Here is a 72,089-nt window from a genome sequence, read left to right as displayed (position 1 = left end):
GCAAGAAAAACAGATAAGTTTTACCTCATGTTCATTAGTGTTCTGTAAAGCTATAACTTTGCATGAGGAAAACTCGCTTCTCTTTTGAGACTTAGGTGCTCCCATCCATGACTCAAACGTTGCTTCGGTCAGGATGGTCTAGTGGCCTTTGGTAAAAAGGAGTTGGCGGGGGATGGCCCCTCTGTCTATTCCCCGGCAGAAGCAGCTCTCCGGCAGAGAAAGAGGGTGCCGGTAGGATATCCTCCTGGGGAAAACTCGTTTATTTGCATTAAAGAGGCATTCCACCTCTGCATGGACATACACATGCACGGGTTCCCGGCAAGGTTCATCTTTTTCATTTATATGCTAATACAAGTACAAGCATTACAGAACACGAAGATGGACTTGAGGGATTACATTATTTGAATTAAAATTTGGCAAGTGCTGGTAGATTTAAGATTGAAAAAAGATAAGTGCCCCGTGATCCCCTCTTTTCGTTTTCCCTCCTTCAGGCACTGCGGCGGAAGGAGGAAAAGACGAGAAAAGGAGCACCCAAGCAGGAGCCCACCCCGGTCTCGCCAGGGCCTGTCAGGCATGGCCTTACATGACCGGGAGTGGCGAGGCTGCGAAGCAGGAGTGCGGGGGACAGGGTGGCGCCTTCTGGTCGCCACCTCCAGAGCCAGCAACAAGCCCCAGCTTGAGCACCGGTGGAGTAATCCACCAAAGCTCAGCCAAAAGACTGCTAGAGGCGAGGAGAAGGCGCCAAGCGAACATCCCTCCCCGGCTATCACCCAAAGAGCGGAAAGACCAGGCGGTAGGTCGCCGGTCGGAGGCGAAGGCATCCATGCCCTCGTACTCCGACCTGACCCCTGCCACCCGCCTTCTCCATCTTCCCTCACTTTCTCCTCACCACCGCTGCTCCCGGGAAGGGCCAAGACTCCAGCCCGGCACCTCCAGCGGAGAAAGAACAAGTAGCTGGAACAGCCAGGGGGCTCGGGGCGCGTTGCTCCCTACCTTGGTGGGCAGGAAGGCGTGCCTCTCATCGACATCAACCCCAAGACTTCCAGGAGGGACAGTGCTGGGATTACCAACGATCTCCAGCCCTGCCTCCCGGCTGAGCTTCGAAGGAGCCAAGAAGTCCGCAGCGCCGAGGACCAGGATCAATCCCCGAGCGTCTGCACCAACATGGGGCAACAATAGCCCCAAGCAGGAGCCCGAGGGTTGGCCCCAGGCCCCTCTCTTTGACATAACCAGCACAGGCGAAAGACAAGAAGAGGAGGAATGCAAAGATGGATGAGTCCGCCCTCCTCTGTCCCTCGCTTTTATAGGTGTGGGGACCCCGACTCATAAGTCGTGATCACCGAATGCACGTCTAAAGTGATCCCAGAGATCAATGCTCATTGAACACACAGAAGCTGTATAACAAGAGTCTTACATCCATTCATACCGTTTTACATAAATTATGACCATTATGGTCAAGTCTTGACTATAACTTCGCAGCGGAAATCTTTGTCGATAACTTGGACCCATGCCATCTGCCTTAACCCTATAGGCATTCTCACTGGGAAGCGTCCTAGCTCGCATGTTCGTCACCGAAGTATTCTTCATCATATCCTGTTCTTTCATGCCTGGCCAATAAAATAACTAGTGGCAAGCCAATGAGTACTTTGAATGTACTCGCAAGCAACCCAAGAGTGATAACAGAATAATTATGCAAGGCTCTACTGCTAATTTGTCATTTTTGTGGAAAGCTAGATTTTCTCATGCAAGTGTGATCATCATTTATAAAGGACATGAAAGTGTCTGCAACAAGTATCAGGAGGTTACAGACATCAACATCGAGAAAGAGTTAGGAACAACTCATGCTCAAGCTCATCGTGACTTCCTCACGAATCACGTCAACATATTTACCAAACCGTGTAGTTTGTCAGAAACATATGGACATAGTCTAAGCAGCACCACCCAACTGTCCTTGACCGTGGACACGGCTATTCGAATAGTTTTACACTCTGCAGAGGTTGCACACTCTACCCACAAGATCCGGGGAACTTCCGTGTCATCCACGACCTGCGGTACCTCAAGTACCCGGGGTAAGCACCTGATCACTATCTTTTCCTAGACGACACTAACATAGAGTCCACTCGATTGGTAGCAACCCCCGTGACCAACATTTCACATCTCAAAATTTGTGGAGCCACGCTCCCATATTAATCACATACCACAAGCACGGGGTACCAACGGTGTGTCCGGTAGCCTGTAAAAATAGTCATGGCCGCCCTACCTGGCACGACCCCGTCCCGAGAGTGACCTCATGTCACCCCCGTCACTAATAATGCGGGCACCATGCTAGTATCGGCCTAGGTAATCAATAATGCCCTTTCCCATATAAGGGTAGAGTGGTTGCGCATGTTTGGTTGGGACGGTCGACAAATCTTAAATCTAATCCGTCTCTGTAAACAACACTTTTATCAAGCCTTGGTACATTACTTCTCCACCAAGTAGTGACCTAGTTCATCATCATCTCCCAGGGGCATCAGTATGTCAAACCACAGTTGTTTCTTTCCATGCATAACCCTGACCCACTTTGCGTAGCCATTTACTATAGCATATTTCTACAACCCACCAACACAACTCTAAGCAAGGGTAGAGTCATGAACAATGCAAGTATCAATGGAGTATGCAATGGAGGCAAGCCTAGCAAGGTTGCCATTCATGGTATATCATGCACTCAGTGAAGCAATGAAATGCTAGTATGATGTAAAATGGTTCATCATGGTCAAAGGGCTGCTTGTCTGGTTCATTAGAGTATTCAAGTCTTCTAGTCCTTTTCCAAATACTCCGTTTACTTCGTCAACTAATGTCAGAAACAATCACAATAAGCAACACAACAAGGCAAAAATAAAAACTGCTCTAAAAATATGGATTTGACTTTTATAGGGACTTTTCTGGTTATATGAAAAATAACTAGAGTGGTTTCATTGGGATTGGATCAGTGGATAATTCTGGGCATTTCAAAATGATGGAATCAAGGGATTTAATGGATCTACAAGGAGTCTACCGAAATATATTTTTGTAAAATGAGAAAAGGCATTCATTAAACAAGGCATGATTTTAGAAGCATCTAGGAGTTGCTTTTACTGGATTTGGAGTTCAAATGATTTTCCTATGAATTTGCAAAGTTGACAAATATGAAGAAATGGCTCGTTATTTTGTGTGGCACAGAAAGTATTAAGAAAAATGTTCATAACCCAAGTTATGAACTTAGATGCATCTAGGAATCTGAATCACTGTATTTGGACCTAGGATAGGCTCTGTGGGAATTTCTAAAGCTCACCTCAGAATAGGAAAATGGGGTTTTAATAAATATGTGTGAACAAAGGTTTTCTGGAAAAATGTGCGTGTTGCACCAATAGGTAGAGCATGATTTATGGAGTCAATAGAAATTCTAATCATCAAATTTGAAGTTTATTTTAGTTATTTGTGGACTTTACAAATCTACAGAAAAATAAAAAGAAAAGGAATTTACCAAAAGGGGCTGGATCTAGGGCGGCAGTAGTGCGCATTAGGCGAGGCTTAATGGCAGGGCGCCACTGGGCCGGCCCAACAGCTCAGCCGCGCGCGCTGAGGGGGGTGACGTCCAACGCGGCTTCGCGCTGGTGCGCCTTCACGCAGGGGAGGCGGATCTGGCCGAAGCCGTTTCCAATTAAACGGTCGGGCCCGCCCACTGGGTTGCTGACGCGCGGGGCCCAGCGGCAGGCACTACAAAAAAAATACACTTCCGTGATGATACGTGTTTGTCATAGTAGGTCGCGTTTTTTTGTCATGCGTGTATATCCATGACAAATTTATGACAGAATCAAGATAGTCGTACCTGTGCTGTCGTAGAAGTGTTCCATGACATTACCAAAATTATCATCACGGAAGTGTCCACTTCCATGACGATAAATCGTGCGTCACAGAAGTGCTTTCGTCAAGGGTGACCGACATGTGGCATCCATCGTAACGGAACACCGTTAAGCTATCAGGTCGGGTTTTGGATCCGATAACCCGTTAACAGCCCCGACCAATGGGGATTTCCATGTGTAAAATCATCATTGGCTGGAGGAAACACGTGTCGGCTCACCGTTGGGACATATGTCATCCTCTCATTGGACCGAAGGTGCCTATGATATGGCGACACGTGGCACGGCCCAACAGAGGCCCATTCCTGTGAAACGGCCGGCCCGTTTGACTTGGTTAAAAGGTGGCGGCCCGACCCACGGAAAGCCTGTTAACGGCCTGTTCGCATATAGCCCATTTACAGCCCGCTAACCCAGGGCCCGTTACTCCCTATCCGAATTAGGCCCAGTAGCGTCATCTGGGCCGTCCATTATGATTCAGCCCGTTTTAACTTTCGGCCCATGTGTGGCCCATGACTTCTTTCGGCCCATATGAGGACCTTTGTAACTCTTGGCCCATTAACGGCTCGCGGTGAAACTGGTCCGTAATGAATAGTGTATCACTTTATACCCATTAACGGCCCGTTATTCCATTGGGCCGTTTCCAGCCCAAGTTATCTTTCGGCCTTCTCAGGGCCCATTGATTCTTGGGCTCATTTCCAGCATTCGGTTACATACGGCCCGTTACTGTCATTTTCTGCTTGTGGGCCAAATTCAGCCCGTCGTTACAGTCGGCCCGTTTGGGGACCGTTAATACGTTTGGGCCGTTTTCATGTCAAAAAAAACCCGTTGGGCTGTTTTCATAGAGTTTTCAAATACGGCCTATTAACCGCCCGTTATGGTCCACGAATAGTATGGCCCATGATTGGCGAAATGATGATACGCCCCGTAGAAGGCCCATGGATCCTATGGCCCGTATGAGGCCCATGGATAGTACGGCCCGTAGAAGGCCCATGGATCGTACGGCCCGTAGAAGGACCATGGACCCTATGGCTCGTAGAAGGCCCATGGACCCTAAGGCCCGTATAGAAGGCCAATGGATCCTACGGCCGGACGAAGGCCCATGGATCATACGGCCTGCAGGAGGCCCATGGTTACAACAGTCCATGTGTTTCCATGATTATTTTGGCCTAGTTACCAAAAATAGGCTATTGTGGCCACTAGAAAAAAAGAAAAAGAACTGCAGTGACTACAAGCAAACAACTAAACAAGACAATAAGGAAATAAATAAGCAAGCAATTAACGCTAGCCTATTACCGCTATTACACATATTACATCCACTGGGCATCAAAGTTCGCCACCAGTGCAAATATAGGGAACGAAGCAGCACATTACATACACTGGCCGTCAAAATTGGCCACCAGTGCAAATAAACGCGGCAGCAAAACAAGAGCATAACTGAAACAACTTCAGAAGAGCTCAAGAAACGTTATCCTGGGTATCCACCATGCTGGCAATAAGCTTAGCAAGCTGATTAGCTTTGTCCTGTTTGGCGCTAAAATCCTCCAACGCTTGCTGTTGCACCAGAAAGTATGCATCTGAATGCTCCAGGGACTTCCGCAGTCCTTCCGCTTCTTGTCGCAGCACAGCTGATCGATGTCTTTCAGCTTGTAGTTGAGACTCAAGAAACCGAACTGATTCGGACAGTGAGTTTAATAGCTTGTGCAAGCGGTAGTGGCCAGTAACTCGAACACTAAACCAAGACAGGACTTTGGGGTTGTCTCGCTGTCTTCAAGATAGTCTTCCTTAGTTGTTTTATCAGCTTTGTTGGAGACCAACAAGGATGTGTCACTATCCCGAACCTTATCTGCATTACTTCCTTTACCATTGCTTAATAAGGCACTCTTCCCCAATATTCTGTCAGCATTCTAAAAGAAGAAACAAGCAGACACATAACAAGTTTAGCATGTACTAGTATATGAAACTCATTTAGGTGAACCAGTTCATTAGTAAGGTGGACAGGATTAAACTACCAAGTCTTCTATTGCCAAGTACTAGTACATAATAAAAGCATCAAACAAACATATATCTATGTCCTATGGTCACTGCATTGTCTTGCCAAATCAAAATAGAGACACGGTTCAAATCATATCAGTTCAAGACAAAGCAGCAGTGAAAGAATACAAAGCATGGGAAACTACACGGCACAACAAGATTTCAGATGGGTACAACGGGTCTACATGTACAACAACACTATTGGCTATGTTGTGATGCTAGTAATGTGCATGATATGAAAGTCAACTGTATACACAATTGAAATTGAAATCAACAGAGCTATTTATAAGAGCAAACCTGTTAAAGAAACATGCGTGAACATACCTGCTGTGCCATTGGAGTTTCGATTGGATCCTTCACTTTAAAAATAAGTTTGTATGAGTAAATACAGTGATACAAGAGCAAAGCAATCATAGTTAAAAAAGGCGCGCCTAAGCGAGCGCTTAAGCGCGCCTAGGCTCTAGACGTTGGCAAAACGCATTGCGCATAACTACGCATAATCTGTGCATAACTGCGCATAAGCACGCGCTTTGGTCAGTAAAGCGCAAGGCGGTGGCAAAACGCACAATTAACGCCTAACGCTTTTTTGAACTATGATAGCAATGGAATCTTAAATTAGAACAGTTGTTCTTCAGGGTTAGGCACTTGTTCTACGTGAACAGAGTACAATAAGACGCAAGAATATAATACTAAAAAATAGAAAATGAGCTCATAGACCTTACCACATTCTTGGTTTGGGACCAGTACAGAACAAGGCGTTCCCACTCATCGTCCAGTAAATGTGTCTCAGGAGAACGTAAGGGAATTTGATGAGTTTCTTTGCCGGTGAAGTACGTTTTCTTTAGGTAATTCCGATACTGCCACCAAGCATTCTTGAAGATAGCAGAGGTATTAGCACAGGTTACCTCATCCTGAGTTCCCAAATCGGTCCTTCTCTATAGAGAAAAATGGGAAAATTTGTTGTATTATAACCATCATGGAGGTAGGATGTATGGGACGAAGCAAAGTAATTGCCATGAATAACATTATTTACACATAACTCCTGGACAAACACCTGCAACTGGCATTTTCCTTCATCTTTAGTATAATATTTCCAAGATGGGAAGATACGCACATACAATTTAACAACATCAAATGCGATAGATGCTAAAATACGACTAGCTGGTTGTGCTTCCTCCACAGGAATAGGCGTACTAACTGGTGGAGTTGGGGTTCGCCGTGATAGTACTGGCCCTTTGGGCACTGGAGCTGCCTTACTAACTGCTCTTGTTTGGGAGCTCTGTGGTGGAGATGGTGTTGTGTCAACAGGAACTGGGTTACTATCGGCTGGGGTTGGGGTTAGATTGGGTGAAGCTGGTTCTTTGTCCATCGCAGTAGGGGTACAATCTGCAAGCGTTTGGGTTATGTGTGGTAGGGCTGGTTCTTGTGCATGTACAACCGGGGTGCTATCTCCACCAAGAGGTATCACTGTTTTATTTGAAGACCGTGTTTTTAGTCCGCTAGATACTGGCATCACCCGCTCCAATTCAAATGGCTGATAAACAGGAAACATAGTTGAATGTACAGACATTGTATGAGAGACAGATGCAATAGATAGTGTGGAAAAAAGAGGGCATGAAATAGTTGACATGTATATTGTTTAACTAAAACGGATATCATGACATAATTTCACATAGATGTCTATCTAAACTGGATAGCATAGCATAACATAATTCAAAGATATGATGAATAACTAAACAAGATCGCATGACATAATTCACCTACATGTTATCTAAGTAATCAGCATCGCATCATTTAATTCACATATGTGATTTATATGCTAAACAGAGGGCTAAACTATGCAATGCAAGACACCGTATGCATGATATGAGCAGTATAACCGTGCCAACTTAGAGCATACACCTCAGTGGGGGAATAGGACTGGTCATCTGTCTCTGAATCCATCTCTGAGGAGCTATCGGGACCCAACAAGAGATTTGCTTCGACAGGTAGCACTGTCTGCTCTGAAGGCCTTGTTTTCACTCCATATTTTTCCATCTCCCACCCAAATGGCTGATTCACAGGAAGAGTAGTTTAATGTACAAACATTGTCGACAAATGGAAATGTAATGAAGAAAAGGATGGGCAAGATATCATTCAAATATATGATGCTTGGTTAAACAGGATGGCATTGCACATTTCACATATATTATGGCTGGCTAAAAGACATGAGACTGCATAATTCCCATATATGATATAGAAACTAAACAGGTGGCATTACAGAACATGTCTAAACTAAGCAGATGACATATATGATGTCAAAAGTAGGCACTGCAAGGCAACATATGCATGATATGACTAACATCATCATGCCAAGGTAGAGCAAACACCTTGGGGGTAAATAGGAGTGGTCAGCGGCGTCTGAATCCGCCTTAGAACAGATATCTTCCTCTGGATTACAATCTGGAGACGGGTGGGGAGGGTTTGCCATTGAACCCACCATGGAGCGATGTCTGCATGACATTGTATTGCCGCGCAAAACTCTTCTCTTTTTCTCTACATGTTCAGCATGACTGTGTACAATATCTGCCATGCATACGAAAAAAATATGGTGAGATTATGTAAGGAGAGCATGCAGAAATTTAGAGTGATGGTAACAACCAGTGGATCGACGTTTTTCCGTTGAACCAAAATAGCCCTAATGGATCGACGTGAATGTATAGTAATAAGTGATGCAACAAGTGTACAACCTCTTTGCCGTAGCCGTGTCCACCTCAGCATCATTGGGTTGGTCGCTGAAGCAGTTGAGGCAGAGGTGGCTGTCGGAGGTGTGGAGGGAGATCTGAGGAATCTGTAGACGGCGTCCAGGGCACTGCTCTGTTGTGATGGATCGTTCCGTCGTTGGAGCAGCTCCGGCGAGCCGTAAGACGTCAAGGCTGAAGCAGCACAAGACAGACATCGTGAATCTCAAGTGGGATTCTAACAGCATATCCAATAGATGATGTAAAATGGATGTAAAATTAACATCACCAAAAACTACGTGACTACAACAGATGAGGTAAAAACTGTTGACTCTGAACTTAACTGTCGAAACTGAAATTTACTGTGGAATCTGAATGCTACTGTCGAAACTGAATGCAATGGTAGCACAGAGGCACTTGACATGTAGTTTAGGGAGGGCCTGCAGTTCATGTTCAACCTGCACCCCCCTGAGCCGCCAGCCACCACCGGCCGAACCGCCGGCCCCAGCGCCGCCTCGCCGTCCCGAAACAACTCGCCACCGCCGCCCCGGCCAGCCCTCTAGGCCCCCGCCCCCACCCTAAACCCTAAGATAGATAGTGGGGTACCTCTCGGGCGAGCCCAGTCACCGCTGCGGGTGGTTCTTCCTTAACTCCGGCGAGCCCTCCCAACCCCTGAAAATCGACTGACCCAAAATTCGATTTAGTCGACTGAAGTGTGGCTTAATCAGAGCAGAGCAGCAGCACAAGCGAGAGGGAGAGCAGCAGCAGCAGCTGGGCGAGCGAGCGAGCGAGTGAGAGCCGGAGCAGTAGCAGCAGATCCGGCTGGTATGGACGCCGCCGCCGAAGGGCCCTCGCACTGGGGGAGAGCCGCTGTGGAGATGTCGCCCGCGACGCCGGCTTCAAGGTAGCCGCTCCATGGGGGTGCGGGATGGAGCACCGTCGGCGCCGGGAGGTCGAGTTAAGGAGAAGGTGCAATGCGATGAGTGTACAACCTCTTTGGTGGCGCCGAGTAGGCCTTGGCTTCGTCCGAGGAGTCGGTGAGGATGCTGCGGTTCCGGCGGAGCAGGTTAAGGCGGCGCTGTGGGGATGGAGCAGCTGCGATAGATGAGGCGATCGTCGGAGCAGCTCCTTGGAGGTGGAGGACGGGGCGGCTGAACCGGCGGGACGGCGAGATGGACGACGGATCCTCATCCGGGGAGGTGTACGAGGGACGTCGAGCTGTTGCGGTGGACGACGTCGTCGGGGAAGAGGCTCTGGCTGGGCAGCGGTGACGTGGCGGACGAAGGAGGGTGGGGTTTCACGGCTGGAGCGGAGAGGTTATGGCGACCTGGGATTTCGAATGGCGAAAAGGGGGCGATGGGAGGGGGTGAAGCATGACTTAGGGACGCGCTTGTCCAAAATGTAGGGTGTGTTACAAAAGTACCCCCCACCGATTTGAACTAGCGGCACTTATGGCTCAGGGTTAGAAGGGGGATTTCGCATGTCGGGATTTGGCAGCTGGAGGGAGTTTTTGCGCGCGTTGTAATTTTGGGATAGCAAGGCGCGGGTTGTGAAGGCGCCAGTTTTGGGAGCACGATATCTGAATTTTCGGGATATAACAAGACGCGGGTTGAATTTTAGGGACACGCCTAACGTGTAGTAATATTGTACTTGTACGTACCAAATCAATTCGCACTTCCCTCAACCAAAAAGAAAAAAAAACAAAACTATTCACACCACACAAAGAGAGAGTCTTGCCCCGTTTTACTATACAAATGCTATTCAAAGCTACTCCCTCCTTCCATCTATATAGGGCCTAATGCGTTTTTCGATGCTAACTATGACCAAATATTAGAGCAATGATATATGACATGCAACTTACACAAAAGCACACCGTTATATTCGTCTGTGAAAGGTTCTTTCAATGATATAATTTTCACATTGTGCATGTCATGTACTATTAATCTTGTCAATAGTCAAAGGCGGTCTTAAAAATCTCATTACGCCCTATATAGATGGAAGGAGGGAGTATGAATCCATGTTATGTCCGATTAAATTTTTTTGCTTGCTGTATAATGCATGTAACCTACTCATACCAACATTTTAGTGCATTCCAAATGTCTATACTACCGCTGCAATTCGAACTAAATTCTAATTCGTTACTCTATTTCAATAAGAGTCTACAATCATGATTGTTGCCAACTTCAACCATCATAGTTTCCTTGCTATCCGCCAGATATAAATCGGACGGCCTATAATGCAGGATGGCAGGCATACCATCATCAACAACTCCGTTTTTCATAAGAGTAGAGATAAAATATATTAAATGTAGTATAACATGTTCATAACCACACCATGTGTATCGCCGTTATATGTATTCACACATGCGTCGGTTTGAAACACTATGATAAATTCTTCAAATATCCGAATTCGCTTTTTATAATGAAGTATATTTGATCTCTATTCGTCTTTTACACCCACACAACCCTCTTGTAGGTAGCGCTAACTTTCTCTTGTGCATGCACATGCTCGCATCCCTCTCACCCTCCCTCAGCATTCTCTAGCTCCATCGCGCAAATTCGTCTTTTCACTTTAGGTCGTTCACCCACGGTGTGTGTAGGCCCCCAGCTCCTTCTTTACGGCACACATCGATCGATATGCCTCTCTAGCCAGGTGTGGCTAGCACAAACACAAGCTTCCCCTCTTCTCTTGTCACCGTCCATGCCTCACTCCCACCACTATTTTCATCGTTCTCGTACTCGCACACTCCTCCCCCCTCGATATAGTATGCCTCTGGTACCACCTCCTACATGCATCCCTCTCTCTCTATCCTTCTCCTCATGCCTCATTTGCTTCTAACACACACATGCATGTATCCGATCGATCTCCCAACATATACCTAGATCGACTTTAACTACCCCCCCCATCGATCGACGTACCTCACAAGTTATGTCTCTCCTTTCTCTAACAAAGGGCGATTGATCTTCCTATGTAGTTACGTCTGCTTACCATAGCCAAATCGTCCCCCCTCATCATTCGTGCATGCCTCCTGACCCGTCTCTCACACGCACGTGCACAGACAACAAGCAGCCATCTCCTCTCTTATTGATATTGCGGGCGTGCCCTCCGTTTGTCTAGCAAGCCTATCCCACCATTTGTTAGAAGCAACTCCACTACCACCCCCTCCAACACTCTAGCTCTGTCTCTCTCCCAACCTTCTTCCTCTCCTGCACATATGCATGGATGCCGATCGATCTCCCTTAATACATGAGGGAGATCGATCTCCTTAATACATGAGGTAGGCCTCTCTCCTCGTCCACACATATACCAGCCATTGTACCTCTATAGTTAATTGGGCCTCCCTCTTCCCCCACCACACACTGATAGTCAAGCGCTGCAGGTAGGTATCCATGCCACAGAGACAAACTACACATGTCCCATCTCACGTTCAAGTAGGCCAGCCACTCTATATCTTTGACGTGGGCACACACAAATTCGATGGCACTCTTTATCGATCGCACGCGCTCGCACACACACATCATCCCTCTCTTCGATTCTATGGACACCTCAAGCTGGTGATACCTCCACTCTCTTCTCGTGGATCGCCGCCTCTATATATATGTTATATCCAGGACTCTATTTCAGACACATTGCATATGTTACATTTTTTGATTGACCCCCCCGCCCCAAAAACTCTCAAGAACCCACACACTATATCTCTCTAGGTTTGTATCTCTCTCACACAACCCCACGTAGGTGGTGTACGTATACAAGAAGAGAATAGGTGCACCGTGCACGTACTCACGCTTCGTGCCCAGCCACACCCGCGCGGGTACACGGTGGAGCTCATTTCTTTATGAAATGGCAGCCCACGTGCTAATTTGAACGCCTGTAGCGGTTGTTTACCTAGGGAGGTCGTGTACCACGCGTGCACGAAACAAAGTTCGACTTGACGCATTGTCGCGTTATTTTTAAATAAAGTTATAGCGCTCAATGGCACGTACACAGAATATAAAACGATTTTTATGGAGAAAAAGGTAGTCCGCTCAATATATACAATGGAGCCTTCCTGCCTGGTTTGTCGCTCTTCAGAGTATCTCACACAAGGCTGCGGTGGCCTCTCTCTCTCTCACCGTTGGTCACTGATCCGTCCGCATCCCGTCCGCCGGGGGAAAGGCAGTGCGGTGGCCTCTCTCTCTCACCATTGGTCACTGATCCGGCCGCATCCCGTCCGCCGGGGGAAAGGGAGTGCGGTGGCCTCTCTCTCTCACCGTTACTCACTGATCCGGCCGCATCCCGTCCGCGGGGGGAAAGTTAGGAAGTGCATCATTTCTTCGTTTGACGGCGCCGAGGCAGCACGTCCCGATCTGCGGTACACGCCGTTCTCTCTGACCAAGCTCCGGCGCGGCAGGGCCTATGCCACCTGCTCGCAGATTCCGCCCGCCGCTGCTCACCTAGTTACATCCCGACGACCTCCAGGTATCCCCTCCGGCCTTGCTCCACTGCCCGTCTTCCCACGTCGCTGCATGTGGATCTTCCATAGTTCTTTGCCCAAAACGTAGCTCGTCCGGCGTACTTTCCATATTGCATTCTCGTCCTCACACCGTTTTAGACAAACACAACCGTGTTGTTATCTTCCCTTAGGACAAGGAATATGCTTCTTTTTTGTCGTCGCATGTGTCATCAACTGTTATTGGCCAGTAATTGTTTCCTTTCTACTCGTTGCTATTGCCACCTTTTGGTGAACTGCACAAATCACTTTTTTCTTAAGAGTGTTTTGTGCAGTTGTACTAAAATATCACACGGGCAACGTCTCTACATTTCAGTGCGACTGCACAATGGGAGATTGGTTTTTCTCTATCCTCCTCATCCAACTCCGAGCCTAATCTTCTCCAACTAGTTAGTCTTAAGAGAGACTGCAAAGGTGACCGGCTTCTATTTGTGTGTTTATTGTTTCATCAGCAGTCCTCTATTATCGTAATCACACTTAATATCTTTGGAACAGGGACGCTCAGCTCTATTTTAGTGGAACTGCACAAAATGATCGGAATGTTGCATGCTCCAGACAGCTACTTTTTTTCCCAACATGCCTTGTTGATTTAGACAGAGCTGGGGGGACGTTGCTGCCAATGAAAGCATGGATCAATTTTAATTTAACACCTTCTCACAACTCTGTCTTCAGTTGTGATGTAATTATTAGCTCTGATCCGCTAATAATTGACATGCATTAGCAAGGAAGTTAGTTTTTTATTGTTTCCGAAAGAGCATCGATGGCAAGACAAGCGAAACAAAAGCTGAAAGCTCACACCATTGTACAATTTCATGTCGCTGGAAAATTATTTGTATAGTACGTCAATTATGTAAACAAATGATGGAAGCTTGATAGCATTGCCAGAAACCTCTTCATCATCCGGGTCCATGTGCCATGCACAAAATTATACTCCTTCGTTCCTAAATATTTGTCTTTTTTACAAATTTCAAACGGGCATATTTTAGAGTGTAGATTCACTCATTTTGCTTCGTATGTGTACTCCCTCCGTTCCTAAATATTCTATTCATCTTTCTAGAGATTTCAACAAGTGACTACATACGGAGCAAAATGAGTGAATCTACACTCTAAAATATGTCTATATACATCTGTATGTGCCAGTCCATTTGAAATCTCTAAAAAGACAAATATTTGAGTAGTCACTCGTTGAAATCTCTAGAAAGACAAATACTCTGGAGTATATTTAAGAACTGAGGGGGTAGTGCACAACCGCATGGGAGACTCAGCCCAGTCGTTGCGCCGCATTAATAGTGAGTAATGAGCAGTCAAATTATAAGCCCCACCTTTCCCACTGTAAGTTGCTCTGAAGAAGCAACCATCAATACGCTCTTCTTTGAATCTGCTCATACTACTCCATCCGTCACTGTTTATACAGCGCGCTTCAGAAAAAAGAAAAAAAATCTGTGGGACCAAGGCGACTAGCGATCGGCCTGAAAAATAGCATTGGTAGTTATAGCACGGCGTCTATTACTAGATGGAATAATGCGTACACACATGCATGTAGTGCCTCCACCCCGGGTACACACATGCATGCACTTACTCCACTCCGTAGTAGTACAATACATGGAGAGAAAATTGTGGACTTGATTGCGATTACCACACCCTAATTAATTGAGCATTAAAGTCTCTCTGGTGGTGGAAATGCATTGAGAGAAATGCATCATAATGAAGCGCGCCCTGTAAACTGTGACGGAGGGAGGAGTAGTATGAAGGTGCAAAACCAAGTACGCGTATGGCCAGTCGGTCAACGCACCTCCTCTTGGCATATCACTGACATGTGGGACAGGAGTGTGAGCAAACCGATCTCAATTGACGGCAAAGAGCCAACCCGCCGTTCCTTGAGAGAGACGGGGAGCGAGAACACACAGACAGGCTCGCACGGAGGCCAAGATATATTCGAGCATGGTTGGTTGATCGATATCATTCATTACATGTTGGGCTGCCGTTTTCCGCCCTTCTCCGGAATAAACGTGTACTTTATCAGAGATAAAAGAATAAGAGTACAGACGCTCCACCATGCGGTTCTAGTAGTAGTACTACTCGTACTGCTGCGCTTGGCTCTTCACCTCTTCGTGAAGTCGAACAATGATGGTACTCCGCATGTTGGGTACTACAGTGTATGCCTCTGACAATCTGACACCGAATGGACTGATGCATGTCCACCGAGGGTAGGTTGCATTAGTCAAAAGGCGTAAGCGAGCTTCACCTTGTCCTGCAAGCTTCTCCTCGTTCTGCGAGTTGACGGGACACACAAAAGAAGTACTAGTCCATACTCCCTCCTTTCCGGTTAATATGGCTTAATCTTTTTTGCGGGTAAATGAGAGAGCTTTATTCATATATAAGCATTCTTAGGACGATCAGCCAAGACACTGGTCACTAGGAAGCGAGGTACCCCGCAAAAAAAGAAGTAGGAAGCGAGGTGTTTCATCAAGCCAGCTCTCGGCCACATTCAAAGTGCAGCAAGCACGGTTCGCACGAAGATGCGCCGCACGGTTCGCACGAAGATGCGCCGCAAGGTTTGCTGACCTGTTTACTTTGCGCTTGGCTATTCGCCTATTTGGGAAGTCGAACAATAATAGCACTAGTAGTATAGTGTATGCTTCTGGCAATCTGACACCGAATTAACTGTTGCACGTCCACCGCCTGAGCGAGGGAGAGCTTGCATTAGTCAAAAGTTTCTCCTTGTCCTGCGAGCCACCGCGCGCAAGCTTCTCCCGTCCTGCAACCTTCTCCTCGTTCGGCAAGTTGACGGGACACAGCAAAGTAATGCTAGTCCATACTGCCTCCTCTCCAGTTAATATTGTCTTAATTTCAAACGAGATAAATACACTGTCTGTCACTGTATATTTGTAAAAATATGGTCAGTGGACTTCATAATACGCTCATTGCGCTCAATATATATATTTTCCGGTGTTTATACGGTCACTAGCTCACCCTGACTGAGTATGTGTGTGCATGCACGTGTAGGTTGAGCACTTGAGCGTGACCGTGTGTGTTCCGTCGTGTGCTCGGACGTGCATGCATTAGGGCGTCGCGCGCGTTTTTGCGTCCATGTGTACGTGTAAACGTTGCATACACGTGGGGGAGTACGTGTAGGGGCCACTAAGGAGCAGTCAAATCACACAGTAAGTTAGTCGGAAGAAGCAACCATCATTTCACTCTTGAATGACACGTACACAATATAAAATGGTTGATATGGAGAGAAAAAGAAAACCACGATATATACACTAGCAGGAGCCTAAGCTACAAGCCTACTTTCTTAGGTTGCTCTCTTCACAAGCATAGAACGACGGGCCTGATCCTGCAGCTGGGGGAAGGGAACAATGTTCTGCGTAGACGCGGTCGACATCGGCGAGGGAGAAAACCCACAGTCGGTGCGTCCGAATCGGGGGTCACCGCGGTACGAGCCGATGCCGCGTCCCAACCGCCCTTCTAGCTACAGCCCGACGTCCCAGGTAGTCCATCTTCCTTTTGGAGCCGGCTTGCTCCACTGCCGTAGCTCCATCTCCATGTCGATCTTTCTCTACTTCTACCAGTTTCTACTTGTGATGAGTTTATGTCTCATGAACTAGTGCTAGTATTATTATTCTAATCACACTTCTTCAATATCTTTGCCATCGGGGATGCTCAGGTCGATTTTAGTGGAACTGCACAAAAGCATCGTATGATCCGAGGGTGCCAGCCGTCTTTCCTTCGACAGGTTCTACCTGGCCAGCAAATTAAATCATGTTTAGGGTTTAGGGTTTAAGTCGTAGTGACCCCATCAGTAGTTTTTCTTTCGTACACGCTCTCACAACTTTTTTCTTTAGTTGTGAAGTAAATATTGGCTATGATCTGTGAATCATTGAGATGCATCAGCATGCGTGTTAGTTTTCCTTTGTATTTGATGGAATGTTGTAACGGGGCAACCTTGGAATAGGAATGAAAATGGAGTGGAAAGTTTCCGTTTTTCCGGAGAAAAAATGGAAACGGAGAGAAACCAACGTTTCGTTTCATTGGATCGCGCCATCGAGCAAAACCAACGTTTAAATCACGTCTGTCATGTTCGTGTCTCACCCTCCTCCACGGCTCGACCCCACACGGTCGCTCGGCATGCCACTCACTGCAAACCGAGTATACGATAACTTTCTCGCCTGCTTGTCGATGGATCGCGCCATGGAGTACTAGCACTACTGGAAGAGATTGACGAGTTGGGGGAGGACAGCTAGCTGTAGCACGGACTCCCTAGAACTTTTTACATGCATGTTGTAGCCGGCTATTGCGACCTTTGAACGCGGAGCAGCCGCGTGCACCCGGAAGTGACGCGGGCGATGCTCTCTCGGTCGGCGCGCCGCTTTAATGCCGGCGCCAGTGAGAGGTCACGTCCGCTCTGGCCGGGCATGAATGCGGCACTGACCGTTTCGGGCGGGAAGCACGCGCGGGTGATGAAGAGGGTTCGGGTTGGTCAGGACCGGCCGTGGCAGCGGTCCAGACGTGCGCAAACAAGAGATGCTGTACATTAATATTGCTGCGTATATAATTAACAACATAAATAATGTGCCAGTTGGACAAATATGATTGGAGATGGAGATGGAAATGGAATTTTACGTAAACACGGCTATGCATATCTATGTCTATGTGTGTGTGCACGACGACTCTCGCGACCTAGAAGCGGGTGCGTGTTTTTGATCGACTTTTCTTTCTTGGTACGTTAGAAAAATTGTCCTACAGTTTTTGTTTCTTTTTTTCGGGAACACGCGTATTCTATTTAAAACCACTGCTATGGAGTGATTTTTTACTCCATTATAGCCTCTTGTTTGATAGAGTTTCTCGCGTCTCGCTCTCTCACCCTCTCCATATCAAAACTAGATGACAGTGTCGACTCTATCTCTCTCCTCATTGGTGGTCACAGATCTGGCCGAATCCCGTCCGCTGCGCGAGGTGAGGAGGTGTAGCGTTGACGTTGTCGCCGTCGGCGACGGAGGAAGCCGATGCGCACCGTCCTCTCGGAGCTGGCGCTGGCGCGAACGAAGATCCTCCGCGCCGTTGTTCGCTGCCGTCGTATGGGCAGATCCCGCCCGCCCGCCTAAATGCCATCTCGCCCACCTGAGGTATAACTTCTTGTACTGGTGCAGCTCCCCAGGTCGCTGCGTGCGGGTTTTCTTCTATGCGACTATTCCCCAGCTCCCCATGCATAGTAGCTAGGGTTCGTCGGCTGGTCCAACATCACCTACTAGTACTATTATAGAGGAAATGCCACTCGAAAATTTGTCCTGATTTATGCCTCGGTGGAGGTATACATGTTGTTTTGACAAAAAGTACATGGTGGTTGTGCGGTCATTGTCCATATGGTGGTACTACTATCACTACTGGAATCAGGGATTTTGCCGTCTGCCAGTTCTTTACCGTCTGCTTGCGGACGGCAAAGAAGGTCTTTCCCATCAGCTACCAAACAACAGACGGCAAAGAACAGGCAGACGACAAAGAAGGTCTTTGCCATCTGTCATTTCTTTGCCGTCTGCCAGCGGACGGCAAAGAGGTGCCAGCAGACGGCAAAGATTATTTGCCATCTGCTGGCGGACGGCAAAGAGGGTGGCTATCTTTTTTCGGGTAAAAAGAAAACCGTTGCCCCCACCTCCTCTATCTCTATCCCCTCTCTCTCCGCCCCTGCCCCACAGCCGAGCGCCGCCTGACCCCGCCTCCCTCGACCCCGTGCCGCTGCGCCACCTTGCCTCCGCCCGCCCGTGCGCGCCGCCACCTCACCAGAACCTAGGAGCCCCGCCGCCTCGCGCCGCGTTGTGCGCCGCCACCTCCCCACAAGCTCGCGGCCCCGCCGCGGAAGCCTCGTCGCCCGTCGCCCCAACCTCGAGATCCGCTGCCGCCATGGGAGCCGAGCACCGAGCTCCTCTGCGCCCCGCCCTCGTCCCCGCGTCGCCGCCGCCGCCCCACGCTGCCTCGCGCCCGGATCCGGCCTCGGGAGGTCCGGCCACTCCGGATCCGGCCTCCCCCTCGCCGCACGGGCCTCCTCCTCGCCGGAGTGACGCCCCTCGCCGGAGCAGCGCCGGCCAAGCCCATCGGCCACCAGGGTCATGCTGCAGCCCATACACGATATCTCCGGCGCCGTGCAGCTACCAGGGCCGAGCATAGAGAGAGAGACGCCCCCACCCCACCCCCGAGCCATTCAACTTGCCTCCCGCCTTGACGGCTGCAAGCCCGCACGTACGCCCATGGTACCAACCCTCTACTCCACTCCCTATGCACTCCTCTCATATGCATCTACCTCTGATCCATGTATGTCGCGGCGACGGCAGTGAGGAATCCATGTCGCGGCGGCCATGGCTGGGCTAGTTCTGCCTACATGCGCGTGTGCTGTGTGTGCTTGTGTATCCTTGCTTTGTATATTTTTTACTGTTCTTTCAATGTTCAGTTATTTCATCTTTAGAATTTGGAGAAACACCAAATATTTATGTAGCTAAATTTCATCCTTTTGCCATTGCCAAGTAGATACCAGTGCTAATGGAAGAACAACCACAAATATTTGCAGTTGGTAAACAAAATGTTCTACTTTCTTTGCATGAGGCAAAGCATGCAGCTGCACGCAACTAGCAGCAACATCTCCTTAATATTTTTGTTATTTCTATATAGTTCTCTCCAGACTATTGATTTAATTTCTACTACGCAAAGAGCAATTCTTTTTTTAGACATGGCATATGCAGTTCGCATAATGATTCTTATGTGCTTGGCTCATATGCAGCATGATCATTCAGTACAGAAATGTGAATGTTCTTTATTAGGCTTTAGTTGCATTTTTGTGCTCATTAGCAGTTGTGACTGACAATGGTGAATGTGATAATTAATCTTCCCTTGAGTGGTGGGTAAGAGTGGTATTATTTTCTTAACCATTCACCAATAAAAAAAATATAACGTTGCCCCTGAAACCAAGTTGCTACTATCCAAGTTTAATACGGATGTATCACCTTGTTTATGTCTGTTCCTATTGATAAACTGCATGTAAGTTATTTCAGTAACCTACTTTCTCACATTAGAAATAGATTCAGACAAGCTGTTAATTTGTAAACTTCTTTACTTTGTTGCATATAAAAGGTCCATCATTTGTTTTGGAGGGTGGTAATTTTCTACACCTAAGTCCACATCATCTATTTTTATCTCATGTGGAAACACTGCACCTTTTGTGCCCTCTCTCGAACATAATTGACTGAAGCTTTGGTATAGCGTTTTACTTACAGTATTTCTACTTTCCTTGTTTGCTTACAAGCTGTTTTTTCTTTTTGACTCTGATGAATCCCCCAGGCCATTTTTAAGAACCCGTTCAGGAGGGGTGACAACCTCCTTGTAAGTCCTCGCTACTTTTTATCTTCCATGCTTCTTTCAAAAATTTTATGCACCAAAGATGCTGGATGCCATAAAGTAGGAAAAGTAAGGTGCAGATGGGTCTTTGAAAAAAAATCATAGGAAAACATTGTTTCTGGGCACCGCTAAATTTTAAAAATAAAAAACTGAATTTTGTGGCTTAACTTTAAAAATGAAAACTGAATTTTGTGGCTGTTTGATGTGCTTGGACATATGTGTGATCTGGTGGACAAAATAACCAGGTGTTTGCGCCCTGTTGTGTAAACACCCTAAAATTCCACTAGTTGACCTACTTGGCTAACACAAATCTTAAATACTTGAACTGAGAAAAAAAAGCTTCAGCTAAATCAGAGGCCAAGTTTCTACTGTATTTGGCGCAAAGTCGTTGGTTTGTTGATCTTTTCCTATTTATTACTCCTTGTAGGTTATGTGCGACTGCTACACACCACAAGGTGTTCCAATCCCCACCAACAAGAGGCACAATGCTGCCAAGATCTTCAACACCTCGAAGGTTGGAGCTGAGGAGAGATGGTACGAATACCTCCGTCGATATTTCAAGTTTTTTGTTGTTGCAGTGTTTCATATAAAAGTTGTAGTAGCGCTCTTGTGTCTTAACACACATACACACGTGAGAACATAATAAGTTGTACAATATAGATTAGCACTGATTAGGCCTATCTCTGAACCCAAACAGGTATGGAATTGAGCAGGAGTACACTCTCCTCCAGAAGGATGTGAATTGGCCCCTTGGCTGGCCCGTTGGTGGCTACCCTGGTCCTCAGGCAAGAAAACTCTCAGCATGCTCTCCAGCTTTCCGTGTGTTAAACTTACATAAAAACTGAACATTGCATTTCACCAAGTGAAATGCTACATTTCTACTCCTAACCCATTCTCTCTTTCTTAGTGTTTTTGTTATGCAGGTTGGAAGAAAAGAAGAAGATCCAGAGAAGATCTTAGTAATAAGATAGTTTTTAGGAAAATAGATATTTAGTTTTATGTCATTTCTTGTAATTTCAGATATGGAGTGCTTGTCTATAGTTTTTGTTTTGACTTTGTGAAACTTGCTACCTATGGATGAAACCGTGTAATATTGATGAAACTATGTATATGTATGGATGAAACTTGCTACTATGTGTTCATGACTATTGGTCATATATATATATCTCTGTGTGTGTGTTTGATTTTCTGTGAAAATGAATTGATATAAGAAAAAACAGAATTAAATGGGGCAATATAGGCTCTTTGCCATCAGCTGGCAGACGGCAAAGAGCCAGTCTTTGCCGTCTGCCAGCAGATGGCAAAGAGCCAGTCATTGCCGTCTGCCAGCAGATGGCAAAGAGCCATGACCTTTGTCGTCCGTTGCTGATGGCAAAGGCCCCTTTGCCGTCCGCTTCAAAAAGCAGACGGCAAAGAAGCTCTTTACCGTAGCCTACTTTGCCGGAGCCTTTTGCTGTCCACGGCAGACGGCAAAGGCCTTTGCCGTCCGCCATCCTTGCCTTTGCCGTGTGCCGTGGCAGACGGCAAAGTAGCTGATTCCTGTAGTGTATCACTGGTTAAATGAAGAAATGCTTTTTTCTCGGGTATCCTGGTTTAGTTCCCATCAAGATAATTATGATGCTTCTGTTTGTTGGTGTACTTTTCATTAATTCTTATTGACAATTGAGATGTCGTTGCTAACCCTTTTTTATATTTTTGGAAACAGCGATGCGTGTCTCCATACCCGGGCATGTCTTCCTCAATTTTAGTGGAACTGCACAAAATTGGATGGCCATTGTTGTTCCGCATCACTGTCCTCTGCCACGTGGTTCTTCCTTCCTCGAGCTTGATTACTGAGAAGAAACAGACCACAGTGAGGATTTGTCGAACTTCATAGGTGCCTCACCCAAACTTGATGCCAAATGGATGATGCATCACCATGATGACCTATCGATGCTCATGGTTGCGCCTCATGGTTGCGTCGGCTGGTGAAGCTGATCGATTTTCAATGAAAAACAACATGTCTTCCATCAGTGCTCTTTGCTTGTTACGCACAAAGATGATATCCTTCATCAGTTCACCTTGGTTGCGTTGGAGACGCAGTCGTCTTTCACGTTGGTGCAATTTTATCACACAATTGGCTATGAACCAAATGTTTCCTCGAAGAAGGATCGACGTTGGTACTAAGAGCATAAGTTTTGTATTGATTTCTAAGCCTTCTCGCAACTTTGTCTCTAGCTCCCCTGCAATATTATTTGTCCAGCTATTAACTTTGATTTAAAAAATGGTGTGGACTAAAAACCCGGATGGACGTAGTAGCCCACCATTTTTATTTACTCCGCATATTAGATTTGACTAAAGTCAAACTTTGTAATACTCTCAAACCTTTCTGATAATTGAAATTAAAATTCTTTATTTGTACACACTCTCACACGTTTCCGATAATTTGGCGCATGTGTGGTTGTTCACTTAAGGGAGGGTAGTGTACCACACGTGAAGGACAGGAAGTGCGACCAGGACACGTGGGCATGGATCGTTAGTTCATCGGAAGTAGTACTAGTTTTCTTCACTGTACATTAAATAAAGAGTTTCGTTTCCTACTTACACAATTTAAAACGATTGCTATGGAGAGAATAAGAAAACCACTCAACTATATATTAGTCGTATACACGAGAGTACTATATGGACGCAGCTTCATTGACTTAGTGCACCTGCCTTTGGATTTATGACAGGTGGGCCCAAAATGTGGCTGGCTCACCTGTCATACAGCCAAAAGCAGGTGTAGTGAAGGCACCGGAGCTCAGTCCGTACTACAGTAGTATATATGTAAGCGGGAGCCTCAGCGCTTGTTCACTAGGGTTTGCACTCTCCACACGCTCGCCGCACTACATATATGTTACACGCTGGAGGCTTAGCATTCATTTGCTAGGGTTTGCTATATTCACAGTCTCTCACCCTCTCTTCACCAGATCTAAACAAGACTGCATTGGCCTCTTGTCTCTCTCCCCCCCTCACAGCTGGTGAAGGTGGCGTCCGTATCCCGTCACACCGGGAAGGGGAGGAGGTGCAGCGTTCACTCTATCGCCTTCGGCAAGGGAGGCAATCCACTGCCGGCTGCGCTGTTCTCTTTCACCCAGCGCCTGTGCGGGAGGGCCACCGACCCCTTCTTCCTCGCTGCCGTACGTAGTGTCGACAGATCCGGCCTCCCGCCACACGCCTTGCCACATCCCGACGACCCTAAGGTATAAGTTTCTATGAAACCGTCGTTGCTCTAGCTGCATGTCGATATTTTTCGATCTGTAGTCGAGTCTAGGTCTTGGTTCAAAGAGGAAAGAAGGGTGCGGTGGGCTGGAGCAAGAATCTAGGACGTGGTTCAATGAGGAAAGGAGGGGCGGAAAGTAGTATAGACTAGCTATCCAGCCGCTTTGTAGGTCGAAAAGTGAAAAAGGGGGTAACCCAGTACACACATCTGTAAGGAACCGATCTATTTGTTGAAAAGGGAAAGAAACTGGGGGGTCGGGTAGTTTGTGCAGGACTAGATTTGCTGCCCTCACATAGGAAGAAGGTTCAAAGAGAACAAATATGGGACCAGCGCATATATGCTCCTTGGCTACATACTCTGCATCACCCATTTATACGTGTGGACGCACATGGTGCTGGCATGTCCCATCCAACTATTTTCCTGTTGTTAATCTAAGAATGCCGCCGGAAAATTGAAGCAATGCCACTGTTAAAAGTAAATAACATTTTTTTATCGAATATTGTTTCAAGAGAATGTCTCTGTTAATATGAATCAATGCAACCGTTTTAGAAATGCTACTGTCCTACTTTCTTTTCCATCCAAGATAAGTTAGATGCTTCTTTCTGTCACCGTTTGTTTCGTCCTCCTTTATCAGCAAGTAATTGTTTCCTTTTTTGCCTGTGTTAAAACAGGGCTGTCGATTCAACTTGTTCCTATTGCGACATTTTGCTTCGCTACTCGAAACAGTTATGTTTTAAGAGTGTTTTGTGCAGTTCAACTTGAATGTCACACCGGTGACTTTGCTTAATTTTGGTGGAACTACACAAAAGGAGATCCAGATTCGTATTTTACCTTTGTCGGTCTCATGAAAGGTCAGTTCAGGCCTTCATCCACATGATTGTGCAGTGTGCTTTGAGATGTTGTGCTACTTGTATTGGTACTGTTTTAAATAAATGTTGAATTGAAGCTATTGTATTGCTGTCTTTTCCCATTAAGTAGTGAACAAAAATGGGACCAACCCAGACATGATGCTTGTTGCTTGGTTACAACAAACTCTCCATCACCCCCTTTATAAGTAGATGGAAGCACATACTGTTGTTGCGCCCACTCTCCCCTGGAACTGTTTATGCTTTTCGTTAATCTAATTCCGCTGGTAAAATTAAGCAATGCCTCTCTCAGAATTAATTAACTACTGAATCTTAGTTCAAAACTACAACACTTGTTAGGAATGGTACTATCCTGCTTTGTAGTTCTTTCTACATGTTTAACCAAGGTATTGTTAAGATAATGTCTCTATTAAAATGAATCAGTTGCATTGTTTTAGGAATGGTACTTTTCTGCTTTGTCGTTCTTTATACATGTTGAAACAAGGCATTGTTAAGATAATGTCTCAGTCAATATGAATGAATCACACTGATGGAGAATTGCTACTCTCCTGCTTTGTTTCCCATTAAGATAAAGTAGATCAGTAGATGCTTTTCTTCTTGGAGTAAAAGTCATCAACCGTTATTTCTCAGTAATTGTTTCCCTTATACCTATTGTTGCTTACAGGGATATCAAAATTAAAGCTCAGTTTTATTCCGACTTCGATTTTAGTTGAACTGCACAAAAGGAGCCAATGTGTCCAAGGCAAACTGCTGCATTACTGGGTCCAGTTGGTCGTTCCACTTTGCAGAAAGAAGCAGTCACTGTTTGCGCTACATTACAAAAGGAATGACCGAGAAGCTTTATAGAGTATTATTAGACACCGGTGACATGACTAGTCTGCAGAGACCATTGGCAATTTAACAACACGTGGAGTGCCCTAGGCAAAAAGTGCCCAAACAAGTACAAGAAGCTACGACAGGACTCCACGATCATAGGCATTACATATTTTGAATGGGAAAAGCTTGTCATAGTTTAATCATTGATGTTAGCAAGAAGACGTTAGTTTAATATATTGGAATTGGAAAACCTTGTCAAAATTTGCTCATTGATGTTAGCCAAAAGACATGCATTTGATATTTTTGAGTGGGACACCCTTGCTGTGAGCAGCGTCGAGTGTTTTTTCCTATTCCTGTGTTCAGTTTAGAAGTAAATAGTTACTCTGCTGAGATATTCTTGTGTTGAGAGTATATTCTGAATATTGTCTATGTAATGCTAGGCCTTGTGTTTGATTGCAAAGTTGAGCTTGGAATGTTGTGGCATGCGGCATCACGAGCTGTTCACCGTGCCTCCTGAGAATAATGCTTCCTATTGTTTTGCATGTTGATCTAATGCCAGTGATTTGCTTGTTAAGAAGATGATCCTCTTCAGTTGTTTCCGTGCTTAAGAAGTTCATCGTCTGATGTTTCATTCATAGCCTATACGACAAGTCGGGTAGGTTAGACGTGAAACCATATGATCTTCCAACCAACTCATGATATTAGGCTGTGATTGGATCGTTGTTTTCCAACCAAAACCGCTTGTAAAACTGACGCTTGTAAATTAAAGCAGATGGTCTCAGGCGAAGGCGCTTGGTTGGTCAATTTCGACTAGTAAAATATCGAAAGTACTTCACACATGATAAAAATGCTGAACGACACTCGGACGATTGCTAATCCAGCCGTTAGCTGTTGTTTCAGCCTTGCCCATGGATGGCATGATACGCACGTCATGCATGTATCGTCTGGTAATGTCGTCCATATAGCAGTGCTCGTAAAATATACACTGGTCTCTCAAATTACACGCGTAACCCGCCGGTTTTACTTACAGACCTCGGGCCCTCGGTTTCATTACGCCTGTATTTTACGCTTTGTTTCCGATGACGAGTAAATTACACTTGTATGTTAATACAGGTTTGAAATAAACCAGAGCTCCCAAGCACGGCCTTACCGTTTCATGCCGTCTCGGTTTCTCGAAGGTGCTCATAAGTGTCCGATGATCCTGGCTTCCTGAATGAGCAGTGGGCGCTGTATCAGACCATCCGTAGTGACTGCGAGGCCCTCTCCGTTGTCCTTTGAGTTGTTGCACTCGCCGTGGCGCTGAGCATTGTTAACATCGTCAACGAACATGAGGATTCAGGAGATGACTTTATTTTGACTGGATGACACTAGGGGCCCACTAGGGCCATAGCCGTACGTACGCAGGTGCCTCCTTATTATGTACAACTATATATTTGTTTCTTTCTCCTGGTTTCCTGACATCACAGTCCCACACCATTGTCAACCTATGTAGTCAATATAAACGAGAGAATTGCACAAGGCGCGGCCGACAGCTGAGACCAAGCAGCTTGAGCAGTATTTGTGTTTTTGACGCGTGAGCACTGCAGAGATTTTCTTGGCGATGATTTCGTTGTTGTTCAGAGGAGAGCAGGGTATTAACTGGGCGGGCTGTGGCCCGTCTAGCCCAGGCCAGATATCCAGCCCAGATACTAATTTTTTCAAGATGAAAATGGCTAGCCCGGCTATACGTCTTTTTGAGGAATACCCAGGCAAGGTCAACTTGTTATTCTCCGCCCCGCTGGGCTGCAAATCTTTCCTAGGAGGGATGCATTAGGCTTAACAGGAAAATGGGCTTTAAAAAATAATAAATGGGATGTAATTATAAAAACTGGGCAGTAACTATAAAAAAATGCACCAAACACGAAATTAGTTTATAAAATATTATTTATGGATTTTGAAAATCTTAAATTTTCATTGTTGCGCACGCAATGTTTCGTTGGATTTTTACGTAATACATATTTATATTTAATATGACTAGAAATTTCGGGATAAAAATATTTCGGATCCCATCAAAATGTGGGAAATTTTATTGAATTCTGTCTTCAACGGTTGGTTCAATTATTAATCATTGTCCTAGCTAGAAATTGGGCTGTTGTAAATTCCATTAGAATTCAAAAATGGGTTGTACATTCTTACAAAACGCAAATGGGCTATAAGTTCTCTGCCACACACTTGTGGGCCTACTAAGTGACGCGTCCCCTAAAAAAATAAGTTGACGCGTATGCAAGGCTTTGTCAACTTATTATATTCAACACACGGTTCTAGCAGCAGTGGCCGATGGATGTCTATCCAACGGATGTCGTGCTTCTTCTTCAATCTCGGATATTCTTAGCTTCGGCCGCCCAAAAAATGATTCCTCCCCCTGACATTTGGGACGCACCGTTTCGGAGGCTGACCTGTGGGCCTACTAAGTTGGAGCGTACCAAGGGCTTTGTCAACTTAGTCAATATAAATGATTCTAGCTTCAGTGACTGTACGATGTCCATCCAACGGCCGTAGTGCTTCTTCAACCTCTGGTCTTCTTGGTCCAGCCGCCCAAAGCAGCGCCGGTCGTGCCGCCTGCTCCTGCCTCCCGTGGCCGGCTGTGCTGCCGCGGAGGCCTCACCGCCCCCATACTACTCCCACCGCTGGCCAGGCCATCCCTCCACTCACCCACACCCCCTGTTATTCTGCGGCGACGGCAGCCTCACACCGCACCGAACCAGTCAACCCTCGTACTCCTCTAGGCGTGGGCTTCCACTACTGCGTCTTCCCCGGCTCCACGTCGTCCCCTTCCTAGGCCTCGGCGTCGTCCACCGCCCTGGTACTCTCAGCACGGCGTGGTCAACGTGGTCAACGACCGACTTCCATCGGAAGAGTACTGTACGTGGAGAGGCTGACAGCTGGGTCCACAGCGGCCGCAAGGAAGTGCCTCCTTATTACGCGCAAAATAATTATTCCTCCACCTGACAGCGGGGACCCACCGGACGGGCCACCAGTATTTTGCGAAAAAAATCGTTTCCCCCTGACTGCTGGGACCCACCGGACGGGCCACCGTATTTCGCGAAAAAAACGTTCCCCCTGCTGTCAGCTCGGACCCACCGGAAGTGCCTCCTTATTACGCACAAAAAATGAATACTCCCCCGGCTAGCTGGGACCCACCTTGGTGGGAGGCTGACTTGTGGGCCTACTAAGTTGACGGGGACGAAGGGCTTTGTCAACTTAGTCAATATGAACGATTCTAGCTCCAGTGACCGTACGATGTCCATCCAACGGCCGTGGTGCTTCTTCAACCTCTGGTCTTCTTGCTCCAGCCGCCCAAAGCAGCTCCGGTCATGCCGCATGCTCCTGCCTCCCATGGCCGGCTGTGCTGCCGCAGAGGCCTCACCGCCCCTACTATTCCCACCACTGGCCAGGCCCTGCGGCGACGGCAGCCTCACACCGCAGCCGAACCAGTGAACCCTCGTACTCCTCTCCGCGCAGGCTTCCACTGCCGCGTCTTCCCCGGCTCCGGGTCGTCCCCTTCCTAGGCCTCGCCGTCGTCCACCGCCATGGTGCTCTCCGCGTGGTGTGGTCAACGTGGTCAAGGAACGACTTCCATCGGAAGAGTACTGTACGTGAAGAGGCTGACAGCTGGGTCCACGACCACAACCAGTTTTTTTGTGATTTGCCAAGTAAGTCGCTTTGTCAGGCCTGTTGGGCTGCAAATCTTTCAAGACGAGGAGAGCTTTCATTCGGCTGGCCGAGAAAATGGCCCATCAGTAATGAGAAATGGGCTGTACATTTTTAAAACACATCAAACCGACAATTAGTTTCAAATATCTTTTTTTCATTTCAAGATTTTAAATTACATTAATTTTTATGCGTGGAGAATTTGTTGGATTTTATATTGATATACATTTATTTTTAAAATCAGTTTGAATGTGAGTCAAAATTTCGGGATTAAAAACAGTTCGGACCGCACTGAAATATGCAAAATTTCGTATAATTTTTTAACCGTGGCCACAATATGGGCTGTAATGCTAACAAAAAGAATATGGGCTCCAAAAAAACCTTAAGAATTAGCAAATGGGCTTTAAATTATTAGAAATAATGGCAGACGGGCCGTATGCTGTTTTCCACAGATTTGAGGCTTTCCTAAAAAAAGGTTGACGCACAAGCACTGACTGTTGTATGTCCATCCAACGGCCGTCGTGCTTCTTCAATCTCTGCTCTTCCTGCTCCAGCCGCTCAAACAAGCGCCGACGGGACTGCCTGCTCCCTCCTCCCCGCGGCCGGCTGTGCTGCCACGCAGGCCTCACCGCCCCACCGTACTCCCATCGCTGGCCTAGCCATCGCTCTTGTAACACCCACGATGCGGCTATATCTCCCACGTGTCGAGGCACGACTTAGAGGCATAACTGCATTGTGGTTTTGTCGCAAGAAGGGTCATCTTCACACAATCCCATGTAATGAACAAGAATGGGATAACGAGAGTTGGCTTACAATCGCCACTTCAAACAATACATAAATATAATTCATACATCATCCAAAATCCACACATAGACCGACTACGGTCGAATCCAAATGAAAAAAAAGATAACCCCAAATGCTAGATCCCCGATCGTCCCAACTGGGCTCCACTACTGATCATCAGGAAAAGACACATAGTAATGACCACGTTCCTCATCGAACTCCCACTTGAGGTCAATTGCATCATCTGCACTGGCATCGTCGGCACCTGCAACTGTTTTAATAGTATCTGTGAGTCACGAGGACTCAGCAATCTCACACCCGCGAGCTCAAGACTATTTAAGCTTATAGAAAAGGATGGTGTTATGAGGTGGAACTGCAGCAGGCACTAAGCATATATAGTGGCTAACATACGCAAAAGAGAGCGAGAAGAGAAGCAACGGAACGGTCATCATCTAGTAATGGCCAAGAAGTGATCCTGAACTCCTACTTACGTCATTCATAACTCAAACCGTGTTCACTTCCCGGACTCTGCCGAGAAGAGACCATCACGGCTACACACACGGTTGATGTATTCTAATTGGGTCAAGTGACAAGTTCTCTACAACCGGACATTCACAAATTCCCATCTACCTCATAACCGCGGGCACGACTTTCGAAAGATAATACCCTGCAGGGGTGTCCCAACTTAGCCCATTATAAGCTCTCACGGTCAACGAAGGATAAACCTTCTCCCGGAAAGACCCGATCAGTCTCGGAATCCCGGTTTACAAGACATTTCGACAATGGTAAAACAAGACCAGCAAAGCCACCCGAATGTGCCGACAAATCCCGATAGGAGCTGCACATATCTCGTTCTATGGGCACACCGGATGGGCAAGACGTCGGGTTGGCATAGACCCTGGTTGCTCTGGGGGCGCCGGACATCACCCAGTTTGGGCCAGCACTCGAAGGAGCACTGGTCCGGGGGTTTAAAATAAAGATGACACTCGGGCTCGCGAAAACCCGGGGGAAAAAGGCTTAGGTGGCAAATAGTAAAACCAAGGTTGGGCCTTGCTGGAGGAGTTTTATTCAAGGCGAACTGTCAAGGGAGTCCCATAAATCACCCAACCGCGTAAGGAACGCAAACTCAAGGAACATAATACCGGTATGACAGAAACTAGGGCGGCAAGAGTGGAACAAAACACCAGGCATAAGGCCGAGCCTTCCACCCTTTACCCAATATATAGATGCATTAATTAAATAAGAGATAATGTGATATCCCAACATATCCATCTTCCAACATGGAACAAACTTCAACTTCACCTGCAACTAGCAACGCTATAATAAGGGCTGAGCAAAAGCGGTAACTTAGCCAAACAATGGTTTGCTAGGAAAGGATGGTTAGAGGCTGGCATGGCAATATGGGAGGCATGATATAGCAAGTGATAGGTAGCGCAGCATGGCAAATAGAGCGAACAACTAGCAAAGCAAAGATAGAAGTGATTTCGGGGGTATGGTCATCTTGCCTGCAAGGTTCTCAGAGTTGTCGAAAGCTTGATCCTCGTAAGCGTACTCAACAGGTTCCTCGTTCACGAACTCGTCTCCTAACTCTACCCAAAACAAGAACACAAGCAACGGAACCACAATCAAACACGGGAGATGCACAAGCAACATAATGCAAAACATGTATGATATGCAAGATATGATATGCGATGCATATGCGTGCTCCGGACGAAAAATGATGAACAAGGAAGTAACTTGGCAAACCAAGCATGCCACTGGAAAGATGAGATGATTTCGGTTGAAATCGATAGAAAGAACACCGGAAACGGATGCACGGTTTGCAAATGGCAAGCAAAACAAGAATGACACGAATCTGCGATTAACAGCATGATAGCACTTAGAATGCAACAAGTAACAATGCTACAACACTCCAACGTAGCAACAAAGCATATGGAAGTAATCTACAGTAGATTCTTGACAAACCATGAACACTGAGCTATGGCTAGATCACAACATAACAGGCTGAAACAAGCATTGCAAAAGTGCAAAAGATATCAGGTTCACAGACGGTGAAATTACTGGACATGCCTGAAACAGCATCAGGTAGCAATGTTCAGAGAACGAAATCAACATGCTACAGGAACTTAACATGGCAACACAATTAACGGAAGTATTCTTCTAAATGCATATGACAAAAGTCCCTTACTGACCATAATCCAAAAAGGACCAGAAGATATGATGGCAACCATGTAAACATAGTAAGTTCCGTTAACAGGTTTCGGACTTATCAGAAATATGAAGGCATCTTTGTGAGCTTGATTCACTCAACACAAAGCAATGCATGACAAAACAAGCATACCTACAGAAAGATGGCATGTTTATGAAGCTATCCATGGCAAGAGCAAGTTCATAGCATGTATGAAACAACTACAACAAGCTTGGCAAAATTGAATATCATGTTAACAATCTGCCAGAAATATTTTATAGCAAAAGTAGAGCAAGATTGAGTCATGCTATGGCACTCCATAATTGCAAACAAGGGCATGAATGGACCTATTACAACAATATCTACAAAACATCGTTACTGAAAATCACCAAAATAAGCATGGATCTCTATGTAACCACATGGATACATAGCAACAAAATAACAGCAGTCACAGACTTGGTAAAATTACCAAGTCTCTGAAATCAGAAACATTACGGAGCCTAGTTTGCATGCTTGTACTAGTCATCACAGAGATCACAAAAATACATGGCATAAACCTCTGTAAAGATGGCATGGCATACAACAAAACACATGTAGAGCTCATGCCCATAAGATGCACAGATTAAATGCAACAAAAATAACAAATCCTCAAGTTCCGATAAGTAACAGCAGTTAACAGCAACTAGCACTCGTACACCAGAGATTTGGGCATCAAGATGGACTCAAATGAACATGCTGCAATGGAACAAAATGAAGAGCATCACGAGACGAACATTTTGACATATTACACGCGCGAAACGGAGCTATATGCAGAGAGTTATGATGCGATGAACAGGTGCATGTACTGTAAATATATTAGGACAGAAATTTTAGATGAGTGGAGAAAGTCAACCCTAGGCTTTGTTCAGATCGGATCGGCCGAAGCTCGCCAGCGATGGAGCTGGCCAGAGCAGGGAGACGACGGCGAGGGGAAGGACGACGCGGCGCGGCTTCGGCGTCCGTAGCTCGGGGAGGGGCGCGGGGAGGCGCAGCGGAGGAGATGCGAGGCGGCGGCGGGGAACGGGTGCCCGCGGGGCGGCGACCGCGGGCGGTGGCGCGGGTGGCCGGAGCCGCCGAAGACGACGACAGGCGTGGACGGGCGAGCTGTGGGAGGAGGCGGCGGCGTCCCGGGCCGCGGGGGCCGGGAACGGGCTTCGGCGGGCCGCGCGGTGGAGGAGAGAGAGGGCGGCTGGCGGCGGTGATGTGGCGCGTCCTGGTTGGTCGGGTGCGGCGGCGGGTTTCGTCCGGCGCCGGGCGGACACGTCCGGCGCGTGGAGGGAGAGGCTAGGGTTTCGGGGATCCGGAAATTTCGGGGGGTCTCACATATATATAGCTAGAGGGAGCTAGGAGACTCCAAATGGAGTGCGGTTTTCGCCCACACGATCGTGATCGAACGACCTAGAGCATGGAAGTGACAGAGGGGTTTTGTCCTGTTTAGAGAGGGGGGGTTTCTGGAAAACACAAAAGGACTTTGCGGTTACCCGGTTAACCGTTGGAGTACCAAACGACCTCCAAATGGAACGAAACTTGACCGGTGGTTTACCGGTGGTATACCAAGCCCACTTGACAAGCCTCGGTCCATTCCGAGAACGTTCAACACCCGCTCACGAAAATAAACAAGAGGGGTGCGCCGGAGGAGGTGGGAGTGCTGGATTGCAAAACGGACAACGGGGAAAATGCTCGGATGCAAGAGACGAACACGTATGCAAATGCAATGCACATGATGACATGATATGAGATGCATGACATGAACAAAATGCAAACGAAAAACAAAACCCGACCACGAAGGGAATATCATAATACATAGCCGAAAATGGCAAGAGTTGGAGCTACAAATATGGAAAGTTACATCCGGGGTGTTACACCTCTAGTCACCCACACCCGCTGTTATTCTCCGGCGATGGCAGACAAACCAGTAAACCCTCGTACAGTCGTACTCCCGTCCACGTGGGAAACAACTGCCGAGTCTTCCCTGCCTCCGTGTCGTCCCCTTCCTAGGCCTCACCGTTGTCCACCGCCATGGTGCTCTCGGCACGGCATGGTCAATGTGGTCAACGACCGACTTCCATCGGAAGAGTACTCATCGGGAGGGGTGTGCAAACCGCAAAACGGGACTCCACGGGATACTGTTCATCTCCACCGTCGACCTCCTCTAGCCTCCACGGGCTACCGTCGACCTCCTCCAGCCTCCACGGGCTCCTGCTCATCCAGCCTCCACCGCGCGCTACTCCACCGGCTACTGTTCAACCACCCCTCCACCGTCTACTGTTCATCCAGCCCTCCACACCACGGGGTCCTGTTCAACCACCCCTCCACGGGCACCCCTCCACCGTCTCCTGTTCATCCATCCCTCCACACCACGGGGTCCTGTTCAACCACCCCTCCACGGGCTCCCCTCCACCGTCTACTGTTCATCCAGCCCTCCACCACACCCCGGGGTCCTGTTCATCCAGAGGCAACACCACCGCTCACTGTTCATCCAACCCCCCCCCCCCGCAACGCTCACTGTTCGTCCCAGAGGCAGCATCGATCGGCTTTAGTTAGCAGCAGTAGCGAAGGAATCGCTCGATCGGGTTCAGTTAACAGCCATCGATCGATCGCTCTGGTTCAGTAACGCGTAGCCTGCAGTGCAATCACTCGGGTTCAGTTAGAGCCCAACGCCTCGCTCGGGTTTAGTTAGAGCCAACGCCTCGCACACACGCGCGTACGTGTACGAGAGAAATGCGCATCGCTCGGCCCCCGACCTCCCACCGTAACCGGGAACTCCCCGAAATTTTCCTCGCCCTCGCTTCTACCACGGTTTTTTCCGTCATGGACGGCCCAAAGAATGTCATGCAGCTGCGTCTCCGGCCCGCCCAGGACGAAAAGCCCATTTTCTATCATGATTTTTTGTCATAGAAGTAGGAGCCCACCACATCTATGATGATACCGGGTTTTGTCACAATTATCGTCATAGAAGTGTCATATGTATGACAAAAAAAATTCGTTCGGCCCAAAATGTCACGGATGTGTCTTTTTTTATGTAGTGAGGTCGCCTTCAACCTCCCGCGCGGCACGACGGGAAACAGAGGAGGCGAGGCCGACCGGCGCCGGCGCTCTCCCCAGTGGCACCGGCCACCTTTGGTGACGCCCAGCACACCGATGGATTTAGGAGAACATGCCGCACCCGCCGAGGTGCGCCACTACTGCTGGGGCGGTCGGGTGCGAGCGGTGCATCACCCGCAGCGGATGGAGGCGACGGCGAGGTTGGGGCACGGCGCTGCAGCGCACCCTCGGACGAGGGGAAGAGGTTGGGAGCTCCGCCTTGCTCAGGTGAAGAGAGGAGAGGGGAGAAGAGCTTGGGCTCGGCTGAATTTGATGGAAGGGCAGCGGCGGCCATGGCGGCCATAAGAAGCGAGGGGCGGCTCTGGAGGGCAAGTGAGAGGTTTAGGAGAAAGATGGGAGGGCGGTGAGTGGAATCGTGAGCTCGAAGCGGGGTCGGGAAGGCCAGATGAGGAGGGGGCGAAGTTGTCCCGCGGACCGCGTCCATGGTCTCGAGCTGGGCAACACCAGGGCTATATTGGCGCCCCTGGTCGTGTCTGGGGCACTCGTGGGCGTGGACCAGGTCGAAGGAGGAGGAAAGGGGAAGCGGGGCGTGTTCCAGGAGGGTCCCGAGCTCATGCGCCCATTGGCCGAGCTGGGCGGCGTCGGGCATGGCAGCAGGGGGTGAGAGAGAGGGGGAGAGGAGGGGGCCTGCACGGCTATCGTGTTGCGGACGTCGAGGACCTCGACTGGCGCAAGGGGGAGGCTCGAGGCGGTCGGGGGACACGGCGTCAACGGTCAAGAGCGCGATGACGTGCTCCAGAGCGCGTCTTTGGCCGGCGTCCGCGGCTTTTCATGTGCACCAGCGCGTCCACTTGTGTCTGGCAGCTGCAGGGGAGAGTAAACAATGGGACAGTGGCATTGGATGCCCTGGGGAGCCACTGGAGGAGAGGTGGGGTTGAGAGAGAGAGGGAAAACTGTTGTCCAGGGAAGAAAATTGGGTCCCTGCCCCCGTTACTCATTGCCCCTCGGGCTGGAAAGCACAAAAGGAGTAGAGGGGGCTAGGAGAGGTTGTGGGAAGAGTTTCAGCTCATGGAGACAAGTGGAAATGGCCAAAACATGAGTTTTGAAATTCTGCCAGAAGGTGGTTGATGCTAGTTTGGTCAAGCAAATGTATTCCACTTGACATGAGAATTAACAGGGTGAAATGGAACATATAATTAGGGTGTTCCACCAAATTTGAGCTCATTTCGGCAAAGTGGCCAATGTAACTTTGGTAAGCCCTAGAAATCAACAGAAATGGCTTTTCCAAGATTTAGTCATGAAAATATATCTCCTTGATGCACAACTTGGTGTACTGTCATCGTTTGAGGATTTGAACATGTCCACAAAAATTCAGATCAAAAGGACACACATGGCAATGTAGAGTTGTTCAAATTTGGTTCTGGACAGGAAGGGTTTTAGAACAGTTTGATTATGATATTCTTCTCTCCAACTTGTGCCATTTGGTCTAGAAGCATTATTACACCATTTGAGCATGTGCACCAAGTTTGAGACCATTTGGACATCTTTGGCAGTGCAAAGTTGTTCAAACTTGGAAAAGGATAGAAATGGTTTTGAGAGGGTTTGATGATATTTTCTTGATAATCAAGGAATGAGGCTTTGCAAGATCATCAAATATGTCATATGTGACATGCTAGAATTTTCTTGGAATTAATGAATAAAATTTCCTTTGTAAATATTTCAAAAGCTTGAAATATCCAGAAAGGGTTTTTGAGGGGTTTGACCAATAATTTCAACATGACCATGTGCTGAAACTCTTATATATGGAAAATATATGTCCACTGAGTTTCCCTGATGTTTCTCAAATATTTTTGAAGCTTTAAAATAATTTTAACCTATTAAAGACCATTTCTGTCCTTAAGAAAAAGCCTTTAAATAAAATAGGAAAATAACTTTTAAAATTATATTTTTGTGGTTTATGGGAGTCCTATACCTAATAGGTTTCAAATATACCTTTCGAAAGATTTTTCACACCATTAATTAAGTACTTGTAGTTCAAGTCTCAATTCAGGGGTTTTTGGAAAACCTAATTTAGAAAATACTTTTTGGCCAAAATATTTATGCAAGAAATTATTTTTATGTCCTACACACATGCATGAACATTGGGCAAGGTTTTTGATCAAGGAGAAGGAGTATAAGAGTTGGAGGATTTATTTGATTTTTAGAGCACTTGCAAACAGCAGACAAAAATCAAATCAAGCAAAGACCAAACAGTCAAAAGTTTTTGTCAAACCACAATTTATCATGATTTATTAGCTTAAGTGTTGTGGCATGAAAATCAGGGTGTGACAATAGGCCAGGCGGGAAGGGCAGCTGCTCCGTCAACGGGCGGCCATCGTCCTCTTCCGCCAATTCAAGACGACCGGGCCCTCACCATGATGCTCTCCCGCGCCACGCGCCTCTGTTACCTACCCCCGCGTGATGCATGCAGCATACATGGCCAAGGATAAGGGCGCGTTGTGGGAAGAGTAAATTGCCAGTTTCTACCCCGTGCGTTGAACTAATTCATGGGCCATCCCTGGAGCGGCCCCACAACTATTGGCTTTAAACCACGCGCGGGGAAACGGGAAACTGGCCCAAAATCAAGGCTGATGAAGCAACAATGAAGACCTCAAGGGCCACCCCCTTCAGTAACCCTGCCTGTGCACTTATTAGGCCCTACCCCGATGACGCTCAGCAGCGCCTTCGGGGCAGGACCAGGGGGCTTCTGTCGGTGCAACAAACCCCGGGTCTGTTGCCCAGACTATGCACACGCACAAGAGCAAGATTGAAGCACCAGCCCAAGTCAAAGATCAAAGAACCAAGATATTTGAAGAACCAGCATGCAACCCAGAGAGACGAAGATCAAGCTGGAGAAGCAGAGTATCGACAAGAGAAGGGCCTCCCTTGCCGGGCAGGCGAGCCCGGCAAGGGGCCAGGCCAGCTCTAGAAGCAGGCGCCCGAGGCGCCCTGGCAAGGCCTGCCGGGGCTCGAGGAGGCAAAACCACCTCACCAACCACTCAGCCATGACCCATGTCGTCGATCAATGCGGTGTCAAGCCGCAAGGTGATTAAGTGGCAGCCATTCGCCACATGGCAGACATTTCCTACAGAAGAAACCCATAGATGACACCTGTCCTGCGACGTGTCAAGAGAATAGCCGCGGAGCTGGCAAGATAGCCCGGCAAGCCTTGCCGGGCAACCAGTGACACTAAGCGGTGCATTTAATGCGCCCTGTCAGCCCACAGAGGTAGGTACGATAGCACTCTCTGTTGTCATATTAGTGCATAATGACTACTTTGCCATTCTGGTGACCCCTTGATATATAAAAGGAGGCCCATGGCACCCGTAGGAAGGGTTAGAAAGTTGATGAACCCACACCCCCATACGCGCGTAGTCGCTACTGTCCTAAGGCAACCCTTGCCGGGCAAGTGTACTATGCTTCACCACCTCCATTCCACCATCAATCCACCAAAGCAGGAGTAGGGTTTTACGCCTCGCGGCGGCCCGAACCTGGGTAATTGCTTGTGTTCTCTCTGCCGTGCTACCGTACGCTGGTTTGCTCTTTGTGCAACGTGACGTCCCCCTGCCGAACCAGCAAGGGGCCTCCCGGTCCCATAGGGGGCAGCTGATATCCCATGACATCGATATTCGCCCGCAGGAAGGCATCGAGCGCGCTTTCCTATTTGTCATCAAGGGTGGTGCTGATAGTGAAGGTACCATCTATGCCAGCCAGCCCTGCCGGGACCTTTTTCACATGTGGTGCAGCAACCTTGGATCTCTTGCTGTTGGAACTCTCCGGCATGTCATCAACAGGCGCAGCGCTCTCCGAAGATGTACGCTTACTGGATTCCTTGCTGGTGTGCCTGCGATCCTTCTTCTTTCCCTTGTTTTCCTTGGCGGGGACTGTTGCTACTGCTGCCTTTGCCGTGGCTGCGTCCTGGTACATCTTATCCACAAAAACGATTGCGTATTTCTCGTCTGATGGAATGGAAATGACTCCTACAAGCCCTGAAATCTTCAAAGAGTTGTAGGCATAGTGGGATGCCGCCATGAATTTTTCTAGATCTAGGCGTCAAAGGATCGCATTGTAGGGCAGGGAGAGGTCGACCACATCAAACACAACCTTCTTAGTCCGGTAGTTCAATTCTCCCCCAAATGTCACCGGCAAGGTGATCTTTCCGTTAGGATGAATCCTGCCGGGATTGACTCCTTGAAACGTGCCCATGACCTTTAGTTCTTCCTCTGCTATCTGAAGCTTGCTGATAACCTTTGCGGAGACCAGTTTCAACCCGGCCCCGCCGTCAACCAACATCTTTGTGACTTTGATGTTGCGAATTGTTGGTGAGACCAACAACAGAAAACACCCTACCATAGTGGTGCGGTCAGGATGGTCCTCTCCGTCAACGATGATGGGCGTGCGTGACCATTTGAGCAGCTTCCGAGACTCTGCCGCTGGCTCCATGGCATTAACCTCACACGGCCACCATTTAAGTTAGCAGTGAGAGGAGTGTATAGATGCACCCCCATCAATGCATAGGGCGTTAGTGGCCTTCTGCAATTCCTGCTCGCTGGTTTCCTCTCCATCCCCTTCATCACTCTCATTATTGCAACCCTCCTTCTCTTGGCCCCTGGCGGGTTTTCATTGGTTCCGAAGAGCCTTGATGGGGAGATTTGCTACACTGTCTCGGCCCTTCCCGCTAGTGCCATGCTGACCTTTTTCCTTATCACGCTTCTCATATTCATCCCTCCGCCCCATGACGAGCTTCTCAACCTGATGGCACTGTTGGAGGTCGTGGCCGTTGGTTCCATGAATCTTGCAGTACGGCCCATCGCCTTTCCCAGCCTTCTCGGCAGCCGCAGCCTCCTGATAGTCAGTGCACATGGCAACCTCCTTGCCGGGGGCTTCGGCCTTGGCCTTCTCGCCGGTACTAGGCATGCCCGATCCTTCGACACTCATCACTGCCTTATCTTTGAGCCTCTTGTTGCGCTTCTTGTTCTTCTTCTTCTCGCTAGTAGATTCGTCGTCATCCTCTGAGTCGATGTCGATGCATTCTTCCTCTCCAGGGAGTTTCCTTCCCTCCTCCACTGAGCGCATTTGTCCACCAAGGTGTAAAGCTCCTTCACCGTCTTGGGAAACCGAACATTCATCTCGGAATGTATCCTACAGTTGCGCACATTGGATTGGAAGGCAGCTATCACACCCGCCGGGTGGATATATGGGATATTTCTGTGGACTCTATTGAATCTCTTCTAATAATTGCGTAGAGTCTCTCCATCTTTCTGTTGGAGAAGTTGCATGTTGCTGGGCCGTCCTGGTTCTTGATGGCCGCCCGTGAAGGCGCCAATGAACTCATGGCATAGGTTAGCCCATGTTGAAATGGAGTTCTCCGTCAGGTGCATAAGCCAAGACCTCACATTGGACTTGACTGCCAAAGGTAAGTAGTTGGCGAACATCTTCTCATCTCTTCCCCCGGCAGCCTGAACAGCGATGGTGTAGATGCTCGAGAACTCTACCGGGTTCAGCCTCCCATCATACTTCTCGGGTATCTCTAGCTTGAACTTGCGAGCGGATGGCCTGTTAGGAGTTAATTAATTAAGTTAATTAATAGGTTAATCCTTGCTATTTCGGTTGTCTGTTTGGCAACTGCCCCTTTGTAAACCGCCTTTGTACTGGGTATATACCCCTAATCTTCAATCAATGAGAAGACTGTTCATTCCATCATTTGCTCTCTCTCTCTCTCTCTCTCTCTCTCTCTCTCGTTTCTCTGTTTACACGTTATCAGCCCTTTGCTCTCCACTCAAGCGATTTGGCCACGGAGAAAAGGGGATCAGCCTAACAGACGAGGCCAACAAAGAACACGGGAAGGAAGCGACGAATGGCATGTCCTCGACAAGAACAAATGCAACTCTGACAATCTTCAACATTGGACTCCATACACATCGCTGGGCTAGACAAATAGAGAAATCGAGTGCAAATAAGGTGATTCAGTTCAGTTCTATTTCTCACAAATCAATTGCTTTAGCAGGAACACCAAGAACCGAGAAGAAAAACAAATAGTCATAGTGAAGCACAGGAAAGAATCCAATCCACATCCTGGACTACTTCTTGGAGGAGATCAAATAAAAGCGATCTAAACAGAAGAGAAACATATATGAACACCGTCAGAGGAGGCGACTGCCACCGCGTACGACGGAGGCGACACCAAGTGCGCCCGGTGATGGAGTCCTGGACTAAGGGGTCCTCGGGCGTCCGGCCTATTAGCCATGGGCCGGACTGATGGGCTGTGAAGATGCGAAGACCGAAGACTGCACCCGTGTCCGGATGGGCTCTCCTTGGCATGGAAGGCAAGCTTGGAGACCAAATATGTAGATTCCTTTCCTTGTAACGAACCTTGTGTAACCCTAGATCCTCATGGTGTCTATATAAACCAGAGGACTTAGTCCAGAGGGAGGATATACTCATTACCACAGTCATACAGGCTAGACTTTTAGGGTTTAGCCATTACGATCTCATGGTAGATCAACTCTTGTAATACTCATATTCATCAAGATCAATCAAGTAGGAAGTAGGGTATTACCTCCATAGAGAGGGCCCGAACCTGGGTAAACATCGTGTCCCCTGTCTCCTGTTACCATCGACCTTAGACGCACAGTTCGGGACCACCTACCCGAGATCTGCCTGTTCTGACACCGACATTGGTGCTTTCACTGATAGTTCCACTGTGTTGTCCCCGAAAGGTTTGATGGCCCCTTCAATCGTCAATGACAATGCTGTCCAAGGACAAACCTTCCTCCCCGGACAGATCTTCATATTCGGAAGCTTTGCATTGCGGGCCAACTCGCTTGGCCTTCTGGAGCAGATCGACAGCTACGCCCCTGGCCGTCAAGTCAGATTCGGGGGCTTGAATTACGTCGCGGACATCCGTGGAGACTTGATATTCGCTGGATTCGAGACCGCGGCGATCGCTCCTGGTCACCCCGATGAACATGGCCTAAATCTGTCATCGGACCGCATCCAGGAGATTGCTCGTGTAACTGCTCTGGTCGTATATCCGGAGTATATTGTGCCATCCAAGGACAGAAGGCTCAACGCCACCGCAGAGGCCACAGATTCCACGGCGTTGGAGCCGAACATAGACCTAAAGTCACACGACGTCTTTGTCACCGGAACTCCGGACTCGTCTCTGGTCATAATTTCCGAGCCATTTGCATCCGCGGAGGCCGAACTTGATCGCTTATCGATCTTTGAGTTTAGCGCCGTAGACATCTTCCAACACTCGCCCTTCGGTGATGTGCTAAACTCATTAAAAAATCTGTCCCTGGTGGGTGACTCACAGCCGAATTATGTTCGGTTTGAACTGGAGGTGGATGATGGGGGAGAATTCAGCTTCCCACCCGCCACCCACTTCATAGCCACTGTCGAAGACTTAAGCGACGTGCTTGATTACAGCTCCGATGACATCGACGGTGTGGACGACAATGCCGACAAGGAGCAGGGCCAAAACCCGCCGCTTACCTGACACTGGACGGCCACCTCTTCATATGACGTGTACGTGGTGGATACACCTAAAGAAACTAAAAACAACCCCACGGAGGATCCAGTTAAGAACAAACCTCCTGAGACACAGCCCCGGCACCGGCGTTAGCGGCACCGGTCTAAGTCACATCGTACAAAAGACAACACCATCGGAACCGGAGAAAATAATACTCCAGACGGAGCAGAAGACAATGAAGACCCTGTCGGGGCAATGTCCGAACAGGATGGACGGGAGGACGGGCACGTTAGCCCCGATGAACAGGCCATACACAAAGACTTGGAGGATAGTAATTATCTTCCGCTCTCCGAGGAGGAGGAGAGGCTCGGCAATGAAGAATTCATCATGCCTGAAGAACCTCTCGAGTAGGAGCGCTTTAAACGCCGGCTAATAGCCACTGCAAGGAGCCTGAAAAAGAAGCAGCTGCAGCTTCAGGCTGACTAAGATCTGCTCAATGATAGATGGACCAAAGTCCTGACCGCTGAAGAATACGGCCTCAATGTCCCAGCCAAAAATTACCCGAAGCGCAAATTGGTACCTCAGTTCAATAACAAGGAGCGGGAGCCCGTACCATAATCGCACAACGCGGCCGACCGACCGCCACGTGGTCAGGATAAAGCGGCAACTCAAGCCGAACACCAGACCGCCCCACCTCGCCGTAAAGGCAGGAATAAAACAGCTTGGGGTTGTATATACGACCTCCGACGGGACTTGTACAGTAGAGCAGGACACACAAGATTGATCTATGGATCACGAGGATGTGCCTCGACACACGACGACGGATACCTATTTGGACGTGACAAACCTAGCCACGTCCAGGCAAAAAACTGCAAACACATTCCGTCGGAGGTACGTCGCAGTGTGGCCCAATATAGAGGTGCCCCACACCCTCTTTGCTTCACAGATGAAGTAATGGAGCATGAATTCCCAGACGGGTTTAAACCCATGAATGTCGAATCATACGACGGAACAACGGATCCCGCAGTATGGATTGAGGACTTCCTCCTCCATATACACATGGCCCGTGGAGATGACCTTCATGCCATCAAATACCTACCACTTAAACTCAAGGACCAGCTCGGTAGTGGTTAAATAGTCTGCCGAAAAATTCTATTGGCAGCTGGGAAGATTTGGAAGACGCCTTTCGCGACAACTTCCAAGGAACATATGTTCGGCCACCGGATGCCGATGACTTAAGTCACATTGTCCAGCAGCCCGGAGATTCAGCCAGGAAGCTCTGGACTAGGTTCTTAGTTAAAAAGAACAAAATCGTCGACTGTCCTGAGGCGGAAGCCCATGCAGCCTTCAAACACAACGCCCAGGATGAGTGGCTTGCCCGCCACCTCGGCCAAGAAAGACCTGAATCCATGACATCCCTTACAGCTCTAATGACCCGCTTTTGCGCGGGACAACACAACTGACTCGTTCATAGAAGCAACAGCGCCTGCAACCCGAGAACTTCCGAAATCCGAGACGGCAATGGCAAACCACGATGCAACAAACACAAAAGTCGCAATGATAATGAAAGATCACGCGACATTCAGCAGTCCCAAATCCGATCAATGGAAAAAGCCATTCAAGGCAAATAGGGACGGACCATCCAATCTAGACAGGATATTGGATCAACCCTGCCAGATTCACGGCCACCCCGATAAACCAGCTAATCATACCAACAGAAGTTGTTGGATCTTCAAGCACGCCGGCAAGCTCAATGCCGAACACAGGGGGGGAGGCCGCCCGGCGATAGGGACGACGAAGAGATCCACCAACCAAATACCGGGGTCAGAAGCAATTTCCCCCGAAGCAAAAACAGTAAACATGGTATGCGTGACACACACCCCTAGAGGTGAGCGCATGAAACATTCCCTCCTTACAGGAGATCATACTACGGCTACCTCAGCCGAACTACACAGTGGCTTTATCATGCCGCATACAACGTCGGCCATCACGCCGCCGGTCTCCATTCAACAGGACCGATCAATGTCCATATTGTACTAGCAAGTCGGCTTCCGCCGTTCACCCGATATGCCTTCGAAGTGGGTACCGCGCATACATAATTATGCACTTGAGATACCCTGGGCACCGGCGGAAGCACAACATGGGTGTGCCTGCACCCACCCTCCTACTTTTCTAACTGCCCGTTTTTCCTTTTTATTATCCCCTCCATAGGTAGCTCAAGGGCCGGTCACCCCAAGGACTCTATCAGAGTTCGGGTTAGTACAATCATCCAAGGGTTATTCCTGTCAAGGAATCCCCTAACCGAGGACAGGCGGCGCAGACGTGCGACAGGAGGTCCAAAGTAACCTTTTGCAGACCGAGCTCTCTATTCCGAGCCTGTAAAGTGCCTTTTTCCTCACCCTTCGACCCCTGGCACGTCAGATAGCCAGGGTTGCGGCTTTGTTATTTATATAATAATTGGCACATCACTCAGCTCCCAGTACACGTAATCAGTGTCCAGTATCGAGTTTTTATTAATCGACCCGAATTTTTGCTCCTATGGTTGTTTCACACACACACACACCTCAGCATAACTCGCCAGGGGCTCGGTATGGGAACAAATGAGTTGCCGGGAAATCCGAACAGCTTTATAGCATACTTCGGCATCGCAAGTCCGGCCTTATATGCATCAGCTCCGAATCGTGTCTTGGGTCAATAGTTGGGTTGCTCGGCTCCTGTGCTTGCTACCCTACGTTCCGCTCTATCGGCTAGGGTAGTAAAGGGAGAACTACTGCGATTGTGCTTCCGGTTCATCTGGTCAAGCACCTCAGTAGAGAAAGCCGAAAACTGACTGTCATGATGCAGCGAGACCTGGTCAACCACTCGATGACTTATCGGAATCGTTAGCGATTCTCTCCGTGTTATACGAAGGATCTTTTTCAGATCATCTGTACAGCGCATCGTACTAAAAATAAGCCGCGTACATACCAGGGGCCATATCATAGACCCACCATAAAACTGCTATGGCTAAGTGAAAGTGTTAACGCCCTATAGTCTGATTGCCTTTTTTGCCGCATTGTCACCTCCTTCATGGACCAAGACGTTGGGTCAAGAGTGATCAAATGCTTTTCCAAACACCCCCGTACTTCCTACGAGGGGGCTAAAGCCGACGACTGGAAAACTTTCAGATTATATAAAAACGACCGCACAGGAGGAACAAAAGGCTTTCGAGCAAAACTTAAAAATAGATTAAATATAAAATTGTCTTTTATAATTCCCTTACACCTCACTCGAATACTATGTCTTTCCAGCATTGACCCTCTATCAAGCGGGCAGCCTCTAAGACATCTTCAAAATAATGCTCTGGTGCGTGATGGTCCTTGCCCTTGGGCGGACTCTTTGCTGCAACATCGATGGCCTTCATCTTCCCCCAGTATGTCTTGACACGGGCAAAGGCCATCCGTGCACCCTCAATGCACGCCGACCGCCTCAGAACGTTGATACGTGGCACCGCATCAACAAACCGCTGCACCAAGCCGAAGTAGCTATTCGGAACAGGCTCAGTCGGCCACATTCGGATTATGACATTCTTCATGGCAGCGCCGGATATCCTATGAATCTCGGCCCATTGGGACATCTGTTCATTAAGGAAAAGAGGGCACTTTGACGCATCAAATTGTGACCAAAAAAGCTTCTCCGTTGCATACCCCTCTTGCGCTTGGTAAAACTGCGCCACATCGGAAGATCTCTTCGGCAAGTCTAAAAACTCGTCCTGAGAAATCCACACTTGGTTAAGCTGAGCATAGTTCGGATCGCTGAACTTAGTCTGCAGCAAAATGGGCTTACCGGCCGCAATCTCGGCAGCTTGCCGGATCTCCTCACGGGCTGCTCTGGATTTAGACCGCGCTTCACTCGCCTCTCGTAAGGCCTGGTCAAGTTCAGCCGTTTTGGCTTGATTCTCCTTCTCAAGGAATTCACAGCGGGTAGTAGCATTTTTCAGTTCGAGCGCCATCGTGGATATTTTCTCCTCGTCTTGGCGCCGAGCAGCTTGTTCGGCCTTTAATTCAGCCGATGCCTTTTCGGCAGCCGCATTACTAAACCGCGACTGCTCCTTGGCCCAGGCCAGCTCCGCCCAAAGAATCTCAACGGCGGCGGCACCATCTGCATCCATGCATATCCCAGTATGCAACTTTCAGCGTCATGCTTATATTACAAATATGTATGTGTACAGGCTGCTCCGAATACATACCTTGCGACTCGTCCAGAGGCATATTGATTAACACAATGTCATCCGCTGCCACATCAAGCTTCCGCTGCAGTTCGGCTACCTCCGTAGTCCAGACAGTCGCCAAGGAGGAAACAGCCTGTGTTCCAATTACATCAGATTGTTACCTGAGCATATCTTTTTGATCCTCCGAACGCCACCCTTGGGAAGGCAATCTGAGTCTCAGGGGCTACTGTCTATACACAGGTGCATTTTGCGCTTAAGGTACAGTTGGAAAAAATTATATCGCAAACCGCAAAGCCTCTTAGCAGGCTCGTAAAGGCTTCATTCAATCCGTTCTTCATGGACAGAATCTTCTCAACCACCGTACCCATCAATGTTCCTCCGAGACAGATGCTTTTCGCAGCATATCTGTCACGACCGGTTTTTCAATAATATAATTATTGAGAGACCAATCCCTTTTACGGACCAGTAAGGAAGAATTCCTTCTCACTGGTAGACAATATCATGGTCACAGAAGAAAAATACCAGGAGTACTGAATATAATACAAAGTTGAGCGGAAACTGCCCAACAAATTATTACATGCACGCCGATAAAACAAGACGGCGGGTAGGGTGGCATAACTACTAACTCACGATAATAACGGTGGTGGAAATATCACCGCGAAGCGAGTGATATGGCTCCTGAAGACTACAGCTCTTCGAGCGTCGAAGTGAGGCTCGAGGAGACTTATTGCGGGCGGCGGAAGCGTATATAATACAAGTGACCAAAATCCGGGATCGCGCAGGACTGACTGGGACTCCTCTAGGCGTCGGACGCGCTATCAAACTCTTCATCCAAGAGATCGCCTTCGTCAACATCTGGCCAAATCAACAAGCCAGGTGAGTACTATGAAAGTACTCGCAAGACAGTTCGGACATAAGATATAACAAATGTAAGCATGAAGCATATGACCAAGTTAACCAGTGTGTTCAGACATAGAGATAATAAATGCTGGGTGCCAAACGAGTGTCTGAATGACTCCTCGAGCGGAAACTGCAGAAATAATAATACTGGTGCCAAACGAGTGTCTGAATGACTCCTCGAGAGGAAACTGCAGAACAATAATACTGGTGCCAAACGAGTGTCTGAATGACTCCTCGAGAGGAAACTGCAGAACAATAATACTGGTGCCAAACGAGTGTCTGAATGACTCCTCGAGAGGAAACTGCAAGAATAATAATAATGCCACAGTCGGACGTCTGAGCGACATCACATAAAGGGCTTATAGAAGAAAATAAAAGACGAACATGCCACAGTCAGACGTCTGAGCGACATCACATAAAGGGCTTATAACAGAAAATGAAAGTCGAACATGCCACAGTCGGACGTCTGAGCGACATCACGTAAAGGGCTTATATTGTAGCTCAAAAATTTTCATTAGTCTCGAGAGTATAAATTATCACAAGTACGAGACAAATATAAGGTTAGTCCATCCACAGAAATAATAATTAAACTGGGTTTACCACTTGAGTTTGATCACCGGGGACAAGTTTTCCACGCGCATAGATATGGGTATACTGATTTCACTACGTGATCATGGATACGATGACTTGGAAGAAGTTAACTCTGCAGAGTTTATACTTAACCATAGCCAACGGATTTCAGTAGTCACGAGGACTAGTTCCGTTTACGGTGTTTTGGAAGCAACACGTCTAACCAGTACACACCCATTTCAATATTCCGAAGCCAGGGATCACCCTCGGCAACGTTCAAGAAAAACCTTGAGACGGGGAGGCTACAACCTCGCGTAGCATGGGATCAAATTTCTATACGCGCGCTCTAAGGGGGTGCCCCCCCTCTCGGTCCCAACCGGAAACACCCATGCCCCCTGACCGGATGACTGGCTTTAATCCTGGGCCAAGGTACCATCATCCCGGCCCCTCTGTTTGGTGTGTACACGTAAAGAGGTTACCAACTTACTAAACCGCATCTTGGCAAATGAAACATGTGGTAGCACGGAAGGGGAAAGAACGATAACGTGACTCCGTCCACGTTAACGTCGGAAGTTGGCGGATGACGCAAGGCTGGCATGCTACAACAGTACCACCTTGCTGCCCTTCATGTCACCACATGATTTGGCCATCTCTCACCAGAGATCATCGCGACTTCGGAAAAAAGGCGGGTAGTTGCCTCACAAGCAACGGGGAACTCACCGATACTCATATGCCACGCACAAACTTTGACGCAAACATGCAAAACACCTGTCATATCAAAGGTTCAAACATGCTTGCCTGGTTCAGAGAAGTCGGAGTCTAGCTCGGCGAAGTTCGCGGCTCCGTCACCTCTTCCGGAACCTACGGCAATAACGAAAACGGGCACTAACGTGAAAACCAACGCGTGCACAGAAACTTCTCCAAAAAAATTCCAAATAAATCCCATAAAAAACTAGACAAAATTTCAAGACTGTCAGAAAAAGAATCACTCAAAAATTCCTTTTATTAAAAAGTTATAAAGGTTTCTGTCCAGGGACCCATCTGTAATGAAACAGAAAAGTTCCAGGGTTTAAACTGAGAAACCAGAAAACGCTTCGGAAAGAAATGCGCTAGCTAAAGAGGGAAAACGTATTTTGCCCGAAGGCGCCAACAGAAAACGGTTCGAGGGAGAATAGAACAGAGGCTGACACGCGGGGTCCACATGTCAGGTTTGAAAAGCTCGCCGGCGCCCGAAGACTGCGGTGGACGCCGGCGTCGAACCACGGCGAGTTAGGAGGATCGGAGGGTACCAAGAGCTTCAGCGTGTCCTTCCGCGTCGGTGGGTGGTGGACTCGACCGTCGGAGAGCACCACGTCGACGGCGACACTTTCTCCGGCGGACGGCGGCTCGGGTGATGGTGGAGAACTCCGGTGGAGGGCTGCAAACTTCGAATTGAAGCGCGGGTCAGGAGGAGGGATGCATAGTGAAGCTACTGGCAAGAGATGGGAGGCAGAGGCGCACGCACGGGAGCGAATCGAGCTGGATCCCGTGGCGGGTCGCGGCGGCCGGAGTCGAGGAAGGAGACCTCCTCGGGGCTCTTCCAGTGGCTGGGCGTGCTCTAGGTGGAGTGCAGGGATGGTGTGGGTTCGAGTTGAAGCTCGGGGCCTCTATTTATAGGCGGATCGACGGGGTGGCCGTGAACGGAGAATCTCCGGCGAGCAATTACGGCGAGGCAGTGGGTTGGCAGGAGGTTTGAGTGGCCAGGCAGCATCAGTGGAAGTTACTGGTGTCGTTCCCCCGCTAATCCCGGCTGGTCTTGGCGTAACGGCGCCGGTCCACGGTGGGGTGGCCGCACGGGCACGTCGGCGGCAGAGAGCGCGCTCCGCGCCCTGCGGTTCACGACGAGAGTGGCAGCGTGTTTTGGGGAGTGGAAGGCCACGCGGCGAGCTCCGGTGGCTTGGGCGGCGCTGGGTGGCGCCGTCAGCGCCGCGCCTCTCGCTGGCGGCCGCAAAGCCGCCGCTGGCGTCGGTCACGGGGCGGCGCACCTTCTGCTGCTCGTCACCGACGTCCGCAAGGTGCCAGACGCTCGTGCGGTGCAGGAACAAGGGGGAGGGGACGGGGAGCAAGGCGACATCGAGGCACTGTCGAGATCGACAACAAGTTCTGAAGAAAACGACAGTAGCACTGAAATGTTCTCTGAACTTTACTGAACCTGAATTTGACAATGCACTGCACGTGTTCGACAGAATGATTAGGCAAGCAGAATTTTTTTTCTGGAGCTGGTACTTGGTGAGGTGACCACTCAATGCACCCAGAGGCTGCCTGATTTTACTTGGAATTTTTGGAAAAGGATTTGTATGAATTTCACCAAATTTGACAAATCTGGTCCAAACTTGCAGCAAGTGTAGTTTGAAAAGTTTGAACTGAAGACCAGTGGATCTTCATGGATCTTGGTTGAGGGTTCAAAGGACTAGGAAGGGGAAAAGGTTTGGGGGCAAAAATCCAAACAGAAAGTGGAGTTCCTTTGTAAATCACCAATGGCTAGAATAGAAGACAGAAATTTATTTGATAAGTTTCAAATGAAAAAATAATCATAGGGGAGGTTCAACTTGCTGGATTTGATGCAAAACATGATCCAAAGATGAGGGAAGGTTTAGGAGAGTGGATTTGCACTAAGGCCATGGCAAGGAAGAAATGTTGAAAGTGGCAAAGGATTATTCCAAAAGCCATAGTGCATTTTCAAGGGGATTTTCAAAAGTCATTTTCCTCAAGTGAAAAGTATTTTGTCTTGAGTCCAAAATAAAAGCAAGAACCTCCAAGACCAAAAACATGTCTTGGGTGAATCCAAACAAAACTCTTGTCATGAGAAAAAATATTTGAAAGGGAGGGTCCTTTTGAAGAAAATTTTTAATTCACCTCCCTCAAGTCAAATAAAATCCTTTGAAAAATCCAAATAAAATTTTGGGTGTCACAACACCTACCCCCTTAGGAAAAATCTCGTCCTCGAGATTTTTGCTGATCCTCAAATAGATATGGATATTCTGTCTGAAGGAAGTCTTCCCTTTCCCATGTAGCTTCATCCTCAGTGTGGTTGCTCCACTGAACTCTGAAAAACTTTGTCGTTTTCTGACGGGTCCTCCGTTCAGACTCTTCTAAAATCTTTACTGGCCTCTCTCTGTAGGTGAGGTCTGGTTGCACATCAATGATCTCATGGGATACCTGCTTCTCTGGGTTACTCACACATTTTCTCAATTGTGAGACGTGGAATACGTCATGGACGTCTGACAGCTCCTTGGGCAAGTCTAGTTGGTAGGCTACCGTGCCTCTTCGTGCCTTTACATAAAATGGTCCAATAAATCTTGGGGCTAGCTTCCCCTTAATTTTGAACCGTTGTAGACCCCTCATAGGAGATACTCGGAGGTATACGGAATCACCGGGTTCAAAGCTGACCTCACAATGCTTCTGATCATAGTAGCTCTTTTGTCGGCTCTGCGCTGTCTTCAGTCTGTCCCTGATCTGCTTGACTTTCTCCTCGGCCTCTTTAAGCATGTCTGGGCCGAAGATACGGCTGTCACCTGTTTCCGACCAATTCAGTGGGGTACGACACCTCCGTCCGTACAATGCTTCAAAAGGTGCCATTTGCAAGCTGGCTTGGTAACTGTTGTTGTAAGCAAATTCGGCATACGGCAAACTCTCTTCCCAACTGGATCCATAGGTGAGCACACAGGCTCTTAGCATATCCTCTAGGATTTGGTTTACACGTTCTGTTTGTCCATCAGTCTGAGGGTGGTACGCTGTACTGAAAGCTAGTTGCGTGCCCAGAGCTTGTTGTAGGTGATCCCAAAATTTGGAGACAAATTGTGTGCCTCGGTCGGATATTATAGTCTTTGGGACTCCATGCAAACAAACTATACGGGAGAGATAAAGTTTGGCCAGTCTTTGCGTGGAGTAGGTAGTCTTCACGGGAATGAAATGAGCAACCTTGGTTAGTCGGTCTGTGATGACCCATATGGCGTCATTTCCGCGTTGTGATCGGGGTAATCCGACAATGAAGTCCATTCCTATTTCATCCCATTTCCACTCCGGTATCCTGTTTGGCTGGAGTAGCCCTGCTGGCTTTTGATGCTCGGCCTTGATGCGCTGACATGAATCGCAACAAGCAATAAATGTGGCTATATCTCTTTTCATACCGTGCCACCAAAATCTTTCCTGAATGTCCTTGTACATTTTGGTTCCTCCAGGATGGATCGAGTATGGAGCGGTGTGGCTTTCGGTTAAGATTTGTTGCTTGAGTTCCTCAATGTTAGGTACGCAAAGTCTGTCTCCGTACCATAAGGTTCCTTCACTGTCTGTGATGAACTCTGAAGCCTTACCAAGGTTCATTTTCTTCTTTATACCCTCGATGCTGGGATGTCCCTGTTGAGCCTTCTTAATTTGTTCCACCAGGGTGGGTTGTATCTCCAGATTTGATACGGTGCCCTCAGAGACTAACATCATGTTGAGCCTAGCGAACTCTTGCTGAAACTCAGGCCTCAAGTTTTGCGGACCGTCATTGTCCGGGCTGGGGTTTCGACTAAGGGCATCGGCCACTACATTCGCTTTCCCTGGATGGTAGTGAATACCGAAATCATAGTCCTTGACCAGTTCCAACCAGCGTCGTTGGCGTAAATTTAGCTCCGACTGTGTGAAAATATATTTGAGGCTCTTATGGTCTATATATATTTCACAGCGATTTCCCAACAGAAAGTGCCTCCACACCTTGAGTGCATGAATGACTGCTGCTAGTTCCAGGTCATGTGTTGGGTAATTTTCCTCATGTTTTCGCAGCTGCCTGGAGGCATACGCGACAACTTTGCCATCCTGCATCAGCACACACCCGAGACCTTTTCGGGACGCGTCACAATATACTTCAAAACTCTTATGTATGTCTGGCACTGTTAAGACTGGTGCGGTTGTCAGCTTCTTCTTGAGTTCTTGGAAGCTCTGCTCGCATGCTTCCGTCCATACAAATTTCTTGTCCTTCTTGAGCAACTGTGTTATAGGTTTTGCCACAGTGGAGAATCCTTCAATAAATCTTCTGTAATATCCGGCCATTCCCAGGAAACTCTGCACATCTGTAACATTGGCGGGTGGCTTCCAGTCAAGTATGGCTTTGACTTTTTCTGGGTCTACGGCCACGCCTTCTTGGTTCAATATATGGCCTAAGAAACCAACTTGTCTTAGCCAAAATTCGCACTTGCTAAATTTGGCGTACAACTGATGTTTCCTTAATTCTCCCAAAACAATTCTGAGGTGCTCAGCATGCTCTTCTGGTGTCCTTGAGTAAACCAGAATATCGTCAATGAATACCACAACAAATTTGTCCATGAATTTCATAAACACTTTGTTCATGAGGTGGACGAAATATGCGGGGGCGTTTGTTAGACCAAAAGGCATCACTGTGAACTCATATAATCCGTATCTGGAAGTGAATGCTGTCTTGGGGATATCTTCTGTCCGTACTTTCAGTTGATGATATCCCGATCTCAAATCAATTTTTGAGAATACCTTGGCTTGTGCGAGCTGGTCAAACAAATCATTTATCCGTGGCATCGGATATTTGTTTTTGATGGTGACCATATTGAGGGCTCGATAGTCTATACACAGTCTTAGTGTCCCATCCTTTTTCTTGGCGAACAACACTGGCGAACCCCAAGGTGAGGAGCTGGCTCGAATAAATCCTTTGTCCAATAATTCCTTTATCTGCTTCTTCAACTCCACCAATTCTGAGGGTGCCATTCTATAAGGCTTCTTATAGATGGGAGCGGTGCCAGGTGCTAGTTCGATGCTGAACTCTATCTCTCGGTCTGGTGGCATGCCTGGTAGTTCTTCAGGGAACACATCAGGAAACTCGCATACCACTGGAACTTTTCTCAGTTCAGAAATGTCCATTTTGTTCAGTTTTGGTTGCTGTGACCGTGGCCTTTCTTGAGCTGTAACCTTTATTGTCTTGCCATGATGGTGGGTGAGAATCACGGTCCGATTGAAACAGTCAATGAATCCTTTGTTGGTGGTCAACCAGTCCATCCCTAAAATGACATCCAGTCCTTTACTCTCCAACACGATGAGATTTGCTGGGAATTGTAGTCCTTCGAACTCAATGACCACTCCTTGGCAGTAACCCTGAGCGATTTGCTTATTTCCGGGGGACTTGATGATCATAGATTTTTCCAAGGGGAGTATCGGAAAACCATGTTGTAAAACAAAACTCTTCGAAACGAACGAATGGGAAGCTCCAGAATCAAACAAAACCGTGGCAGGTACTGTGTTGACAGGGAACGTACCGAGCACGATGTCTGGGGCATTCTGCGCTTCTTCCCTGGTCACATGGTTCAGGTGACCCTTCCTGTGGTTGTTGTTGGGATTAAAATTGTTGCGCTTGGGGGCTGGATTGTTTCCACCATTGTTTGGTTTGGGGGCCGCGTTCCTCGGCTTTGGGCATTGTTTTGCATAGTGCCCTTCTTGACCACAAGCATAGCAGGTGACCCCTGGACGGTACGTGTACTCCTTGTCCCTGGCATGAAACTGTCCGACGGGCCTTGGATCAGTAGTCGTGGATCTCCTTGCTTCTGTTCGTGGAACCTCAGCCTTGCTTCGGTTGTTGCGAGCAAGAGTCGTCTTGTCCCTCTTTCGCTTACGGATATCTTCCAGACTACGGCGCTCATTCTCCAAGGTAATGGCCTTGTCCACCAGAGTTTTAAAGTCCGGAAAGGTGTGTACAATCAGTTGGCATCTTAGTGCTGGTGCCAGGCCGTCCAGGAATTTTTCCATCTTCTTGTTTTCTGTCATGTGCTCGTCGTAGGCATAACGAGACAGCTGGGTAAACTGACCATTGTATTCTGTCACTGACATGCCTCTCTGCTTCAGGTCATCAAACTCTCTCTTCTTGATTTTTATGATGCTCCTGGGGATGTGTGCCCCACGGAAGCCTTCCTTGAACTCTTCCCAGGTGATGTTGTGTTCACTGGGATGCATGTGTAGGAAGTTTTCCCACCATGCTGCAGCTGCTCCAGTAAGGTAGTGTGGTGCATAAAGCACCTTCTCATGATCTGAACACTGAGCAATAATCAGTTTCCTTTCAATGTCACGAAGCCAATCATCGGCTTCCAGTGGCCTATCGGTGTGAGCAAAAGTTGAGGGGCGAGTCTTCTGTAACTCAGATAACTTGGAATGTGGTTGATAGGGCTCACGGTGGTTTCCCATATTGATGACATGATTCATCATCTCTTGGTGCTGTTGCTGGCTTTGCTCGAAGAGACGGCATACTTGAGACAGGGCTGCTTCGCTGTCTTGTTGACTGGACTGACCCTGAGTGAAATTGTTGCTAGTCTGTGTCCCATAAACCTCTTCTGGCTGATTGGGCATGGAGCGAGTCCACGGACGAGACATTTTTCCAGTCTGGGGTATTATTTTGCAAAACCCATGAGAAAAACTGTGTAGCACAAGGAAAACTTTGCAAAGGCAACAATTTAAAAGACCTCAAGGTTTTCAAGGAAAACATAAGCGGTTTTGCATGGAGAAAAGACTGCTTAACACAAATCTTACACGCGAAATACAAACACATGATACAGCACTCAGGATGTGCGTACACATTCCTGACATGTTATTTAGACTAGCGTACTACTCCGGAAGGCAGCAAACACACCAATACAAACTAGCGTACAGAGAAAACACATCATACAAGCAGACATAACGCGCGGCTACTCGGCGCTCTCAGTCGGAGATGGTGTAGATTTCCTTCCCCTTGCCGATGGCAAGACTCAGCGGTCCAGGAGAATCAACCTCCACCTCCTCTCTAGCTGGCTCCTGGCGCGTAACGCTGCGCTGCGGTGACGGTGCGGGAGCGACGGGTGGCAGAGCGGGTGCGGCGGGCGGTGCGGCTCTGACTGGAGTAGGAGCGATGACTCGGTCGAACTCCTCAGTGGTAGGCAGACGGCGAGCAGTGGCCAAAACGGCCGGTGCATACGAGGCTGAAGACGAGACGAATGTCAGAGGCGGTGCCGTGTGGAGAAGCTCCTTCCTGCTGGCAGGACCGCCCCGGACTAAGTCCATGCGGGCAGCCACAAGATCGTCTACGAGGTTGTCGAAAGACTCCTCCAGAGCCTTGAGATACTCCACAACCATCTCGATGGCTTCATCTCGCTCTCCCCGATGGCAGGCGAATGCATAGTGACTGGTGTATGGCACATGGCATGGGAGGTAGCGGTAGCGACGAGTCTTCATCGTAGGAAGGATGTCCCGAAGACGAGCTATCGCCTCACGGGCAGCCATCTGCATGGCATGCCTCTCCGTAGGCATGGCCCTTCCCACAAAACGGAAGTGGCGAGCTGCAGAACGTCCTCCCTTGAATTGCACCACAGCTTGGTGCATAGACACGTCGTCGCTGAGCTTGTGCTGATAGAGCGTGAACTCCGGGCGAGCTGCTGGCCCGATCGCGAGCTTGGTGATGGAGACGAGGAGCTTGACAAACCCCTCGGGCACGTTCGTGAACACTCGATTCTCACAGCTGCTGCCAGCCATCTACAAAAGTAGGCAAAAATTCTGAGTAGTCATGTCATAAATTTATGATGACCAACAGAAAATAGCTACAATTGCAAAATGCTGAAAAAGCACAAAAGACGCTAATAACCGATTAGCGATCGCACCTAGTGGCTTCCTACAGTCAGCCTGGCTCTGGTACCAAGCTTGTCACGACCGGTTTTTCAATAATATAATTATTGAGAGACCAATCCCTTTTACGGACCAGTAAGGAAGAATTCCTTCTCACTGGTAGACAATATCATGGTCACAGAAGAAAAATACCAGGAGTACTGAATATAATACAAAGTTGAGCGGAAACTGCCCAACAATTTATTACATGCACGCCGATAAAACAAGACGGCGGATAGGGTGGCATAACTACTAACTCACGATAATAACGGTGGTGGAAATATCACCGCGAAGCGAGTGATATGACTCCTGAAGACTACAGCTCTTCGAGCGTCGGAGTGAGGCTCGAGGAGACTTATTGCGGGTGGCGGAAGCGTATATAATACAAGTGACCAATATCCGGGATCGCGCAGGACTGACTGGGACTCCTCTAGGCGTCGGACGCGCTATCAAACTCTTCATCCAAGAGATCGCCTTCGTCAACATCTGGCCAAATCAACAAGCCAGGTGAGTACTATGAAAGTACTCGCAAGACAGTTCGGACATAAGATATAACAAATGTAAACATGAAGCATATGAACAAGTTAACCAGTGCGTTCAGACATAGAGATAATAAATGCTGGGTGCCAAACGAGGGTCTGAATGACTCCTCGAGCGGAAACTGCAGAATAGTAATACTGGTGCCAAACGAGTGTCTGAATGACTCCTCGAGAGGAAACTGCAGAATAATAATACTGGTGCCAAACGAGGGTCTGAATGACTCCTCGAGAGGAAACTGCAGAATAATAATACTGGTGCCAAATGAGTGTCTGAATGACTCCTCGAGAGGAAACTGCAAGAATAATAATAATGCCACAGTCGGACGTCTGAGCGACATCACATAAAGGGCTTATAGAAGAAAGTAAAAGACGAACATGCCACAGTCGGACGTCTGAGCGACATCACATAAAGGGCTTATAACAGAAAATGAAAGTCGAACATGCCACAGTCGGACGTCTGAGCGACATCACATAAAGGGCTTATATTGTAGCTCAAAAATTTTCATTAGTCTCGAGAGTATAAATTATCACAAGTTCGAGATAAATATAAGGTTAGTTCATCCACAGAAATAATACTTAAACTGGGTTTACCACTTGAGTTTGATCACCGGGGACAAGTTTTCCACGCGGATAGATATGGGTATACTGATTTCACTACGTGATCATGGATACGATGACTTGGAAGAATTTGACTCTGCAGAGTTTGTACCTAACCACAGCCAACGTATTTCAATAGTCATGGGGACTAGTTCCGTTTACAGTGTTTTGGAAGAAACACGTCTAACCAGTACACACCCATTTCAATATTCCGAAGCCAGGGATCACCCTCGGCAACGTTCAAGAAAAACCTTGAGACGGGGAGGCTACAACCTCGCGTAGCATGGGATCAAATTTCTATACGCGCGCTCTAAGGGGGTGCCCCCCCTCTCGGTCCCAACCGGAAACACCCATGCCCCCTGATCGGATGACTGGCTTTAATCCTGGGCCAAGGTACCATCATCCCGGCCCCTCTGTTTGGTGTGTACATGAAAAGAGGTTACCAACTTACTAAACCGCATCCTGGCAAATGAAACATGTGGTAGCACAGAAGGGGAAAGAACGATAACGTGACTCCGTCCACGTTAACGTCGGAATTGTCGGATGACGCAAGGCTGGTATGCTACAACAGTACCACCTTGCTGCCCTTCATGTCACCACATGATTAGGCCATCTCTCACCAGAGATCATCGCAACTTTGGAAACATGCGGGTAGTTGCCTCACAAGCAACGGGGAACTCACCGATACTCATATGCCATGCACAAACTTTCACGCAAACATGCAAAACACCTGTCATATCAAAGGTTCAAACAAGCTTGCCTGGTTCGGAGAAGTCGGAGTCTAGCTCGGCGAAGTTCGCGGCTCCGTCACCTCTTACGGAACCTACGGCAATAACGAAAACGGGCACTAACGTGAAAACCAACGCGTGCACAGAAACTTCTCCAAAAAATTTCCAAATAAATCCCATAAAAAACTAGACAAAATTTAAGACTGTCAGAAAAAGAATCACTCAAAAATTCCTTCTTATTAAAAAGTTATAAAGGTTTCTGTCCAGGGACCCATCTATAATGAAACAGAAAAGTTCCAGGGTTTAAACTGAGAAACCAGAAAACGCTTCGGAAAGAAATGCGCTAGCTAAAGAGGGAAAACGTATTTTGCCCGAAGGCGCCAACAGAAAACGGTTCGAGGGAGAATAGAACAGAGGCTGACATGCGGGGTCCACATGTCAGGTTTGAAAAAGCTCGCCGGCGCCCGAAGACTGCGGTGGACGCCGGCGTCGAACCACGGCGAGTTAGGAGGATCGGAGGGTACCAAGAGCTTCAGCGTGTCCTTCCGCGTCGGTGGGTGGTGGACTCGACCGTCGGAGAGCACCACGTCGACGGCGACACTTTCTCCGGCGGACGGCGGCTCGGGTGACGGTGGAGGGCTGCAAACTTCGAATTGAAGCGCGGGTCAGAAGGAGGGATGCATAGTGAAGCTACTGGCAAGAGATGGGAGGCAGAGGCGCACGCACGGGAGCGAATCAAGCTGGATCCCGTGGCGGGTCGCGGTGGCCGGAGTCGAGGAAGGAGACCTCCTCGGGGCTCTTCCAGTGGCTAGGCGTGCTCTAGGTGGAGTGCAGGGATGGTGTGGGTTCGAGTTGAAGCTCGGGGCCTCTATTTATAGGCGGATCGACGGGGTGGCCGTGAACGGAGAATCTCCGGCGAGCAATTACGGCGAGGCAGTGGATTGGCAGGAGGTTTGAGTGGCCAGGCAGCATCAGTGGAAGTTACTGGTGTCGTTCCCCCGCTAATCTCGGCTGGTCTTGGCGTAACGGCGCCGGTCCACGGTGGGGTGGCCGCACGGGCACGTCGGCGGCAGAGAGCGCGCTCCGCGCCCTGCGGTTCACGACGAGAGTGGCAGCGTGTTCTGGGGAGTGGAAGGCCACGCGGCGAGCTCCGGTGGCTTGGGCGGCGCTGGGTGGCGCCGTCAGCGCCGCGCCTCTCTCTGGCGGCCGCAAAGCCGCCGCTGGCGTCGGTCACGGGGCGGCGCACCTTCTGCTGCTCGTCGCCGACGTCCGCAAGGTGCCAGACGCTCGTGCGGTGCAGGAACAAGGGGGAGGGGACGGGGAGCAAGGCGACATCGAGGCACTGTCGAGATCGACAACAAGTTCTGAAGAAAACGACAGTAGCACTGAAATGTTCTCTGAACTTTACTGAACCTGAATTGACAATGCACTGCAGGTGTTCGACAGAATGATTAGGCAAGCAGAATTTTTTTTCTGGAGCTGGTACTTGGTGAGGTGACCACTCAATGCACCCAGAGGCTGCCTGATTTTACTTGGAATTTTTGGAAAAGGATTTGTATGAATTTCACCAAATTTGACAAATCTGGTCCAAACTTGCAGCACGTGTAGTTTGAAAAGTTTGAACTGAAGACCAGTGGATCTTCATGGATCTTGGTTGAGGGTTCAAAGGACTAGGAAGGGGAAAAGGTTTGGGGGCAAAAATCCAAACAGAAAGTGGAGTTCCTTTGTAAATCACCAATGGCTAGAATAGAAGACAGAAATTTATTTGATAAGTTTTAAATGGAAAAATAATCATAGGGGAGGTTCAACTTGCTGGAGTTGATGCAAAACATGATCCAAAGATGAGGGAAGGTTTAGGAGAGTGGATTTGCACTAAGGCCATGGCAAGAAGAATGTTGAAAGTGGCAAAGGATTATTCCAAAAGCCATAGTGCATTTTCAAGGAGATTTTCAAAAGTCATTTTCCTCAAGTGAAAAGTATTTTGTCTTGAGTCCAAAATAAAAGCAAGAACCTCCAAGACCAAAAACAAGTCTTGGGTGAATCCAAACAAAACTCTTGTCATGAGAAAAAATATTTGAAAGGGAGGGTCCTTTTGAAGAAATTTTTTAATTCACCTCCCTCGAGTCAAATAAAATCCTTTGAAAAATCCAAATAAAATTTTGGGTGTCACAATATCCCTCAACATACCTGGCGCCGCCGAGTCTCCGGAAGCCATTGTTGGCTGAAAACCGGATAGTCCACGGCCTTCATTGTTGGCCCCCGAATCCCGGACGACCGGAGGTCCATCTTCGGGTACTGCCTCTTTCATCCCCCACACCGCTTGTTGATCAAGAAAAACCCTCCGAGGTGACACTTAGGAGTCATCCGCGTTATTGGGCGAGGAGGTCGGGGGAGGCGTCTCGCTTTCCATCATCTCTGGGAGGAGATCCCCCAAAGAAGAGGATTGCCCAGGAAAACTCTGTGCCGAACTATAAAAATACACAGACACGTTACATGTCTCTTCGGTAACAGGAATGAAACGGGATGCGATCAAGGCACCCCGGATTCACTTACGATTTGGTCGAGGGCTTGCCCTCATGACAGAGCTGTTCAACGGCATCACCTTCCAATCCCGAGCCGCCCGACGGTGGCATCTTGCCCCTCTTGGCAAGCCGCCCCTCCCAACCTTCGGAGGCGGCCCTTTTCTTCCTGAATGGAGAAGGGATACTTGCTTGTCCTTTGCCTTCGTCCTCAGGCGAGCAAATGTCGACTTCTCTGGACTCGGTATCTAATTTACCTCCGGAACGAAGGCCATCACGGGTCTTCTCACTCTCTGCCTTGCCCTCCCCTACCGCTGCCTGGTACGGCGCCGGTGCAAGCATCCTTGTTAACAAGGGATCCGCTGAGTCTTCGGGAAGAAGGGCTGGCACGGCAGGGTCCGGCAGACTAGCATTACCTGAATAACTTGACAAGATCGATATCCCTCTCAATGAGGCTTCGGATGCGACCCTGCAGAGTCCGCACTTCGTCAGCTGATCCCCAGTCCAACCCCTTATTAATCCATGATGCAAGCTGAATTGGGGGGCTGGATCAGAACGCAGGCGTAGCTGCCTACTTGGAACCATGGGGCTCGGTGATATAGAACCACTCCTGCTGCCATAAGTCGGAAGATTCTTTGAAGGATCCTTTTAGCCAAATCGCACTGGTAAGCTTGCTCACTGAGGCACCACCGCACTCCGCCTGCTCCCCCTCTATCACTTGCGGTTTCACATTGAAGGTCTTGAGCCACAAGCCGAAGTGTGGAGGAGTTCGGAGGAAGGCTTCGCACGTGACAATAAATGCCGAGATGAGAAGAGCAGAGTTCGGGGCGAGATCGTGAAAATCAAGTCCATAATAGAACATGAGCCCCGGACGAAGGGATTGAGGGCGAACCCTAACGCTCGGAGGAAGTGGGAAACGAACACGACCCTCTCGCCGGATCTAGGGGTAGGGATAACCTGCTTTTCTGCGGGAAGCCGATGGAGGATTTTTGCGGTCAGATATCTTGCCACCCGAAGCTTTGCGATATCCTCCTCTGTGATAGAAGAAGACACCCACCGGGCTTGATGGCTGGATCCGGACATGACTGAGGCTCGCGGAGATTGAACCCTGGGTGTTGGAACTCGAGGTAGTAAGGGTTGAGGAAGAAGCAAGCAAGGAGAAGAAAGACGGGTCTCTACCCCTTTATAAAGGCTGTGAATATTGAACGCCTCCTCCCCGGCCTTAAAACTTTCCTATTCCCAAGGATTTGTACCCTAAAGACGGTTGGGTTACCCACATCCGTGTTGATAAAGAATCCCTTAAGAAGGGACCACAATATTTGCTTGGATAAGACGTGCCAATGACGACCGCGTCTCGGAACGTGGGGCAGCAGGCGGGAAAAATGGTTCGAAATAATGACCGGACTGACGTGATGTCATGTTGTAAAAAGTTACCAGAAGATTGGACTTATAAATTATTATGCCCTTTGTGGAAGTATAAGCTATTTGTGTTACAGAGCTGAACTCGATCATCCGAAGACCATTGTGAAGCATCCGGAATGAAGGGAACCCGCCTTGCAATGCCGAATACAAATCTGCACGCCGGACTCCTCGTCATTGAAGCCAGGTTCAGGGGCTACAAAGGGAGTCCTGGACTAAGGGGTCCTCGGGCGTCCGGCCTGTTAGCCATGGGCTGGACTGATGGGCTGTGAAGATGCAAAGACCGAAGACTGCACCCGTGTCCGGATGGGACTCTCCTTGGTGTGGAAGGCAAGCTTGGCGACCAAATATGTAGATTCCTTTCCTTGTAACCAACCTTGTGTAACCCTAGATCGTCCTGGTGTCTATATAAACAAGACGACTTAGTCCGGAGGGAGGATATACTCATTACCATAGTCATACAGGCTAGACTTCTAGGGTTTAGCCATTACGATCTCGTGGTAGATCAACTCTTGTAATACTCATATTCATCAAGATCAATCAAGCAGGAAGTAGGGTAAACATCATGTCCCCTGTCTCATATTACCATCGACCTTAGACGCACAGTTCGGGACCCTCTACCCGAGATCTGCCGGTTTTGACACCGACACCTGGCGCTCCCCGGAGGCACCCTCCATCGGACTGAATCCTCGGCGCACAACGATGCGCGAGTCAGTCGGCCATCGTTCAAGGACATCGGCCTCAAGACCGGTCCCATGGAGCGACCAGCCACGACATGGCTCCCCTCCAGTACCGGCCATCGGTTTCGACGTGGGTCCTCAGGCCTGCCAGCGGCAATCGGCTTCGGGGCGGCCTCCCATGTCTCCCCTCCACAAAATCAGTGGGGGTGGCCGATGGAAGTGGTGGCCAACGGCCATGCCCACTCACGGTGCAACGGACAGCGAAGGCAGCGGCGGCCAATGGCAGTCCCATGGCGTGCAGATACTCCGGAGGCCATGGCTATTCCTGTGTTAAGCCAGATCGATTCGTGGCTGTGCGGAATGTGATTAGAGAACCTTATCTCTTTGGCCATTTCATGTCTTAGCAATCATAGTTTCTCTTAATGCCAAATAAGTCCATCGGTCTTAATACTACTGCTTGCGTACATGTCCTGGCTCATTGTAACTGCGTCCATACTATGTGTAGTGTTTTGAAACATGCATTTTCCTTTAATACCACCCTAGTACTACTAGTATGCTAGTGTTCGTACATCACAATGTTACCAAACTGTGAAACATTATATACTAGTGATGGCATCGTGTCATGTGTTATATGTCTGCCTCAGCATTCTTTATATAATAGCAATTTGGAACAACAACTATACATCAAGTCTTGATGTGAATTCAAAATAAGAATTATAAAGTGTCATACTTAATATGACTAGTCCAACATTTATTTGTGAATCACAAGGTATTGGTGGCATCTACTTCATTATTTGCAGATTATCCATAATTACTGCGAGGTCTACATCTTTTCACTTTAACAAGATGAGTACCTTCAGCGTGCTCTTCCAAATATTAATGTGACTACCCAAAATATATTTGTGAATTCCAAGGTTTTGGTGGCATCTACTATAAAATTTTGGAGATTATCCATCACTACTGTGAGGTCTACATCTTGTCATTTTAATAAGATGGCTATCTTCAAAGTGCTCTTTCAAATATTAATATTATATGTGACTACCTTAAGATATCATAAGGTAATAGTGGCATCTACTGTAAATTTTTACAGACTATCCACCATTACTGCAAGGTCTACATCATGTCACTTTGACAGATGATTACCTTTAATGTGATTTTCTTAAATATAGCATAACATAAGGTAATAGAGATATGAACATCTACTGACAAAAGTTAGACTATGTTTTCTATTACTACGAGATCTACACCGCATCCGGTGACTATCTTCAAAGTGTTATCCTATATAAACTGAGTTCTACACGTATGGCTACAAGGCATCAACCAGATTAAAACTGGCTCCTCCGAAGCATTTATTGTTGTTGTTCAGTAAAATATTTTACTCTCATAGTAAATATTGTTCTTGCACACTTGTTATATGCCGAAATGGTATTTTGTGCCAACATAAACTATTCAAGCCTCACTTTTGCTTGAATATGTGATGGAAAACTATGAAAATATTTGCATATACCGGTTATTACCTTCTATTACATTGGTAAAATACATGGTAGAAGAGCCTGTCACTATTTCTAATTATAATGTCCTCCATCCATCAAGATGGATGCCATGATTTATAGCAAGTGTCTCAAACACTGTTGCAATGTCCACATCACACTGTGGTTATACTTTCATAGTGACTAACCAATGTCAAACATGCAAATTCTATATGTTCTGGCAGTGACTCTAAAGTCACACACTTCCTCAAGAATGAAGTCCAAAATATTAACAAGGATTTCATCACATGCATTGTATTGAAGGATACACCTAGGTTCACCAAGGATCACCTTGGCCATGATTGTTCCCAAACAAATCAGTTAATTCATGATTAGGTGTGAGTATTTATTTTATGATGATTCATGACATTAGTCATTGTATCCACCTGTGGCATTGTTCCCACTATAACTCCACCAACAGGATAATATGTCATGGCTATTCTCCTAATAGCTAAGTATGTAGATATGCATTTTATATGTCACAAACTTCACTTAATTAGTTCTCAAGCTAAGTACATTATGGCTGAATATTTATTCACTTTGAATATATTCCTTAAGAGTAACATGCTGCCATGAGCACATCACGAATGATCTCCCATTCAGTTTTCAAGACCCCAATTCTATCGTAGCTCACAATTTTATCACTTAATCAACTTCAAGTTGAGTTCTCATGATCAAATATTTCTCTATATATAGATCTAGTTGAAAAGCCCTTAATGCACTTTACATCCTCTTAAGATGGTACTACCATTTTTATGATCAAGAAACATGGAATTTCTTAAAATCATCAGATCCACCCAACGGGTGCTATACCATAATTTAAAATTCTTGCTAGTACCGAGAATACCATGCAAGTGTTAGTGGTCACAAAATAGAACCATGAGGGATTTGAATTAAAGTGGAGGCTAATGGACAACGAAAGACATAATTATCTCTTAATAGGAATCGGTCGTTTTTAGATGATCAAAAGACAACCCTCAAGTTTATCAAATGTGTGGTTATATAAATATTGTACCTATGATTACCAAACCTCAAACATATGGTTGAACCACACCACAAATTTATTAAAAGGCCAATAAGTTCAATGGGATAAATTTGAAAATTTGCAAATAACAACCAAATTCTGGTAAAGGATTGTTCTCAGAATCTTCATCAGAAGGAGGACCAGAATCTAGTGCAGAAAATGGAGGATGAAAACATTTGCAATCAATAATATGGGAGACCTCAGGTAATCTCCTAATTATCCCAACATATTATTAGCCTATACTTTTACTGATACATGTAGTAAAATGTCCAATATCATATCCCTTGGATACACTATTCAATAAATTTAATGTATGTTTCAATTCATACTCAATATTGTTGCGTGCACAATGATTTTCTAGGTATTAATACATTAAATATTAGGCTTGATAGCCTTAGCCATCCTGGTTTGGGGATGATTAGAAAATTGTTGACAATTCGGTTGGTCACAACTTAACTAGTTGCAAAATATTCCCCATATCATCAAATTATATGTGCACCACATGTGCCATAGGGGAAATTAGTTTTAAGGAACTCTCACCTTAAAATTCTAAATGAGCCACTTATTCTTCCTTGAACACACTCAAAAGATATATGTGGAATGTTGAACCATTATCTGGGGTAATTTAGATACTTCATGGTACTCATATACACATTCATAAAATATTTTTTAAGTGTCTCTTATCACACACAACCATGATCTTACCCATTAAATTGTTTAACTTATCAAAGTAGGAGCAAATTCTCTTGAACAAAGGATAAACCCATTCGAATGGACAGTGTCGTTGAACTCATTTCATGAGACTTTTATGATTGCATTCAATACTCCATGTACATAACCAAAATGGTTTAACTAAATTTCATATCAAAGATAGTCAAATGAATTACATGACCACTTTTAAAGAATTGTAAATTTACCACCCTCTTGCTGGACACATACGGCCTTACACACCGTAAGTATGATCTAAATCGTACCAACTGCATATCATACTACTTTCCCCTTGTAGTAACTACGTGGAAATCAACAAAGTATTTCCCATCTGCGATAATTCGGTTACATGCCGATATCACCACTCCAGCATACATCAATGGGCACTCACAGAAAATTAGGGATCTATGTGAGGAATAACAATTTATCCATCAATCAAAATTATTCATAGCCCGTATGCTGATTGCATCAGCAATAAGGATATTTTTCGGCATTAGGGGGAGATAAGTACCACAAAGAATGCCGAGAAATAAATTAGAAATGTTATTGACATTCAATCCTTATATCCACGTACTCAAAGAATCTGAACTAGAAGTTTAGAGAATCATATATTTGCAACACATTGCAAATCAGCCATATACATTTACTCATGACAAGGTGTCACAAATTCTATATTCCTGCAGTAAAGTGTCGGAAAGAGTGGAGGTACCTGATAAAAAACTCTTCTCCCCAAATGAGAGCAAGAGGGGAGAAAGTCTGACCACACGAGATATAACTTCTCATATGCTTCCGTGGAAACAGAGGACATTACATCCTCAACTAGTAAATGTAATTCAACATCAAGTTGAGAGACACCTCATAGGATGCTCATCATCTGAAATCCGGCATAATTGTCCACAAAATTTTGGATGCCGAGACATCGAAACACCTTGACTTTCTTGTTGTAGGAAATCACAAGGAGTTAAAAGGAATAGATACATTTCCACAAATTTCATCGATTCCACCAGAATCATATAACATAAAAGACTACATTAGTTGACATATATTTCTTCTTAAATTGCTAAACCTTTTGGGCCTGAACCAAAATCCATGGTAGAGTGCCTCTTGCACTCATATTGGTTCACATAAAAGGAAGCAAGTAATGAAGAATAGCACTCGCTCTGCAAACGAGTGGTATTTACCATAGTAATACCTACTCCTCATAAGTATCTTCCACATGAAATACTAAAAACTTCTCATTCATAGACAAAGTCAATGAGGTGGTGAGAAAGCGAGGCTTGTAGCAAACGGGTTCCCGCAGAGACCCGACATCAATTACGATGTAACATACCCTCTTGGTATGAGTGGAATTATGTTTCGATACTAAATATCATTGGCAATAAAAATAATAAAAATATCCATGCAGTTGATGGGTGAAGTGGCTACATACTCATATGAGTTGCTCATTTTGGATATTTCTATTGAAGTCCCTGAAGGGCTAAAACTTCCGAATCCAAACGCAAATTGCAACAAGTTTTGTGTAAAACTTCATAAGTCACTCTATGACTTGAAATAGTCGGAAATCATATGGTACTACCGACTAAATGAGTTCCTTCTTCAAAATGATTGCTCAAAGAATGATGATTGCTTATGTGTTAATAAGGGAATCCCAAATTTGATTTCCTTATATCACTTAGTGTATATCAATGACTTCATCATCAATGTCTATACAAGACTTAAACATACACAAATCATCTCAAGGAGGAAAATTTGGATTAAACCAAATTTAGCTTAAGTTTACAATTTGAGCATTCTCTCAAGAATACATATCAGTCTACATATATCCAAAACATATATGAGAAGTTCAATGTGGATATATCACATCAACAAAACGTATATGGTCGATATCAGGAATATTGAGATATATCCCAAGTTCACAATAAATCTTGGACAATTCCATCAAGAAAACCAAGTTTGACCATGACATGATATATGATATTGGCTCTTTACTTGATCCCAACAAAGCCATATCAATGACTGAATTTGATAGAATAGCCTTCTTATGGAAGTCATCTAAATAGAACTTAACGACTACTTCCACTTATCATTCTGACATAATTGATTTATATAAAGGCATTGAAAATATGCTTGGCTTAGCAGAATGATTAACCACACTCAAAACCATGTGGTTGAGATTCATCAGAATAACGTAACTTTATTTATCAAGATGCTACCACTTGTGTTACTCAATACATACAGGTTATTTGAAGAGCAATATCACAAAGCACATTGCTCGAGATCACTTATCCTCATGAATTATAGAAAGCGAGGAAACAATTTGCAAACAGAATACTGGAAAAATCAACGGATTATTCCTAATGTCATGATCATGTCAATGTAATTGATATCAGACATCCTCCAGATTGGCAAAGTTCAGGGGGGTAATCTCCCAAAGTATAACCCATTAACAATCATTAGATTGCATATATTGTACTCTTTTTCGCTTCATGAGTTTTTCCCTAATGGTTTCTCATGAAAGGTTTTTAACGAGACAATATAAACACAAGTGTATGTATATGCCATATCATTTTCTCCTTATATTTGTCCCACTGGGTTTTAAGGGAGTTTTCAATGGCATATCAGATTGCACTCTTTTCCCTTATGAGTTTTCTCTCAAAGTTTCTCATAACGGTTTTTAATGAGGCAATATCTTTTAAAGATCATATGCTATACTTTCAAGTTTCTTTCCCATCGGGTTTTTAAAGGAAAGTATACACAGCATATTTATTTTTCTCTAAACTCACCAACGAGTTTTATCCTTCCTCAAATGTTTTTCTCATATGAGTTTCCAAGAGAAAATAATCATTATATATTGCCTCATCTTTCTCCTTATTTTTTTCCCAATGGGTTTAAAGGAGTTTTAGCAACATATCTACACTATTCTCATCATATTTTTCCCACGGGGTTTTTGGAGGAGACTTTAAAGATTATACAAGGATTTCTCAAGATGAAGATGATGAACATTCTCAAAGGCAAAGACATACAAGGAGTATTATTTATCAAGATGATGCATACTCACCAAGACAAGCATTGATTAGGGAGAGTGTTAGGAGTTAATTAATTAAGTTAATTAATAGGTTAATCCCTGCTATGTCGGTTGTCTCTTTGGCAACTGCCCCTTTGTAAACCGCCTTTGTACTGGGTATATATACCCCTAATCTTCAATCAATGAGAAGACTGTTCATTCCATCATTTGCTCTCTCTCTATCTCTCCCTCTCTCTCTCTCGTTTCTCTGTTTACATGGCCAACGGACTTGCCGCAGCTCATGAGTGAAGGCAGGGCACCCAACCTCAAAAGGCAGGCACCCACTACCCTCGAGCGTAGGCTCGCGACGTCGGGGCCATCGCACCCATTGGTCTGGCGCTGGTCGTCGCGGCGTCGCTCGACGACGACGCGTGCGCCTCCCCTCCGCCTGACCTTCGGGGCTCGCAGTTGGCCTTGACATGCTCGAGGGTCGGATTCTTGATTTTGTGGCTCCCGCACTGATTGCCGTGGTGGGGACTGCATAGTGGAGGTGGCCCCTTCTGTTTGGCCAGGAGCGCAATCCGCTATCGTAGCCTGGGGAGGCCACGGCGGGCTAGCTCGCTTTGAGCCCCTAGCCTCAGCGATGCCAATCAGACTCTGAATGGTGGCTCTCCACTCATCCATCTGATCAGCTGCCTGCGGGAACCTCAGCACCAGCTGGGCCTGCGCCATGGCCTCCGTAGCGGTGCTTGGCATTGGTGATGATGACGTTGACCGCATCGTCGCCCGGCTTTTGATGGTGCCGACGGCGACTATGACGCGCCCTCGCTGTTGCGAACCAGCCGCTTGGATGGCATGGTGACGCGGTGAAGGCGCTTGAGGGCCAGTGGCTCCATTGGCTATAGTGGCTGGGTCAACCCGCTCAGAGGGAGGCGCTCGCCCTGCGGTCGCGCCCATGACTGGGGCGACGGGAGGGTGGCCATTCACCGCAGACCGGGTGCCACCACTGCGGCTGTGCCCTACGGCAAGGGGAAGAGGTATAGATGGAATAACCCCTTCGTTCGTATCACGCGGAGCATGACTGCCGGGATGCTGCTGATGTTGCTCTCTTTCGGCCGCGGGGGAGGTGGTGACAACGCCGTCTGCACCGACCGCATCCCTCGTAGCGCCCACATCCTCATGCGTCTCCGCATTCCCCGCGGCGTCGGCGGCCGCAGGTGGCCGAGCCTTCGAGGTGGACAGGTGAGCTGCGACACTGGACTTCTTCTTGGGCGCCATAGTCGATGGAGCCGTCGATGATGAAAATGATGCGTTGCTAACGCTTCTGGGTTCGCGCAAGTGATCCTCCTACCTGGCGCGCCAAAGATATCATGGGAAACCACGGCCACCTATGGGAGCAAGGGCCCTTTCTGGTTCCGCGGCGGGATGGCACGTTGCACAAAGAGCGGAGGAGCATGGAACAACACGACAGAGATCACGTGGGCAATTTTTACCCAGGTTCGGGCCGCCATGAGGCGTAAAACCCTACTCCTGCTTTGGTGGATTGATGGTGGAAAATATGATGGCGAGCGCAGCATGTTTGCCCGGCACGGTTGCCTCGGGGCGAGCGTGCGTATGAATGTGTGAGGGTTCAAGTCAGCCAACCAACTAACCAACCCCTTCTACGGTCGCCATGGGCCTCCTTTTATAGATTAAGGGGTCACCACAGTGGCAAATCACTCATTACGCACTGATTAGATAGAAAATAGTGCTATCATACCTAACTTTGCAGGCTGACAGGGCACATTAAATGTGATGCTCAACGTCACATCACAGCTCGCCCGGCAAGCCCTATCGGGCTAGTTTGTCAGCTTCGTGCCTGCTTGCTTTACACGTCCTAGGACGGGTGTCAGATGGAGGTGTTTGTTGTAGGAAGTGGCTGCCATGTGGAAAATAGCAGCCACTTAGTCTCTTTGTGGCTTGACACCGCACTGATTGATGACTTGGGTTGGTTGTGAGGTGGAGCGGTGGCGTGGCTTGCCTCCACTAGCCCCGGCAGGTCTACCGTGATGATCTGGAAGCTTGCTTCCGGGGGAAACCCAACCTTGCCAGGCTTGACTGCCTGGCAAGGGAGGTTCTTTCCTTAGCAATATCTTGCTTCTCTGGCTAATCTTTGTCCTTTGAACAACTGATCCCTTGTGCTTCAGTCTGACCTTGGTGCTGTGATCTTGTTCTTGTGCCTGTCCACAGTCTAGGCAACGGATCCAGGGTTTGTTGCACCGACAAGAGGGGAGCGGCTTATATAGAGTGCGGTGCAGCCCCATGTCT

The sequence above is a fragment of the Triticum aestivum genome, chromosome 4D (assembly GCF_018294505.1).
Source record: "Triticum aestivum cultivar Chinese Spring chromosome 4D, IWGSC CS RefSeq v2.1, whole genome shotgun sequence".
NCBI classification, from domain to species: Eukaryota; Viridiplantae; Streptophyta; class Magnoliopsida; order Poales; family Poaceae; genus Triticum; species Triticum aestivum.
This window is presented reverse-complemented; position numbering follows the sequence as displayed.